We start from the raw sequence: 71,009 nt of genomic DNA on the forward strand, positions 1-71,009 counted from the left end.
ACCAACCACAATAGGGTAACCATAGCCATGTGGTTGATTATGTGAGAATCCATGTGGTTGATCTATGGTCTATGCCAGCATGTTGAGAGATGAAAACTGAAATGGAAGACATATAACAAGACAAAGTGTGTGAGCCGCGCAGTGTATGAGCCGTGCAGGTGCAATAATCCCATGAGGGGGAGAGGAGACGGAGTAGGGAAGTGCAGAGGTGGGCCTCAGGCTTTAAACTGCAGGCACCAATGTATGTTGATCCTGGAATGTTGGATTACATTTGCCTGTGGTTTTATTGTTTGGACAAGTTGAGGTTGCCTGACTTTGCATATCTCCACTGCTGCCTCTTGTTTCGGATTCTAAAAAATTTTGTCGTGGGATAATGAATAACCAACAGTGGGACAATGAGCAGATGAAGTAGAGATGTAACAGGTGCCAGCATGCATCACTACATGGGATGACTGATGCAACTATGCCTATTGCCTAACTAATCTTATTCAAGCGCCTGACACCAAACAGCTAGGCAAACAGAGCCACCAGACCAGACCTAGCACATCCTAGCCACCAAACGAGAGCATAGCACGGTTCCCCGGAGCGAGAGCACGAATGAATCTGAGATTAAAGGGAGCAGGGCAGGCGGACAAACCTTCCTAGCTCGGCTCCATGCATGCGGAGGCCCTCTCGGACGAGAAACGTACGAGCCCCACGGCCGGGAGCGAGGGTGAACCTAAACCGGACGGGAAGAGCGGTGAGATTCAGCAGCAGTTTGCGGTGGGGAGAGTACGGCGAAGGAGAGGCCCGGCCGTAGGGCTGCAGTGGGTTGGAGTGTAGAGAGGCAGAGAGAGAGGAGGAGGTGGAGCACCGTGGTGGAGAGAGATGGGGCTCGGGCATTAAAGAGAAGAACGGTGTGACATGGAAGCGAAAAGTGGAAGACACACGTGTTACAACTCCTAGCGAGAATCATATATATCTTTCAGATTTTTTTTTTCTTATATATATCATATACTGCACGTCGCGTGTTTTTATTAGCCGAGAAAATCGAAGTGAGATGGGTTATTGTGCGTTGCATGAAGCAGCCATTGGAGTGGTGGAACCCGCTGGTCCACGGGTAAGGGCTACGAGTCAAGAATGTCAATGTGACGGCCACGTGAAATTGTTGGTCTCTGATAACACAAATAATATTATCGATGATTCAACCATACAGGGACGTACATGTTTATATGGCCGGAGGCCCGTGATACTCTATGCCGTATCAATCGGTTTATAGAAACAGAACCGAGATTAGGCAGGAGATAATCACGTGAATCATATCTGTGCTAAAGATAGACTCCTAAGGACTTACGTTATCTAACACCCCCCCCTCAGTCAGAACGTGACTAGCCACAGGAGACAACGTTCAGACTGGACCTGAACTCGGTGAAGATAGAAGTCGGGAGTCCCTTAGTGAAGATATCTGCATACTGTGACGAAGTGGGCACATGCAATACTCGGACGGCACCGGCGGACACATGCTCACGGACAAAGTGAAGATCAATCTCAATGTGCTTGGTACGTTGGTGTTGTACCGGATTGCTCGAGAGATACACTGCACTGATGTTGTCACAATAAACCAGAGTAGCGCGCTTGATAGGAACATGCAACTCGAGCAGTAACTGTCGAAGCCAGGTAGTCTCAGCAACAGCATTGGCAACGGCGCGGTACTCTGCCTCAGCACTAGAGCGGGACACAGTCGGCTGCCGCTTGGAAGACCAGGAAACCAGATTATCACCAAGAAAAACACCATAGCCTGATGTGGAGCGTCGAGTGTCAGGACAACCAGCCCAATCAGCATCTGAATAAGCAACCAGGCTGGAAATATCAGTGCGCCGAAGAATAATGCCGAAATCCAGGGTGCCACGCAAGTAGCGAAGGATCCGCTTCACCAAGGCATAGTGAGGTTCTCGCGGATCATGCATATGCAAGCAAACCTACTGAACTGCGTAGGCAATGTCGGGCCTAGTAAATGTAAGATACTGTAGTGCACCAGCCAGACTGTGGTAGTGAGAGGGATCGGCAACTGGAGACCCGTCAGAAGTGGAAACCTTGGCACAAGTGTCAATCGGCGTAGAGGAGGGCGTACAATCGGTCATCCCAGCACGCTCAAGTACCTCAAGAATGTACTGCCGCTGGGAGAGCAAGAAGGCACCATTCTGACGACTGACAGATAACCCCAAAAAATGATGCAAAGGTCCAAGGTCCTTCATAGAGAATTCTTCCTGAAGAGCCATAATAACTCGACGAAGAAGAGCATCAGAAGAGGCTGTCAGAATAATGTCATCCACATAAAGTAGCAAATAAACTGTCTCATGCCCTCGACGGAAAACAAATAGCGAATTGTCTGATCGAGCACCCACAAATCCCATAGACAAAATGTGTGAAGCAAAGCGACTGTACCAGGCACGAGGTGCTTGCTTCAGACCATAAAGAGACTTGTTGAGTCGGCAAACAAAATCCGGATGGGTGCTATCAACAAAACCAGAGGGCTGAACACAGTAGACAGTCTCATCCAAAGTTCCATGAAGAAAAGCATTTTTCACATCAAGCTGATGGACTGGCCAGTTCTGAGAGAGAGCAATGGTGAGTACCGTGCGAATGGTGGCCGGTTTGACGACCGGGCTGAAAGTCTCGCCGAAATCAACGCCGGGCCGTTGGGTGAAGCCACGAAGGACCCAACGAGCCTTGTACCGCTCCAGAGAACCGTCAGGACGGAACTTATGGCGATACACCCATTTGCCAGTAACCACATTTGCGCCGGAGGGGCGAGGCACCAACTGCCACGTGTTGTTGGCAATAAGTGCAGAATACTCCTCGTTCATGGCCTCACGCCAGTTAGGATCAGCCAGCGCACCGCGATAGGACTTAGGCACCGGGGAGAGGACAGCAGCGCTCAGGTTGAACCGAGACGTCGGCTGCCGAAGACCGCGCTTCCCGCGCGTGATCATGCTGTGGTCGTTGATGGTGGGAGCAACAGACACGGCATTCTTCGGCGGGCGTGAAGACCGGAGCGCAGAGCTGGGTGCCACCTGGTCGCCAGGCGAGGGCGGCGCAGGCGCGTCCTGTACGTCAGAGGACGCAGGCACGCGCTGGGGCACGTTCTGGGCGCCGGACGAGGACGCAACAGCGTCCTGGGCGCTGTTCGGCGGGGCTCGGTGGGGCGCAGCTGTCGGGGCTGCGTCGGAGGCTGACCCGACCGAGGTAGTAGACGGGTAGGGCGCGGCGGACCGAGGCGTTGCCGCCAGGGGCACAGTTGTGCTCGCCCTGGCGCGCTGTGGGAGGACCCCGCTGGCAACAGCCGACTGTGGGAAGACAGCCGGGGCAGCAGGAACCGAAGTAGTCGGGGCCGTGGTACCTGAAACATTAGAACGAGTACCAATAGGGATAACAGGTGCTACATCCAACTCCGAGAAGAAATCAAAGTCAGATGACGGTGGTGAAGAGACGTCGGCAAAAGGAAAGGAGGACTCATCGAAGGTGACATGCCGCGAAATAATTAACTTATTTGAGGCAAGGTCGAGACAGCGATAGCCCTTGTGTTCCGAAGGATAGCCGAGAAAGACACAGGCAGTGGAGCGAGGAGCGAGCTTATGAGCAGCTGTCGCGGAGAGGTTAGGATAGCAGCGGCATCCAAACACGCGAAGGTGGTCATAGGTCGGATGTACTCCATAAAGAGCAAAGAACGGCGTGGAGGAGGCTAGGGTCTTGGTGGGGTGACGGTTGAGGAGATATGTGGCGGTGTGAAGAGCCTCAACCCAGTAAGACGGAGGAATACTAGCCTGAAAAAGCAGAGAACGTATAATGTTATTAGTGGTACGAAGTGCACGCTCGGCTTTGCCGTTTTGAGCTGAGGTATGAGGGCAGGACATGCGGAGGGCAACGCCATGAGAGAGAAAGAACGTGCGGGCAGCAGAGTTGTCAAACTCGCGGCCATTATCGCACTGGATGCTCTGGATGGTGGTGCCAAACTACGTAGAGACAAAGGCAAAGAAATTAGCAAGAGTAGCAAAAGTGTCAGACTTGAGACGCAGTGGAAAAGTCCATACGTAATGGGAGCAGTCGTCAAGAATAATCAAGTAGTACTTGTAACCAGACACACTAAGAACAGGAGACGTCCAGAGATCACAATGTATTAACTCAAAATTTTTGACGGAACGCGAATTAGACGGACTAAAAGGGAGACGCACGTGGCGCCCAAGCTGACATGCATGACATAAATGCTCAGACTCGTGCTTATTACAGGAAATAGCAGAGGAAGCAACTAAGCGGGAGAGCGCCTCATGTCCAAGGTGACCAAGACGACGATGCCAGAGAGTAGCTGAAGTGGTACTGGTAGCGAGTGCAAGCGGCCGAAACACTGATGACAGAAGGGGGTAGAGCGGTCCGGAGCTATTGCACCTGATGATCACGTTCTTGGTTTTGTAATCCTTCACAGAGAAACCATAAGGGTCAAATTCAACGGAAAAATAATTGTCAATGGTGAACTGACGCACAGAAATAAGGTTCTTAATGAGCTGTGGAGAAACAAGAACATTATTTAAGTGAAGAGGACCTCTAGTGGAAGGAAACAAAACAGAACCGGAACGTTCAACAGGCAGAAGCGAACCATCGCCGACAATAATATGAGAAGGAGTAGAGTATGTAGGCGGATGGGAGGAGGATAGAGTACCGGAGTTGGATGTCATATGGGTTTCAGCACCAGTATCGAAGTACCATTCAGTTGATTGAGGGGGCGGCTGCAGCGTCATGGTGTTGAATGCTGAGGTGAGAGCGTCGTTGTTCCAGGAAAGGCCGCCGGGATGATGCATCCAAGTCGCGGGCTGCGCAGGCGGCGCAGGAGGCAGCCCAACGGCCGTCGGTGGAAGAGGTAGCGGGGCCAAGGGCGGTGCAGGCCCTGGTAGTGATGGCCCAGAATACTGAGGCCCAGCGAAGAAGGCTTGGGGACGTGGTGGAGCCGCTAGGAATCGAGGGAAGCCGGGCGGCCCAGTCACATAGGCCTGGAACGTGTCGAAGGCCGGCTGGTAGCCAAAGCAAGGCGGCCCATGAAAGGGCCGTGGGGGCGTGCCGGGTCCAGCAGGGGAGCCGACCTGCGAGCCGACCTGGGAACCGGTCCCTCTTGAATTACGGCCACCACGACGGTTCTGGCGTCCGCGATTTCCGTTGCCGGTGTTGCCTCCAACGCCGGCGCCCGTGTTGTTGGAGTTGAACGGGTGCTGAGGCATCGGAGCAGCCGACGTGGAGGAGCGTGGAGTGGTCGCGGCGAAGGCCTGTGCAGGAGCGGCAGCCTTGTCTTTCATGTTCATCTCGGCAAGGCGCAGATCGCTCCGAACGTCGCGGTAGGTCGGGAACGGATGGGTGCGCTGGATCAAGGCAGCCATGTAACCGAAACGCTCGTTGAGGCCGCGAAGAATGTTGAGGACGAGGGTGCTGTCGCGAACGGGCTCGCCGAGGTCGCCGAGTCGATCAGCCATGGCCTTCATGCGGTGGCAATATTCATCAACACCCAGATCACCTTGCATGAAGGTACGGAATTCAGCGTCAAGGATCAGGGCACGCGACTCCTTGTTGCCAAGAAATTGCTGCTCGACGCCGAGCCAGACAAGGCGAGCCGTCGGCGGGCCATCTTCCCGGTTCATCACGATCTCGAGGAGATCAGGAGCAATGACACCGTAGAGCCAAGAGAGGACTGTACAGTCCATGCGGAGCCACGCAGCATCGTCGGAGTGGTTGTCGTCGGAGAGGACGTGGTCGTCGAGCTCGAACCGCTTGAGGGTGTTCATGAAGAGCCCTCGCCACCGGTTGAAGCTGGGGGAGGCAAGCTCGAGGATGAGGGGTACCAATGACTTGATGTTGAGGATCGTCATGGCTTGGGCGTGCAGGGCAGCGGTGGCCGCTGCGGCTTGATCGGCGAGAACAACGGCGCGGGCCTCATTGGCACGGCGTTCTTCTTCGAGGCGCTCTGCAGCCAGGCGCTCGGCCTCAAGGCGAGCTGTCTCCAGACGTTCGGCCTCTTGGCGGGCGGCCTCGCGGCGCTCTTCAGGGGTAAAGGCCGCAACGCGGGCGACGAGAGCACAGTAGGCGGCGTCGGCCGTATTGTCGGACATGATGACGAACTGTCGGCGGCGGCGGCGCTCAAAGAGGGCGCGGCGGCGGCGGCACAGATGTACGGCGGTGGAGAGATTAGCGGAAGCGGTTTTGGGAACGAAGTCTGTCTGATACCATGATAACACAAATAATATTATCGATGATTCAACCATACAGGGACGTACATGTTTATATGGCCGGAGGCCCGTGATACTCTATGCCGTATCAATCGGTTTATAGAAACAGAACCGAGATTAGGCAGGAGATAATCACGTGAATCATATCTGTGCTAAAGATAGACTCCTAAGGACTTACGTTATCTAACAGTCTCGCTTGTCCACATGCAATGGTTGTGGGTCCAACATGTCTACGATGTAATTCTAGGTCCCACCAGTCCACGTGTTAGGGTTTTGGATCCAACGTCTTCATGGTGGTCACGTGTAACAGTGGACCCTTTGGATAATAAGCGAGCAAAAATATTGCTATCGCTCGAGTTCAAACCTGGGACCAAACGAAGCAACATAACAGCTCTACCATTGCACTACTAACCTTTTGTGTCTACCTCTTGTTTTACCTCAATTTATTGAGGATTCATTTTGGCGTTGTGGGCCCGCATGACATTTGGTAGTCCGGTGTATCTGCCATGTGCAATTATGGGTCCCATTGTTCCACGTGTAAGGGTTGTGGATCTAGTATGTCTACATGGCAGCCATATGTAATTGTGGGTTCTGGAGGTATTTAGCGACCAAAAACAAGCCGCTACTGAGTTTCGATCTCACGACGTGCAGGGGGAAGGTAGAACCTCCACTACCAATGCGCTATGAGATATTTTGTGTTTGCATGCACTTTTTTTAATTTACACTGAAATGCGGACACAGCAGCAATGGTGCATGTTCCTAACATGTGGACTCATAGGATATGAACGCGTGGACGAATTGAATCTAATACAAACATGTGGACTTACCATGTCTCGACACGTGGACTTAGGGTAGATCATCCTGATGGTAGGGTATTGCGCTAGCCAGACATTGTTTTTGCCACGAGTACCCCCAGTTCATGTGCTATGTGTGACTGCCCCATCACATGTTCTGCTATAGTAAACACAAGATAGGAAACATTCCTTTTTCTAGGCAAGCCAACATGATTTTTCTACCATAGTAAACAAGCTAGAAAGCTCTTTTTCATGGTGTACCGTGCTTTTTTCTTTTGGCCATATTTAATTTGGGTCATCTCGCATGCGAGAATCCATGAGGTTGGACTCCGCTGCCAGCATGTTGAGAAATTCAAAGTGAAATAAAAGACAGATAATAAGGGAAAGTGCGTGAGCCGCATGCTAGCAATAATCCCACGAGGGAGAGAGGAAGCATAGCAGGAGGAAGGCTTAGTCTTTAATTAAAGACAAGAAAAGAGAAGAAGAGAGGATGTGTGACACGGAGGAAGAGAGCATGATGCAGAAAATAGGCCAGGCCAGTGTTGTTGGGTTGATAGTCGACAAGAAACCGAAACGGAAAGCGGAAGGTAAATGTGGTACAGCTCAGTTAGGCGCTAGGGCTCCCAGTCATGTGCTAGGGGAGCATGGCCACGCGGTAGTCGCAGACGAAAATACTTCGGCCACCCATGCAGAGGAAATCCACACCGGCGTGTCCGCCACCTCCGCCTTTCTCCTGTATTGTGCGCGGTGCGCTCATTTTTTTGTGGGCCATCATTGCTTTCTTTTTCTTGGCTTGCCCATCACATGTTCTAACACAGTTAAAAAAAGTTAGGAATCATTCCTTTTTCTAGGCCAGCCCACCACAATTTTTCTACCATAGTAAACAAGCTAGAAAGATCGTTTTTCATGGTGTAGCGTGGTTTTTTTTTGGCTATATTTAATATGGATCTCACATGTGAGAATCCATGTGGTTGGTCTCTGGTCTATGCCAGGATGTTGAGAGATGGAAACTGAAATGGAAAACACATAACAAGATAAAGTGTGTGAGCCGCGCAGTTGCAATAATCCCATGAGGAGGAGAGGAGGCGGAGTAGGGAGTTGGAGAGGGGGCCTCAAGCTTTAAAGACGAGACAAGAGAAGAAGAGAGAACGGTGTGACACAGGAGGAAGAAAGGGAGATGCAGAAATTGGTGCTGTGCTGACAGACGGAGAACAAGCCAGGCCAGTGTCTTTGATCTGGTAGTTGATAAGAAACCGAAACGGGAAAGTGTAAGCTCACATGGTACGGCAAGAACCCTACGTATCTTCTGGAAGAATTTTTTTTTCTTACACATTGCACAGTGCACGTGCGTCTTTTTATTGCCGATGAGAATGATACTGAATGAGTTTTCATGCATGCTGAAACGGTATTTTCTTTTGTCCATATTTAATATGGGTCTTGCACGTGAGAATCCATGTGGTTGGGTTCTGGTCTATGCTAACATATTGAGCAATGAAAAACACATAACAAAGTAAAGTGTGTGAGCCGCGTGCCTGCAATAATCCCAAGAGGGTGAGAGGAGGCAGAGTAGGGAGATGGATAGAGGGGGGCCTTAGGCTTTAAAGATGAGATAGGAGGAGAAAGAAAGAATGGTGTGATAATGTATCATGAGCTTCCTTTGGGATTTCAGATTTCGGGCATGGTATTAGTTCCTGCCGTCGCCATCCTTGAAAAATGCGTTCCCTAACAATGTATTTTCTAATTTTTGCCCTTCTACAGTCCAACCATCTTTTATACGCGTCCCTTTTGTAGAACTTCCCATAGTAGTATGAAAGCACATCACCAACGGTCTTTGTGCCCAGAAACCAGCTCAGCAGGTTGAAATTTTTCCCAAAAATGTAGAACCCAAGGAGAAACAGCGCTGCCTCAAGATCAGTCCAAAGGGCAATGTGTGAATAAGGCAGAGGATTTAATTGTTCGGTTCCTATCTGCTGCATCGTTGGATAATTGGGGACGTTCAAGCCTTCGCAAGGAGCCATTTATCATCATGTGATTGATTAGTGTCACATTCACTCTGAACTGCTGGCACCACTGTATGTTGATCCTTGAATGTTGGATCACATTTGCCTGCGTTTTTATTGATTGGACAAGTTAAGATAACCTGATTTTGCATATCTCCGCTGCTGCCTCCTGTTTCGGATTCTGAAAAAAATTGCATTTGTAATTCCTCTTCCTTCTTAGTGACTTCGCTTGATGATGCCGACATGATCGGTAGTGCTAAACCAACCACAATAGGGTAACCATAGCCATGTGGTTGATTATGTGAGAATCCATGTGGTTGATCTATGGTCTATGCCAGCATGTTGAGAGATGAAAACTGATATGGAAGACATATAACAAGACAAAGTGTGTGAGCCGCGCAGTGTATGAGCCGCGCAGGTGCAATAATCCCATGAGGGGGAGAGGAGACGGAGTAGGGAAGTGCAGAGGTGGGCCTCAGGCTTTAAAAACAAGACAGAAGAAGAAGAGAGAATGATGTGACATAGGGGGAAGAAAGAGAGATGCAGAAATTGGTGTTGTTGTGACTGACAGAAAACGAGTCGGGCCTATGTCTTTGATCTAACGGTTGACAAGAAACCGAAATGGAAAGTGTAAGCTCACATGGTTTGGTCCTGGTGGGGATCCTATGTATCTTTTGGAAGATTTTTTTCTTACACATTGCACACTGCACGTGCGTCTTTTTACTGCCGAGGAGAATGATGTGGAACGGGTTTTTGTCCATACATAAAACGGTATTTTCTTTTCGCCATATTTAATATGGGTCTTGCATGTGAGAATTCATGTAGTTGGGCTTTGATCTATGCTAGCATGTTGAGCAATGAAAGACGCATAACAAGGTAAAGTGTGTGAGCCGTGCTTGCAGTAATCCTATGAGAGGGAGAGGAGGGGGAGTAGGGAGATGGACAGAGGGGGCCTTAGGCTTTAACGATGAGATAGGAGGACAAAAATTGGTGTGACCAGTACCAATGCAACATACCTCAAACAATGAATCATGAGCTTCCTTTGGGATTTTAGATTTCGGGCCTGGTATTAGTTCCTGCCGTCCCCATCCTTGAAAAATGCGTTCCCTAACAATGTATTTTCTTATTTTTGCCCTTCTGCAGTCCAACCATCATTTATACGCATTCCTTTTGTAGAACTTCCACATCACCAACGGTCTTCGTGCCTAGAAACCAGCTCAGCAGGTTGAAATTTTCCCCAAAAATGTAGAGCCCAAGGAGAAACAGCGCTGCCTCAAGATCAGTCCAAAGGGCAATGTGTGAATACGGTCTTTCGAGAGGGACAGGTTAATGTTTTGAGGCAAGGAATTGACTTTCCTGGCCAAAACAAAGTAGTCGCAAGTCTTGCTTTAATGACAAATAAATACCACGGTAACTAGCATCATCGAAATGATCAGGTTCCAACAGAAAAAATGGCATCACACACAAATACAGGAAACACTAGCTTGCACAGTGGCACTTGCAGGCAGGAAATGAAGTCGATGCCTATCATGCATAAGCTTCATCAGAGAGGAGCCATCGACGAAATGCCTCTCAAAACAACAAAAATCTCGTCTTTGATGGATTGAATCCACAATGAGTGCAAAATTGTTTATCGGCATCAAGCCGTCATAAACAGAACATATCAACCAACACGTACGCTGCCCAACTCTCGATTCGTTGGCCATGTCGCCACAAACCTAGCTACATGCAAACAGAACCACCAGAGCAGACCCAGCAAATCTGAGCCACCAAACCAGAGCAGTCTCGCATGTGAGAACTCACGTGGTTGGGCCCTAGTCTATGGTAGCATGTTGAGAAATGAAAACTAAAATGGACAACACATAACAAGATCAAGTGTATGAGCCGCGCACAAGCAATAATCCAATGAGGGAGGGAGGAGGCGGAGTAGGGAGATGGAGAGGGAGAGAGAGGACTCAGGCTTTAAAGATAAGAGAAGAGAAGAAGTGAGAATGACGTGATACTAGAGGAAGAGAGCAAGATGTAGATATTGGTGCTACGGTGACAGGCGGAAAACGGACCAGGTCATGGTGGTTGGACCGATAGTTGACAAGACACCGAAATGGAAAATGGAAGGCTAATGTGGTACGGCTTCCGGTCACGCGCTATGCATGGCTCCCTATCACACACTAAGGGGCATGGTCATGCAGTAGCTGCAGATGAAAATGCTCCGGTTCGCCCATGCAAACGAAATCGACGTGCTGACACCCCCTCCGATCTTCTCTTGCTGTGTGCGTGGTGTGCTATTTTTTTGGGTCATCGTTGCTTTCTTTTTCTTGGCTGGCCTATCACATGTTCTGCTACAGTAAACACAAGTTAGGAAGCATTCCGTTCTCTAGGATAGCCCGCCATGATTTTTCTACCATTGTAAACAAGCTAGAAAGATCGTTTTTCATGGTGTAGCGTGATTTTTTCTTTTAGCCATATTTAATATGGGTCTTGCTTGTGAGAATCCAAGTGGTTCGACTCCGGTCTATGCCAACATATTGAGAAATTCAAACTAAAATGGAAGACACATAATAAGGCAACAAGTGCATGAGCCGCGCTAGCAATAATTCCACGAGGATGAGGAGGTGGAGCAGGGAGGTCGAGAGAGAGGGCTCAAGCTTTAGAGACAAGAGAAGAGAAGAAGAGAGAGCAGTATTTTACACGGGAGGAAGAGAGCAAGACGCAGAAATTGGTGCTACGATGACCAGCGGCAAACAGATCAGGCCAGTATTGTTGGGCCCATAGTAGACAAGAAACCAAAACGGAAAGTGGCAGGCTAATGTGATACGGCTCCATGTCCAGCGCTATGGGGCGTAGTCACGTGATAGTCGCAGATGGAAATGCTCCAATCTTCCCATGCGAGGAAACCGACGTGCTGACCACCACCTCCATCCTTCTCCTGTTCTTTGCGTGGAGCGCTGATTTTTTTTGACCATCATTGCTTTCTTTTTCTTGGCTGGCTCGCCACATATTCTGCCATAGTAAACACAAGATTCCTTTGTCCGAGCCAGCCCACCATGATTTTTCTACCATAGAAAACATGCTAGAAAGATCATTTTATGGTATAGTGTGGTTTTTTTCTTTTGGCCCTATGTAATATTGGTCTCACATGTGAGAACAGATGTGGGTCTATGCTAGTATGTTGAGAAATGAAAACTAAAATGGATGACACATAACAAAGGTAAGTGCGTGAGCCGCACTCTAGCAATAATCCTATGAGGGAGTGAGGAGGTGGAGTAGGGAGGGAGGAAGGGAGAGAGGGGGCCTTTGGATTTAAAGATGAGACAAGAGAAAGTGAGAACGGTGCGACACGGTAGGAAGAGAGCAAAATGGAGATATTGGTGCTATATATGATAACCGGCGTAAAACGGATGGAGCCCTGGTTGTTAGATCAATAATTGACATGAAACTGAAATGGAAAGTGGACGGGAAAGTGGAAGGCTAATGTGGTACGACTTCCGGTCACGCTAGGGGGGCCACAACACGAGGGTGGCCAGCTGCTCCTCGTGTACCTGAACTTCCCGATGGGCATGCATGGGCTGCTTCGTCACAGTTTATTGCTGGGTACCTTTACGTATTACAGGATGAAGACGAACACAGAGGTCGATCGTTTCTGTGAAGCGGGTGTCGACGAGCGGATCAACTCCAGCCGAGGAGAGAGCAAGAGTTGGCTGCTGGCGGATGCATGCGAACTCGACACGACCAGCAAGCTCTCGCACCGCAACCTAGCTGGCTAGCTCGCGAAGCTCATCGATCGGCTGGTAACCACGACACGACACGAGGGTGGCCAGAGCCACCGCGGAGCCTGCAGACGAGCTTACCTGCGTGGAGCGGTGAGTGACTACATGGCGCAGGAGAGCTTCTTCGAAGGCCGCCCGAGCCTCGGCAGCACGAGTCAGTCCATGCACGTACGCTACGCTGCAGGTGCGGCGCAGCTCTCAGCATCAAACCACTTCCGAAGCGCAACCCCCTCCTCGCACGGGCCGTCGGCCCCGTTCACACCCACCCATATTGTTATGTTCTCGGAGTTAGAAACCAGCCCAATTCGACCTTCCGCGGCCCACTTGCCCACCAACCCTCTCTCAAGTCTCCTCATCCTGTCCTGTCCTGTCCTGCTTCTTATGCGGCTATGCCAAACCCTGTCGCAAGTCTACGTGAGCTCGGGCACACAAGGGGAGGCTTCTTCGGGTACATAATGCTTTTGGCATCGAGTGGATCGACTACGAATTTGGACGCCATCTGGTGATCACTCTTGACTTGTTGAGACAACACTGTCCATTTATGGGAATCATAGCAGTAGTATATCTGAACAATCCAGGAACCAAGGACGCAATTCAGCTAATTATGTGTAGTTTGAGTATTGGAATGCCCTTTTAGCACCTCAGAACAGACTTGTGACCCTAATGGGAGTTGACAGTTCCCGTTTGTACAAATCGGCACTAGACTTGACTAGTTGGGTTTTGCACCTAATTATATGAACAAGGATAGTTCCTTGCTGAAATAGGGAGTAAGATCGAAAAAGTGAACAATTTGTATCCTAAATTGTCGATATCGTGGACTTCTTGTATTTTTTATCAAAGCTACCCAACTAAAAAGGTCCTGGCTCCATGAAGAATTTCCATCGGTGATAGGGTATCACAAGGTGGCAGTTTCTTAGTGCATCATTGGTGACTAATGCTTTGCATGAGCAGTTTTCATCTCCGTCTTAATGCAGTGATGCGCGGCTCTCTTGCGTGTCAGAGAAAAAAGAATTTTCATACGGGGAAGATGGAAAAAAAAAGGTACCTAGAGGGAAAAAAAGAATTTCCCCGGAAAAAAGGTATGAAAAAGGCTCGAGGCAGAACCTCATATATGTCTACTGGAGCTCAGATCGAATAAAAGTATGACGGGTCGTGGTCATGTGCTGCGCTACACCGGCCTGTCCGGTCAAATTCAAGCGCGCGCGCAATATAATAAGCTTCATTGGCATGGGCTGCTTCTCGTCACAGTTTATTGGGTAATGGGTACCTTTACGTACAGGATGAAGACGAACACAGAGGTTCGTTTCAAAAAAAAAACGAACACAGAGGTCGTTTCTGTGAAGCGGGTACGGTGTCGACGAGCGGAAACTCCAGCCGAGGAGAGCAAGAGTTCTCAAGTCTCCGACAGCAAATCAACCAACCTTTCTTTGTGGCTGGAGTATATGGATGGCTAGGAATGATTTCATCTTCAAAGCAATTGTGCCGGATGTCAATTGCCTGCTGGTGGCGATTCAAGAAAGAATTTGCTCTTGTTATTCACAGAGCAAAGGCATCACGCAAAAGCTCAATGCATTTATCGCTAGACTCTCAATTGTAATTCTACTTATCTTTTTTTTTCCTTTTATGTTTCTTGAGTTCTGTTTGTAAGTTCCAACTTCTCTTCTAATATTTATATATATAATTAGTAGGGGCTCGCCTCTCCTGTTATCATAAAAAAAAAGAGTTCGCTGCTGGTGGATACATGTAATTTAGCATACAAAATTGCAAGCTCGTGGTAGTTGGTGGTTGCTCTGATGGCGAGGGAGCAGCCACAAGTTGGCCAAGCCATGCGGCCAAGGACGACGTGCCATGAGGAGGGGTGGTAATGGATCATAGTCCTCATGACTCCTTCACAATCCAACTCAATCCTATTTATTTTTAGGTCAAAATCATATATTATTATGACCCAACCTTATTAAATCCGATCCTTAAATTTATTAGGCTAAACTAGAGGATCCTTTCCCACTCCTAACCATAAGTGACTAGCGTCCAGTAACCCAGCACGCCTGCCTCTGTGTGACGAGCTCGTCCACAAGGCCACAACAACTACCTCCTTGCATAGTTGCATTTCCATGTGTCCTCTCATGTGTCAACCACGTGAGCATTTGCCCTACCTCCTTGCCTTTCCACGAGCATCTCCCATGCTTTTGGAACACAACATTGCTCATGTTCCCAAAAATGTTTTCGCAATACAATGGACTTGAACTCGCAACCCACCCATAGAATGGAGCACAATTCAGCGCTGATCTACGCTTCTTTCAATGATTTTGTTATGGATCTCAACATATTTCAACCGAGTTGAACTGCCAACAGCAAAACAAAAGGACATTGATCAGTTGTCACACCCAATTTTAAAATAAAACCAAGTGCTACCTATATGTACATACATATAGTGACATTATTAGTGAATAACAACAACAGTATCACGTAAAGGAATATAAATAAAGACTTACAATTAATCCTGAAAACGGAGGCTTCAAACTTCACAGGCAATCAACTGGAGACTGCGTACACCTAGAACTCAGCATCATCTTTAGGAAACTTCACACACCCTCCTCTTCTAAGCAGCAGTAAGTAAGGGTGAGTACATTTACAGTTGGTACTCAGCAAGGCTACAAGGAATAACCAGAATAACGATTTAAGTCCATCTTCAAGTTTATTAATCATGTAAGGGTCCAGGCTGCTCTTAACCATGAGCACGGCTGTTATAACAGTTTTACACTCTGTAGAGGTTGTACACTTTCACCACAAGACGCATAAAAGTTCAGAAGAACTTTGGATCCAACCATGCTGTGCAAATTTAGGAACTTATCATACTACCGAGGTGTGACTGCATAAGAACGTTATGAGGCCTCCAGTTGAAAATTCTAGATAAATCATTTAACTCACAAAAAATAAGTTAAAAATCCCAAAAATTTCAGGAAAATTCTTAGAGATAGATTGGGACACAATCAATCCAAATAAAATACTTGGAGCTTGTGAAAAGGATTCTAGAGCCTTCCAAAAATTGGATTTAGCTCTTAGAAAATTAGAATAAATTTTAGGAAATTCTGAAAGATTCTCGGAAGAACCTAATCATTATCTAAGCGCGTTTTTAAAATATTTGCACTCATGAAACACCAAAATGCATTGGCATGAATGCAACACACAGAACAACCTTATTTAATTTTAAAAAATAAATAATTATTTTTCCTATACTAAATTTCCTGTAAGGAAAAATAAATGTTGGGAAAAATTTTAAATTATGAGAAAATTATTATTTATTTATTCTTTTTAATCACATCCTGAAATTTAAAAATTTCAGGGTGTGACAACATTTGGATGTCAGGTCCAATCTTAGTGATAGCTATGACTATGTCTAGGGAAAAAAAGCTGTTGACGTCCCCATGGCATACGTGTCAGCCCAATCTCTGCGTTTGTTCAATTGTTATCAATCTTGCGTTGCCTTGAGGCCTTGAGGATGAGGGGAGGTGAAGGGACTGTGGATGTGGCCAGTGGGTTTTTTGGACGTGGCTACGACGAGAAGGTTCTCCCGATAAGCATCGGTCGAGAACCCTCCGCCTCCTTCACGCCTTATCTATTGCCCAACGAACCAATGGAAAAAAAGAGGAACGACACGCTTTTTTCCCAAACCCCGAACCAACCGAGAGCCTTTGTCTTCCTTCTGCCACCGCCCGCACAGATCCACCCTGCGACCGACCTCCACTTCGCCGGCGTCGGAGCTGACACCGAGGACCGCCTGACCTCCACCTACCTCTCCCCTCCCCTCCTCCACCTTCCCTCCACCCAAATCTCCAGAGACTGACTTCTCCGGCGAGCATCCTTCTTGTTTTCTTCATCTCCAGCGCGCGCCCCGCCACTGTCGGCCTCCACCACCGCCCACGGTGACCTTGCCGCCATGCCGTTCCGCCTACCTACCGCCGCCGCCCCTTCCCCCGCCCTTCCTAACCACTCCTCTTGCTAGCCCCCGCTGCAAGCCCCGGCCATGGGATATCCTCCACCCCCGGCTGGCGGCATCACCGCCGCCTCCCCGGTCATTCCTCTAGGGCTTGCAAGCAGAAATCATCCCCTTCCCAACCTCGAAACCCTAACCCCAACCCAAAACCCTAACCTGAATTGGAGCCCGCCGGAGTTGGAGTCATCGCCGGAGAGGAGGTGGTCACGCGGTGGAGTTGTTAAGAGCAACTCCAAGAGTTTCCCAAAAAGTTCTTCCCCAAAACTATGTATTGGGGGCTCTTCGAAAAAAATTTCCCCCAAAAACAAATCAACCCATAGCAGATCGCTAATAATTAGCCCCTAATATTTCAAAACAGGCCACATTATCATAATTAGGCCCATTAGTTGGGATGCTCACCTAACCAAGAACAGCACGGAACTTAGCCCCTCACACTCCAGCAGAAGACAGTCTCCGTTGTGCTCAACGGTGGCTCATCGTGACATTGAGCCCCCAACGCCAATGTCGCAAGAACACGATAGGCACTTCCTGCCTCTTCATGCACGCCAGTGTGTCCTTCATCTTTGGCCAGAACCACGCCAATGAGACCCTGTACACCTAGCACCGCCCCATCGCGTCGTTGGGGGTGATGTCGGTGGTCCGTATCCATGGGTCGTCATCGTTGTCGGGCGGGTCGATGGGCACCGGTTGGTGGACGTCGTCGGCCGCCGCGCGGTAGTACAACAGGGGCGCGGCAGAGAGCCGGAGGAGCAGCGAGTCGTCGGCTTGGAACGCTATGACCTCGACGGTCTCAAGGAAGGAGAACTCGAGCTTGATGTCGCAGCGCAGCACCGTCAGGGCCCCGCAGGCGTCGGGGAGCGCAAACACGGCATCGCAGGACAACACCAGCCGGCAGGCGCCATCGAACGGGTCGACCTGGAAGTCGCCCCCCCCCCTGCTGGTGCAGCAGTGTCGGCATCCTCCGGTTCCGGGGTGCGCCAGGCGACGACGAAGGCATCGGGCGCCCAGGGCTCAGTGGTGTCCCAGTAGCGGGGATTGGGGAAGGACCGGACCCCGCATATATGCGGGGCAACGGAGGTGTATTTAGAATCCACATATTTTTACAGTAAGAATGGGGGAGTTGTTAAAGGTAAGTTTTTTTTGTTTTTCCCCTAAATAAGGTTTTGGGGCAATTTTAAGCGAGCTTTTAGAGTTGCTCTTAGAGCAACTCCAAGAGGCTGCTAATCTTACCCCTAATACTTTTTTTGGGAAAAAAAGAGAAAAAACGAACTCCAGCAGTCCACTCAAACCTTCCCTAATTTTTTAGCAACGCTAAAAAATAGCCTACCACCGCGTATATTTTAGCGTTGGCATTCCTCCCCCAATCCTGATTCCCGCACGCTCGTGCGTCCCTTCCGATGGGCCCAATATGATGATGTGGCCTGTTTTAAAATATTGGGGGCTATTTATTAGCGATTTGCTATGGATTGATATGTTTTTGGGGGAAATATTTTTTGGAAGAACCCCTAATACATAGTTTTGGGGAAGAATTTTTTAAATACTCTTGGAGTTGCTCTTACTCCCTTGATTCGATTTGTTACTTTTTTTTCATTTCATTTTCTTTTTTGTCTGGCCCGACATCTCCTATTTCCAAATGTAGGGGCTCTCTCGATAGCACTAAATCGAGAGGCCTCTCCCCCTAGGATTTACGTTTGTTTCCTGTTTTCATCCGTTGAATGAAAAGTAAAATTGAAAAATGGGATGATATTATGCTACAACCCAATGCATTGAAAAATGCATGCACGCAGCACACGAGTACAATTTTTTAAAAAACAAACAAGCAAAAAAAAAACGGAGACAGAATTGAGAGTTGAATGGAAACGACAAGAAGTACCAATAATATAGACTACCTTCCCATCACCAACAATGATAACGATAAGATATTATCCAAACTTAATCACACCATTAGGCACGTGAAGAACACTCGCGCGCCACCGACAGGTGGGCCACAGCCAGCTCTAACCTTCAGGACCCCATTCACAACCTCGTGCCCGCTTGGATAAAGAATCTTCCCAGTCGCCGGGATCAGATATCCGGCCCCACCTGTCATTCTCCAAACCAACCCCCTAATAATATCTCTACCAACAACAGGAACACGCCACTACTCCTCTGCTCACCCGCCCACCTCACCCCTGATTTGTCAACTCCTCCGCGCGCGCGCGTGGCGCCGGCCGGCGTCGGCCGTTGACGCGATGACCGGCTCCCCCGCGGATCCCCCGGCGCGGCCGCGGCTGACGGTGCTCCCCCTCATCGCGCTCATCTTCTACGACGTCTCCGGGGGGCCCTTCGGCATCGAGGACTCGGTCCGCGCGGGCGGCGGCGCGCTGCTCCCGCTCCTCGGCTTCCTCGTCCTCCCCGCCCTCTGGTCGCTCCCGGAGGCGCTCGTCACCGCCGAGCTCGCCTCCGCGTTCCCCACCAACGCCGGCTACGTCGCCTGGGTCTCCGCCGCCTTCGGCCCCGCCGCCGCCTTCCTCGTCGGGTTCTCCAAGTGGGCGTCCGGCACGCTCGACAACGCGCTCTACCCGGTGCTCTTCCTCGACTACCTCAGGTCCGGCGGCGGCCTCGTCCTCCCGCCGGTGCTACGCTCGCTGGCGATCCTCGCGCTCACGGCCGCGCTCACCTACCTCAACTACCGCGGGCTCCACCTCGTGGGCCTCTCGGCGCTGGCCCTCACCGCCTTCTCGCTCTCCCCGTTCGTCGCGCTCGCCGTGCTCGCCGCCCCCAAGATCCGCCCGTCCCGCTGGCTCTCCTTCAACGCCGGCGCCGTCAACCTGCGCGGCTACTTCAATTCCATGTTCTGGAACCTTAACTACTGGGACAAGGCCAGCACGCTCGCCGGCGAGGTCGAGGAGCCCAGGAAGACGTTCCCCAAGGCGGTGTTCGGCGCAGTGGGGCTCGTCGTCGGCGCCTACCTCATCCCGCTGCTGGCCGGCACCGGCGCGCTGCCGTCGGAGACGGCGGCCGAGTGGACCGACGGCTTCTTCTCCGAGGTCGGGCGGAGGATCGGCGGGCCCTGGCTCCGCGTGTGGATCCAGGCCGCCGCCGCCATGTCCAACATGGGGCTCTTCGAGGCCGAGATGAGCAGCGACTCCTTCCAGCTCCTCGGCATGGCCGAGATGGGCATGATCCCCGCCATCTTCGCCCGCAGGTGAAATCAAATGCTTCTCTTTTGTTGCGAAATGTGAAGCATTCCTCCATGGACAAAAATCGAATCTTCTTGTCGATTGCGAATTCGCGATTGCAGGTCCAAGCACGGGACGCCGACGTTCAGCATCCTGTGCTCGGCGACGGGGGTAGTGATCCTCTCCTTCATGAGCTTCCAGGAGATCATCGAGTTCCTCAACTTCCTCTACGGGCTCGGGATGCTCGTCGTGTTCGCGGCCTTCGTCAAGCTGCGCGCCAAGAACCCGGACCTCCCCAGGCCGTACCGGATCCCCGTCGGCACCGCGGGGGCCGCCGCCATGTGCGTCCCGCCCGTCGCGCTCATCACCACCGTCATGTGCCTCGCGTCGGCCAGGACCGTCATCGTCAACGCCGTCGTGGTAGCCGCCGGCGTCGCGCTGTACTACGGCGTCGAGCACGCCAAGAGGCACGCGTGGGTCGAGTTCCTGGCGCCCGTGCCGCCGCCGCCTGACAGCTCCCACGGATCAACCACGGCGCTTGAAGACGCCGACGTCGAGGACGTCCGCGCCGGGCTGCTCGCCGACGAGACCGCTGACGAAGGTGGCAGCAAGGTCGAGTAGCTTGCCGTTCGGTATACAGCAGTTCAGTAAGGCCTTGTTTAGTTCGGCGGCGCCGCCAAAATCACTGCACGGCACCGTAGCACACTGTAGCGTTTTGTTTGTATTTATGAATTATTATCAAATATTGACTAATTAGGCTCAAAAGATTCGTGTCGCAAAGTACAATCAAACTGTATAATTAATTTTTAATTTCGTCAACATTTAGTATGGTGTTCATCAGAAAATTCAGAACTGCAAACCAATCTCTTCGTAACGAAGCCTGAGCCAAGCTCAAGCATCTAATTGGGCCACGTCGCCTGTTTTCTCCCACCATCGGATGTTGATCGGCATCAGAAGCAAGTGTGTAGCATTTCTCGAGCCTTCCCGAATCCCGAGCTCTGCCTGCTATCGCTGCTACTTTCCCGCCTGGCCGCTTCGCAGCTGCAGCCCATGGGCTTGCCGGCGACGCTCGTCCAGGCAGGGAGTCCCCAACGCTCGCCGGCGACGCGTAGTCCCCCAGGCCAACAGCATCGTTCCTCCACCATACGCTCCGAGGATGAGGGTCGCGGAAAGGCGAGGTGTGCTGCGACGCGATGTGGTCATCAATCGGCTGGCGGCGGCAGTGGCAAGAGGCGTGCACGACCGAGGCATAAGCGGCCGCGCGGCCGAGAGGGCCCCGTCCCCGTGGGCAGGAGAGCGTGCACGTGGTCAGAGGAAGTGCACGCTTACCCTCCGTCGCCTGCTTCTGCGCCTACCTCCGGACTCTAGTCGTTCCTGACACGCGCTGCCTGCCGCTCGCGAAGGAGCAGCGGTGTCCGCGCCGGCGCCAAGAAAGGCACACGCGACGAAGCAGGCAAGCAGTGCTGGTCCTTTGTAGCTCTCTTGTACCCCTGTGCGCCCTCCCGCTCAGCAGAGAACACCCTAGCAGGCGGGTCAGTCGTTGACATGGAGGACGCCCATTAGCTGCTCGATGAAATTCCTCCAAGGCAAGCCGCTACTCATCGGGAAGAACCATGCCATTGTCGCCGTGTGTGCTTGTGGAGCTATAGATGCAACAGCTTGCGAATCACTGCAGCCACTCATTTTGCAAGCTCTAGCTCCATCAAAGCCAATATGTTTATAGAGTCTGCAAGCTTGCCTGTAGACTCGATCGAGTCGATTCCTCGCGATTCCGCTCAGCCAAAAACCTTATCCCCAGTTCCCCACCACCTCGCAAGCATTGAGAAGGCCAAGCCACGGGCGTGCTTCCATCGCTGCCGCCTTCTCGCCCTGCTGCAGCCTGATCCTCGCTGCTGCTTCCTGTCCCCTCCCCTTTCCTCCCTGATGCTTGATGGTATGCTCTTCTTGCTCACTATGTACTTGTCAAAATGATTCACCGGAGGTTTGATGATATCTCACGGTGATGTATACTTGCAACAGGCTACTCATTTAATTTGTTGATTTTATTTGCAGAAAAACAGCAATTCTCCACTCATAGTACATGCAATTCCTTGCTCTTTTATTCTCAAACTATCTTTTCATGAGTGAGTCACTGGCTCAATGCTGTTATATATATGTGGATCATTAAATTCATATGCCTGATTTGACACGGCATGCTAAGAAGTCACTTATTTAGCTAAAAAAGCAATAGATCATCTGAATGTTAAATTAGATTCTGTATGTGTGGAAGCACCAGAATCGTAGAAGAAAATAATGCAGTTTCAGGCGTTATAATGGCTTTTCTCATCCTTTATACTTCCTTCAATAGATAACAGTAAATTCTGAACTTTTGATTTATGCTACAAACTTGAAAGTAGCAAGATTTACCATTTGAGTGAACTCTGCAAATCTTAATTTTGATCATCTGCCAGTTTGCATCCCTTAACTATACTGGAGCCACATAAAAAGCACACTTGAAGTAAGTTGCTGTATAAAATTTACAGGCAAATAGGCAATGCATTTCACATTTAACGTTATTCTCCACTGAAAGTAAAATATTACATAGCCAGTACAATTTGTGGAAAGGAAAATCCTACCTTTGCTTTTGCTTGGAAGATAGAAATCTGAAGCATTTACCATGTTGTCTGTTTCCTACTAAAGCAAGTGACACCAATCTTGTTACTTCGTAATTTTATCCAGTTTAACGTGTGGGATAAGGAATCCTAAAAAAAACATGTGGGATAAGGTGAACCATTTATTTTTCTTTGCTTGACGACACTGACATTTTGGCTCTCAATTCACCACCATTGCTGATGTATCGATCTTTCACCCATACAGGTTGCAAATAGCTTGCCGGCAAAGGCAATAGCTTTTCAAAAGGTACAACGTGCTCCGCTTCAGGAAGGAAATACAATCTTATATTGCTGAAAATATTGCTAATTTTTTTTAAAAGGCCACTCTATAAACATATTGGCCTTCCCATGGGCACTCACCCGCTCGCTGATTGTTGATTCAGGTCTTCCAGAAGAAGGTACCACAATTCCTCCATCTATCATTTGTGTGCTCTGAATAGATTTGTAACTCGTGATTCCTAAGCGAAATATCACAGAAGATCACTGGATTTCCAATTCCAAATGTTGCCAAAAGGATATTGTCAAATATACCATGAAGAAGAAGCCACTTACATGGATAAAGAGCAACATCTACTTAGGTGCTGAGATACCCTGCTGCATAGTAGTTTGAAATATATTAACTAAGAGCTTCATACTACTGATCCTTGAGATTCAGTTTCTGCCAGCAAGTTCTCATAGTTAACTATATTTTTTATTTATTTATACATTGTCATGTGCTGCATGGAGATGTTGTTATATTTTATTCTAATAATGTATCCTGCATCACTTTATTATAGTCAATGAAAGCTTAAGATTGCACGCATTTTGCCATAATTTATTTTGTCATTGTAGTGGTTCAACTTCTTCCATTATCTTTGCAAATAGTTGATAAGATAAAAAAAACCGACCATTTGTCAAATAGCAAGTCTATTAAAGGGCGCAATCCAGTACAAGAAATAGAGCACGGACAACTAAATGCTAAAAAGAACATCAGATCGGGAAAAAAAAGTTGATGACCATTTCACAAGCCAGAGACCGAAGGGCTCTGGTTCACTCCGATGGGTGCGCGGCAAAGCCGCGCCTGTTTTCTAGTGGTTACTGAAGTCTGAACCCTGACCCTGAACATATCTCAACCTGTCAAAGTTACTTTTGTTTTGACACTTGACTTTGGGAAGAAGCTGTGTTTGTTCAGCAAAGTGTGAAATAGTTTGTACTGCAGTCAACTTCATACCTCAGTAAAGTGACACCACACAGAAAACTTGTATGCAACCATTCAGAAACATGTTCCTTTCATTATTTAGATTATGCCTGAAGAAAATTCCATTCGACTTCGCCTGGCTGTTTCTGCAACTACTTTCCGAGGTGTTCTTTTCAAGTTTGAGCTCGAGCAATGGAACCTGAAAAGGATCAGAGGATGGTGATTTAGGCAAGGTTTTCAGCCTACTCCACCGATGATCTACATCAGACAACAGATGGCACGACTTGTTGGTACCTCATGAGAACGAGGTAAAGGTGTATATCACTACGCCATAAAAAATTTGCGCGGGTGGGTAAAACACATTTGCATTGGCAGGTTGCCTAACTGCCAGCAATCTCGAGCTAGCGGAAATGGACATCTATGCTAGCGAGTAAGCACCCGCCAGCAAAAATAGATTTGTGCTGGCAGGCTCCCGCCAGCAGAGATGCTTAAGACGCCCGCCAGCACTGATCGTTTTCCCCCTTTTAATTTTTAATTTTCCCCACCGTTTTTTCTAATTTTATTTCCCACAAATTCTAAAATTATTATTTCCTGCCAATTTAAAATACGTATCTCCAACCACAAAGCAAATTAAAACATGAACAATATATAAATTTTTATACCATTAAACATTCCACGTGCATAAATATGAAATATTCATATTCACTACTACATAAAAAACAAAAGAAAAATATATAAAATATCAAAAGAAAAAGAAAAGAAATAAAAGTTTGCGCGTCCCCCCCCTCCCGCCCGCGCCCCAGTGCTTGGGGCTGGCCGCTGCCGCTGTTCGCCGCACTATGGGCGCTGCCGCCATGCGCCTGCCGCCCGCCACCCGCATCTAGGGCCGGCCACCCGTGCCCCCCGTGCGCGCCTGCTGCTCGGCTGCTCGCGTTGCCGATTGATCGCGCCAGCCAGGCTGTCCTGTTATGCCTGTGAGCCAGCCAGGGCCAGGGAGAGAGTGAGAGATGAGCATGAGAGGGACTGAGATAGATGAGTTTGAGAGAGATAAGGCCTAAATGTGTGGGTGGGAGAGAGAGACAGGTGCTGAGCCGGGCCAACCTTGTTCAGCTAATGGGAGATCATCATTTTCAGAGGTGTGGATCGTTGATGTGGCGACCACTATAAATTTAGAAAGTATTTGTGCTGGCAGGCAATAACACCGCCCGCTAGCAGAGATCGATCTCTACTGGTGGGCGGCATTATAGCCCGACATCACAGATAATTTTTAAAAAAATAAAAAGTTTTTAAAATTAGTAAATGAATTCAAACATGTTTTAAACTTGTACATATGAACATATATGTCACATAGTGAATCTAAAAATTACAACCGGATAGAAATCATAATTTTTATGAATTAGTTAGTTCTTATAGTACTAAGTTAGTTCACAAGTTTAAACCCTCACTTGAGTTATATGAAATGTTGTAGGTGAAGTATAAATTTAAGAACAATATATATTCCAATTTTCTTATAACATATTGAAACTTTTATGTCAACATTGTGAACTCATAAAATGATTCCATACCAATTTATATAGTTTTTTACCACGTTTAGATATTATTAGAATTTATTTTCACTAAAAGTTTTAATAGAAGTGATAAATGTATCTAAAAATTTTGTGAATCTTTCATAAACTTTCATGGTTTGAGTTAAAATGAAACATGTATCTTTAGCGTCATTTTTCTGAATTTTTTATCTTGTTTGTGAAAATTTAGTTCAAATACATATTAATTCCAATAAACATCCTTATAATCATTTAAACATTACAAAATAGTAAATCACTTATAAATTTTTTGCAACACCTACACAACAACATATATGTAGTCTAATATATGTTAAATATATATCATGATGTGTAAAATAAAGTTTTTAACTAGTTTACATTTTTTTTCCTTCCCATCCATATAAATTGAAAAGCATTTGTGCTGGCAGGTAACATAAGGACATGACCCGCCAGCACAAATGGAGGTCATTTGTGCTGGCGGATTTTGACGGAGTGGGCCCACACCTTTTTGTGCTGGTGAGTGCAAACATCGCCCGCCACTACTAAAAATCCCATGAGCCAGCACAAATCTTTTCTGGCGTAGTGTATGCAACTGCATATGTCAATTCGATTCCATCAACTCGTCACAGTCGCCTGATCGAGAAAAGTGACAGAACACGTGTGTTGCGTGATTGGACTGAGAAAAGTAACAGAACACGTGGGTTGTGTGATTGGACCGACAATTTCCTTCCGAAGGACAAACATCCCAATAATACGGAATGTGGCCAACTGGATGCACACTTGAATAACTCAAGTATGCACACTTGAATAACTCAAGTTATTGTGTTGCAAAAGAATGTGCTACGAAGTGGTGGCGGTTCTAGCGCAACGAGCTAGAGAGGTTCATTTTCCTCACTCCTCATCTCCTTTTTTTTTTCCTTCCTTCTTTTCTTCTTCCTTCATTTTCTTTTCTTCTTCCTCTCTTCATCCATGGCTACGAGCAGCCTCAGGAGAGGCTCCATTGCATCCAAGCTCAATGGAAATCACTGTTCTGCACTGTTCTGACTAGGAGCTGAACCCAGCTAGAAACGGCGCTGACCCCGCGCCCTTCCGAGCTAGATTCGCTCCTGTCCGCCCCTGGCTACGATACTTGTGCGCCAACAGTCTTACAAATAGATGAATGATTTTTACGTTTTATCTTCATATTTTGAATATCTACAGTTTTTAAAATGCAGTATTTTTTCACTTAAAAGGTTAAAGAAAGATACAAGATTGGTACCGCAACTTTTTGGTTTGCCCACAACGGAAGTGCTTTAAGAATACCACACCTATGATCAAAGATATAAAAAATAATAAGGGTCACCCAGACAAAGGTGAAGTAAAAATCACGGCTATTTGTGATTTCAGTAAACTGTGTTAAGTGATTATTCTTCTCCTTCTGAAACTTTAGACTACTGTTCTTCTAAAAATATTGTTGAAATGATCTGGTTTATTGCATCAGTCTAGCCTACAGCACAAGCATTCTCGTTTAAGCCAAAAAAAACGTGCTGCAAGTCATGCACGTCATATTATGAGTTAATGAATTATGACATCGATTTCTTTCAAAAAAAAAGAATTATGACATCGAGTGCCAGTACTGTGCTGTCTCCCGGCACGAGCGCACGTGCCACGCTGACGCCAGCACGACAGCCCAATGATGGTCTCACGTGACTCGTGAGACGCCTCTCGCACTGGCAGCCCGCAACCAGCAACGCGCTGACCACACCCTGACTCCCCGGCCCCACCTGCCATTGAGACATTAGCCCGACACCAGGGACGCGTAATTGCGCACGCGCCCCCAAATAGCGCCACCACTGTTCGTCCCCCCCAAACCAAACCAATAATTTGGGGGAAAATCTCCCCAGTTGCGGCGGCCGGAAAGAAAAAATAAAATAAAAAGAGGAAATATTTTTTCCTCGATTTTTCCACCCCCACCCCAATTCCGACTCGCCGGCGGCGGCCCGATCTCGCCGGAACCCTAGTCGAGGTGAGTCTCCCCCCCCCCCCCCCCCCCCCCCCGAATCCGCTCCATTTCCTCCCCGATTTCTTGCCCCCCGCCCGAATCCCCGCTGTTTCCCCGCACCGATTCGGCCGGAGCTCGCCGGGATTCACCGCGAATCCCGGCCCGGGGCTTGCTCGGAGCTCGGTTCCGAGGTGGGTCCCGTGAGCCGGTGCCGCTGAATTCGGCCGCGGAGCGATCTCCCGAGCTCGTGTGGGAGTTTGTCCCGAGGCGATTCTCTCTCCGTGTGCTGAATTGCTGCTTCTCGATCTGGTTCCGCAGGTGGGGGGGATAGCTTGGGGCCGAGCTCGAGCGATCGCTTCTCGCGGTGAGCTCGGCGGCCGCGGATCGCTTGAGCCCGAGGCCAGCGGCGGGGGCGTCGTCGTTTAGGGTTTGGTTTGCTCTCCCCGGAGCTGCTGCTCGGCCGGATCGCTTGCGGGGCTGCATTTGGCGTCCGTCGGCGGGCGAGATGCAGCCGCCGCCCAAGAAACTCGCCCGCGTCGACACGCTCGAGCTCAAGGCGCAGATCGTGAAGCGGCTCGGCCACCAGCGCGCCGAGCTCTACTTCCGCGGCCTCAGGAGGTTCCTGGGCTGTCAGCTCGGCAAGGCCGAGTTCGAGAGGATCTGCGTCGCTGCGCTTGGGAAGGAGAACATCAGGCTCCACAATGTCCTCATCCGGTCCATCCTTGGCAACGCGTGCGTGTCGGATGGGCCGGCGCCGAGCAAGCAGGCACCCACCGGGAACTCACAGACGAGCACCGTGTCGAATGGGACGCTGAACAATGGCTTGCTGCCAGCGAGGAGGGTGAGGCCTCTGACTAGGAGGTTTGGTGACAAGCTGAGCCCGATCGGCAAGTCCCCTCTTGGTCATCCGGGGGCTGGGGAGTTTGTGTCAACTGGTAGCAAGGCTCTGCAAGAGGTTATCTCTGTGGAGGATGGCGAGGAGGTCGACCAGGACCGGGGTAGTCCGGTCTGCGTGCAGAGCCAAAGCCCGATCAGGGCGCCGCTGGGAATTCCAAAGGCTCAGAATTCTCAGCCTTCGACATCTTGCTCTTCAGATGTGTGCTACAATAATGGCGAGTTGCCAGATTCTCAGTGGCTGTCCAAGCTACTTGAGGATAAGCTGAAGGCTCAAGGTCTCAGCATGCGCAAAGAGTGTGCTGATGCGTTGAACTCTGGGCTGAACATGTACATGCGTCAGATGTTGAAGGCTTGTTTAGGTGTTGCGAAAGCAAGGGGAAACAACGCGAGGATGCGCCAACCAAATGGGCGTACTACTGCTGCTGCTGTAAGTAGTGGGCGGAATAACGGCTTTCCCACTGAATCAGGCGGTTCTTACCAAGCTTCGTTGCTTGATCTTTGGACAGCAGTGCAATTCAATGATCGGTTACTGGGATATGATCATGCTCTGCAACGTGAGAAGATCGCTTCTCATCTCCACAACAGATGATTGAGGGCAGCTAGTTTTCCGCTGATTTGTAACAGACCTTATGTCAGACAAGTGTAGGAAGTATATTGCAGCACCATTAATCTTGCTGTAGAAACTACAGGTAGTTAGGTTGAGGTAAAAGTGGAGTTTGAGTGTAGGGCTGGGTAGTGTACCCTTGGTTGGTGAGGATGACACTTCTTAGGATGAAGTACATGATAGTGACCAGTGAGCTTCATTTACCTGTGATTATTCACAAAAATAATAGTAATAATAAAATATTCTAGAATCTGTCTTGGCTTCTTTTCGCACCTTATACGCCAATATTACCATATTCTGCCTGTACAGAGAATCAGGTTCCGTGTCTAGAATGTGTTGCTGCTGGCTTACTTGGATTTGTTCCTCTGCTTTGGTAAGTATTGTTTTTCTTGTCTGTGCCCAAATTCTTTGTTTACTTATTTTCTTGGCACGAATCAGTGTTTATAAGAATCATGAGCGGAGGCATTTGCATATCTGTACTTGGTTATTGATGTTGATCATTTAGATAATGTTGTTTCAGAGATCTGTCTGGTACTCAGACCCAGCTAGATTGGGAACCAACATACACCTACAAAATTGTACAGATCATTAAGCGCCTTCTGTTCTGTGCCTATTCTGCTACGCTGAATATATTTATATGCACTCTGATGCAGGCGTTGAGTTTTATCTGTATTTGTCTGATTTGCTACAGGAGATTTCAGTTTGATCCGGTCTATCTTCTGTTGTTCTTGTAGAGAAAATGTGAGTTTCTTGTGAACTTTGGACAGTTTTTTTTTTCAAGACGAGGCTTTACCCCATTTCCATTAAAGCGAACGGAAATTCCGAAGTTTTGTTTACAGAAGAGGTAAAGGGTCCAGAAAAGAGTACAACTTTGCACAGAGTTGGTTCAGATATTCCCAGAAAAAAAAGTTTTGGCCTAAACTCAAAATGATTACGGAGAAGCCAAAATAAACTGATCCTTTGCGGCGCTTGGGCAGGTTCACCAGATGCTAAGGCTTTATTTTCTATGGTGGCAGTAAATGGGATGTCATGGCATGAAACTAACTGTAAAAAATGCTGCACCCCTCATAGCTGCAATTCTCAACCCAACAAGGCAACAAGCCCAACTAAACAAAGCTTTTAGGCCTTTTCGTCATTGGCAACCAAAAACGGATCTTGTGCTTTTAGAAATTAAGCGCAGATCTTGTGCTTTTAGTTTTCCAACAATGAAAAGGGGAAGGAAACTAACGGATTGCTTCTTTAGAACGGTGAAGCTCAATGATTTTAATTTTACATACTCCAGTGATAAAACATGACTTCAAACTTCAAAGTCATTGTTTCAGAACAGCAAGCATAATATTTGCCTTGTCTTTTTTTCTTTTATTAACGAAACAATTTGGAGTGCTGGTGGTGTTTACAACAAGAATGAGTAACGGCAATTTTTTTATTGAGTAAAAGTGATCCTGTCGATTTCATGAAAAAACAAACACAGAGACGACGGGGCTAAAAGCCTTTGTCATGCATGCACACACGTTTCTCATGGCATAGGAAAAGAATTGCCCATGCCTTCTCTCCCAAAAGAAGAACTTACAAATAGATGACCATCAAAAGGAGTTTGTGCACAATAATTGATCCATCAATTGTTGAAGACCATGCCAACCCTAATGAAGACCTATAATTCTCTAAAATTTCTGAAAATCCAGGATGTAATATATTTCATCATATTTTCTTTTAAAAACATCAATATGTGACTATGTGTGTAATCATTCTCAAAATTATATTTGAAGTGTTTTTTTTGCAATTGCAATTTTTTGGGGTCAAATCAAACTAAGGAAGAATATGTAAAGTTTTGCAATTCCAATGTATGTTTGATTTGTTAACCTATTCACCTAGGTTCAAGCCTTTTGACTCAGCATGGTGCTCGCATTTTTCTATATTTATTCTAACAATTGATTGTGGTACTATGAAAGTGTATGTAGGAAACATGCCCATAGACTGTGAGATGCATAAGGTGATTTTGTTGATCTAAATATTAGTTACAACAGTCCCTCGGAGGTCCTTTTATGGTAGGGTGTGTATGCATCCGTAGCATATAGCGGTCAGCATCTGCTTCTGCATTGGGTTTCATAAAAAAAAAGATTTATTTAATTTATTTGTCATTATTTTGATTATAGACACGACTATTCTTGTACTTTTTTTCTTAGTATTCCTTTAGTAACTGAAGTACTCCCATCCGTTCCAATTATAGGTCATTTTAGCTTTTTTAGATTCGTAAACTTTTGTTATGCACTTAGATATACCCTATGTCTAAATGCATAATAATATCTATGCATCTAGAAAGCCAAAACGACCTATAATTTGGGACGGATGGAGTAGCATCTAAGATATTATTGATATTGTGGTTTGTGTCTTCATTTATTTTGTCTTACCCATTATTCGGTTGATATAGTTGCAGTTTTCAGGCAATTTCCCCATGGGGGGTGTTTGATTAAGCAAATCGACTGATTTTTGGCTTCTGCCCACTCAGATTTCCTAGCTGGCCATTCCCACGTGGCATCTAACTGACTAATGCAAAGAAAATTTTTACTCAATTGTTGGGGAGTCATTCCCATAGAAAAAATGGTAGCGGAAAAGCCAAAAGAAAAAATGAATCGCACTGAATTTATTTCATAATTCTACTATTTCACATTAGCATCACTATACCTGACCAAAATGAACTTAGCCTGATCTCACCGGGCTAAGCCCGACATGGCGACCCATGGCTATACCAGGGTTGGGTCTCGAAGTAGGTAGCCGTAAAAAGAAAAAAAAAAGGGAGGGTTTTGGAATTCGTTATCGTTACTAAAACCAATTCAGAATAGATGGAATAGCTCGGTTCGGAAGTCATTGACCTTTCTCATTTGCTAAATCAGTCGTGCATCTCGATTGGAAGATACGTTCAAAACTGGGGAAGCGGTTGATACAGATATCAACAAAATGCACTATTTGTCAGAATATTCAGGGACTTCTTAAGTACCAACCCTCATTTGGGTACATTGGATAGAGGTAATGGGTCTGAAAAAAATCTGGCCTAGCACGATCCCATTCTAAATAAACTGTTTTTATAGTTTTGATCTAAACATGGGTGATCCTAGATCTGAGCATTTTGCGGGGCGGGTCGGGAAAAAAGCCCAATTCATTTGGGGCAGAAATTTGTGCCCACGACCATCCCATGGACGTTGCCGGCCGAGTCTTCGAATCAGGCTCGGGCCGTCCATTCTTTTTTAGTAGATAAATAAATAAAATTAATTGTTTGGATGGGCTTTTGGGCCAGCCCGATTTTTTCGGGCTTGGCTAACCATATCCGGGCTGGCAGCGAGCATGGGCGGGTCAAAACCCATCAGGCTCGACCTGGGCCCATGACCGAGTTGGGCTTAAATGCTCAGGTCTGGGTGATCCAAGCCCAACTCAGGCCCGGTCCGGAAAGGTCTAGAACAAACCGGTTTTTTTGTCCAGCCCACTAAATACTTATGTCTAATTCATATGCCACAAGAAAACTAGGAGAAAAAAGACAGCGAGTTATGTCCTCAAGAAAATCCAAGGGGAGAGGGAGGGAGGGAGAGAGAAACGAGGGGAACAAGAGGCCTAGAGAATGTGCTCACTTTAGGACTACAAATGTTAGTGTAAGGTCATGAGGAAACTCGTCTTTTCAGGCCCCTCCTGCCATCTCTTTTCTGCGCTTGCCTCCTCCCTTTCTCGCCACTCATGTTCCTTCTTTCGGTGCGCTGCGGCTCAGGTGGCGAGCGTGCGTGCCGGACAAACCTGTCGGCTCCTAGCCTGAGCTTGCTCCAACAGCACCTCCCCTACTGCCTCCACAGGGATCGATTTCCTGTTGGTTGATTAATCCTGTTTATACCAATTGCATTTTGTACTCTAATCCAATTTGACCTGCATCTTTTTTCCAGATGCATGGTTTCAACATGGCTTTGGAAGTACTCCTGACATGTCTTTTGGGTGGGGTTTCACAAAAGAGTATTGTTCAATTGAAATTTAAATTTTACAAATTAAGGCTACTCATCAGCTGAGTACACTAATCTGATTTTGAGCATACACCATTTGCGCTTCCTGAAGGCGTCACATGGACTTTGGAGCAACAACGGCTTGCAATCACACCACTCTAGCTCACCCTTACGCAATGATGATGACAGTTTCAAATTAGCACCATTTCCCACACCCTAATGCCCTAATCCCTCCACCACTTTGCCCTAATCCAGCTGTTACTCACTCCACGGCACAGGCGTCCAGGAGACCGGAATGATGAGGAGGGCCGGGGCTTCGAGGAGGCCGTGTGCAGAGATGGGGGACAGAATGGAGGCTGCAGCCTGAATTCTTCGCGGACATCGATGTGCTTTCCTCTCTGAAAAGTTCAGCACTGAATTTTAGCCAAACGCCCTCAGCTAGCTCGTGCGAGCGAGCAAGCCATGCTTGCTCCCCTCACTCCCTGATTACTTTATCATTGGCTGTTAGTAGTTTAATTTTTGTTTATTTTAGTTTATCCTCAGTGGTTAGTTTTTTGTTTCTTTCACTGCATTGGCTTTGCAGCCTCTGCAAGTCTGCTACTCTGCATGCATGGTGATGTTTTGGATCATTCAGACCAAAATGGTCTCAACTTCAGAATAACAAAGGGACCGACAGACAACAGGTTTTGTCAGGTGTGACGTTAGTCTGCAACAAGTTTCAGTTAGCACTTAGCAGGAGCAATTAGGCTACCGTTGCGAAATTCAAGTAATAACCAAGTTTCAGAAACAGCAATCTCAGTCAACAGTAACATCATTTACCGATCAAGTTTATGAGTGAATGTAACAAATTAGAAGAGTACAACCCCTGGCCCTCTGTGTCTTTTCAGTACAGAAATTGCTGTTCTAGTTGGGCGGCCTATGCTTTTGAGAAGCTCCACTGCACTCTGGCCAATTGCTTTTTGCGAAGGAAACAATCGATGAGCTAGCCGGCCTCCTTTTTCCCGTCCTGAAAAACATGAGTAATAAACCCCTGACGAAAGTGGCTTTTTAGCTTTAGAAGTATGCAAAGGGAGAGGAGTGGACTTTCTCCCCTACCTACAAAGCTTCTACTGTTTCACACCTTTTCGGCCCCAATTTGGCCATGACGATGAATGCAAATTAAGTGTTGATTGGTTAGGCTGCATTGAGCTACTCTTGTAGCAATTGTTAATTGTAAAAAGTAGTAACAGCCACAATGATGGAGGAAATAGCTAGTCAGAATTTCTAGTACTGATCTATTTTTGTTAGTGACTAAGTGGGGATTACCTAGGCTATTTCCCTAGCAATGCGTGAGATCAAAATGCTTTTAGCGAGAGACATGGATGAAGAAATTCAAGGGAACAGGTAGGCCGGCACTGCTGTCAAACGGGCAGTGCTTTATCTTATCCATCCATAAAAGGCTTTGCACTAGGAAGAAGACCCAAAAGAAAGCCGAGAAAGCAGGAATCTCTCTCTCTCTCTCTCTCTCTCTCTCTCTCTCTCTCTCTCTCTCTCTCTCTCTCTCTCTCTCATGTGGGCCCACCACTGAGTACGGCTGCGCCTCCCTCCGCCGGCAAAGCGTGCACCGTTGTCTTGTCGTCCCTTGGACCATCCCTCCCTCTCTATCCATCCATTCCCTTGCTTAGGCTTTCTAATTACTTTACCATCACTGAGCATATCCCCGAACAATCACCGTTGCAAGCATTCACCTCCGCAAAATCTTCCTGCATCCTCACATTCTTGACAACTATAATTCTGCAACAACACACAATCAACTGACATCGGGAACCATGAGTATTTGGTCGATGAAGCAATTAATTGCAATATAGGAAATCAACCTCAGCATTGTTGCAAACATATGCATGTGTGAACCTTCCTGGCAAAGGGATCTCTGCAACTCTCTGCGTCCATCCACCTGCCTTTGCTGCATTCTGAACCTACTTGGTTCTCCTGCAACCCACAGCCTTCAGATTTTCTTGCTTTCATTTTCAGAAGGCAGAGCCACCCAGCAGCAGCGAGACAGGAACTGCCACTGGACCCCTCTTATCCCTTCCCCAAGACATGGGCCTCGTTGGATTCATCCATTTGGATAGATGCACCCAATTATCCACGCAGCATTGCAAATGTGCAGACGTTGCATCCAGCACCAGCAGTGCCTTCCTGTGGTGGCAATCCAATAATTCAGGTAGCAGCTACCGCACACGCACACACTTGCACTGAATGAGAGGAGCCTCATTGCTCACCCCATCATCAGGTCATGTGACTCACGTCCCTTTGCTTGTTTTCAGTGACAAGCTGACAGCTCCATCTTACTAGGAATTTGTTAGTTACTTGCACACTTAAGAACCAACACTAAACAACTGCTCAAAGCAATGGAAACTCAAGCTTTAACTTGTACAAATACATGCTCTGCAATGATCATTCCACACATGCATGCTGTAGTACATTGTATCACACACACAAAACACAAAAGTGCGTGCACTGTTTGAAATGCACTCCTCTCGGCTCCTCCTGGTTTGCAGTACCAGCTGCAGTTGCAGTCACACAGTTGCTTTGGTTCCATGCATGAACGTGGGCCCCACGCGTGCATGGGGCGACGGAGGAGAAGAGGATTAAACTAGGCTCCTGCAGGGCCTGTCTGCTCTGGGAGGGGCACTCCATGCATGCTTGGCAAGTGAGTCAGTGACAGTGCAAACCATTGGCCAGGGTGCAGTGCATATGCATCAGCTGGGCCTCTTGCTGTTGCTTGGCATGCCGAAAGGGAGGGGAGGCATGGAAAATTTTAAGGCCCCTCCCCTAGTGTGTCTAGCTAGTGTGGGAAGAAAGGCGCCCTATGGGCGTTGGAGGCAGTGTTTATAAATCCCCTCCCCCTGCCACCCCACAGTTTCAGAACCAACACCACAACGGCAACTGCGAGCTCTTCAGTTCCATCGATTTCGTGTTTCAGGCTTTCAGCCAGGCACTGGATTTGGTGACCAGGGGACTAGCCATTTAGTCGAGCTCGAGCAAGAACAGTGTGAGGAGGATGATGATGGACAGGCAGGTTGTGAGGCAATGCGACATGGAGGTCATGAAGATGGCCATGCTCAAGCACGAAGAGACCTTCAGGCAGCAGGTAAACGAGACGCGCATTCTCAGCTCATTCTTTCTGTTCTTCTCCATGGCGCGCGAATTCTTTCATCCTGCAAATGGAAGTGTATGAACTGGTACTCATCACCTGTTTGTTTTTGCAATCTGATCGATCATCAGGTCAACGAGCTGCACCGCCTGTACCGCATCCAGAGGCAGCTGATGAGCGACCTGACCAGGGACGTGCCGGTGCTGACCAACCGCCGGCGCAGCAAGCAGCCGCGGCGCGCGCTGGACCTGCAGCTGCCCGCTGACGAGTACATCGTCAGCGCCGACGAGGACGACGAGGCCGCCGGCGCGGAGCTGGAGCTGACGCTCGCCGTCGGCGGGCGCTCATCGGCCGGCCGCCGCAAGAACAGCAGCAGCAGGAGGAGGAGGCAGGAGCAGCACGGCAGCCCTGGCGGCGGCGGCGGCGGCTCCTCCCCGTTCGGGTCCGACGACTGCTCCGGCGCGAGCCTCCTGTCGTCGTCGCCGTCCTCGGCCGGGTACTACTCCGACGACGGGCCGGCGGCGGTGTTCCACGCGCCGCCGCCGCCGTGCCAGAGGGCCATGGCGTTCGACCTCGGCGACGGGATGATGAGGCAGCAGGCGCCGTGGCTGATGCAGTCCCAGCAGTATCTCAGCCTCCGGATGACATGAACATCTGAATTCTGAACATGCAGAAGCAAGCTCACCATCCGCATCCATCACATTGTACCGGTTTGCGTTGTGTTGTAGAAGAAGCAGTAGCCACTAGATTTTCTTTTTCTTTGTTTTTTGTGCTTGCAATGTCTTAGGTGGCCGATGGAGTCAGGGAAGAAGGGTACTACGGCTGTGCCCTATCCCCGATCCAAAAATGTTAATTAAATCATAACTAATGGAGTGCATCATGATTGGTTAATGTTCAGACTAGTGTTAATCCAGGACTCAGGAGTAGTAAAATATACCAGCCGTTCCAGATTCTTGTTATTCCTTATCTACAGTCATGGTTGCAAAGGTGGTGAGGAAAAAAAGGGTTTTGCGGTAAAAGGCAGTGAAACTGAAAGAGGCAGAGGAACTGCAGAGAGTAGAAAGCATCTAGTACATGGAAAAGGTGAGTGCTCCAAGTAATAGCTAGTGTAAAGGGGGAATAATTTTTACAGAGAAAAGTTACCGTCGATGGCCAATAGATGGGGTGCTCAAATTAGTTTGGATTTCGGACAGTTTGAGTAGATCACATATTTAGGAGGGAAAGGAGGGCATCTCTGATGATTGATGTCCTGATTGAACTTTAGCAGAAACAGAGGAATTGCATTCGTGCGTGTCAAAAGTAAAAAGGGGAGGATTACATTGTTCGAAAGAGAATTTTACACCAGGCCATTTGGATGTTCTTCTAGTGCCAAAGCCCAAGGTGTCAAGATCAACAAGAACATTGGCAAAAGTGCGTGGAATGGAATATTTGACTCATCATTGTGTTGTACCATATGAAAAAAGAAGCAAAATGATAAGGAAGAAGAGAAAAAAAATGTTTAGTACAAAAGGAAAAAAATAATGACAGTGCAGGGATGCAATGAGAACTTTCTCCATGAGTTCGCGTTGGTTATCCATCATGGGAAAAGAAAAATATTTTCTTCTTATAGAAGAATGTCTAGATGCAGTAGCATGGCTCTTTTTCTTTCTTTTACTCCTTGTTAATTATAACTAACGTTAACAGATTGTAAAAGGATTTTAAGGCATAAAGTATCAAGGGAAACAAAAATCTCATTTAAAATATTGGAAAAGAGAATAACATGGGTGTGTGGTGCCCATTTGATTCATCTACAGTTATTCCAAAGACAAAACATAACTAAATTAAACCAAGAAAGACTTTAAAAATCTATATTGTTGAGGAGAGCGAATTTAAGCCTTAACCCCAAAACCACATCCTTGGTGATCAAAACAAATTCATGAAAATAACAATCAATCATGGACAGATGCAGATCATCGACAGCATCGCCCAAATAACAAAACAGATGGAATTATTAGGACACATTTAGGATAGCAACCATGTAGGTCTGCGAAATGAGCAGTTAAACATCCCATGGTGCTTCAAACAAAACTCGGATCCGGCACGATTTCACGTCGCATCCTGACATGAAAACCATTACAGCAGCAGGTATAGATGCATAGCACGAGTGTGGCCATGATCCGGTGTCTTGGAAAATGACGGCCAATGCAAATGGAATAACAGTGCCACAGGTGGTAGCTAGTGCGCGTCATTCCTGCTTTATATCAGGATAATTGTCCTTCAAACTGAAGTGATTGTTGCCCGCTTCGACAATGCAAACAGGTTTCAAGATTTGCGGCTTTGGATCGGATCGGAGGATCATCAAATCTTGGCAATGACAATGCCATCTTGGTCGATCGGATTGATCTGCCTCTGCTCGCATGATCGACTGAAGCACAAGTAGGGTGTATTGTAGGGGACAGCCGCTATCTGACGCTGGTGCTGTATATATACGTTGGACAAGCAGTTATCTGACGTGATGACTGATGACATCTACTCACCTTTCCGTCCTTGCCACTCACAATAGGTTACAGTTGCAAACAACGCATAGGTTGTGACGTACTATAACATTTAATTCAGAATGTCATGAGTAAACATTGTTACAGCGACAATCTGGATGTCACCGGCACATTTACCGTGTGTTTGGTTCGAGGTTTGGAGTGGTTTGGGATGGGTCGGGCCAGTTGGGAAGGTGTTTGGTTGAAAAAGGTAGTGGGTTAGGTTCATCCCAAAGAAGGAATATTCCTTCAATATCCGGGTTCACGTTTTGACTCCACTTAAACAGCGTCTTCTTCCGTCGTCTTCTTCGCGCGCGCGAGGCTCCTCCAGAGGAGGAGCTAGGCGGGACAGGACGGGGCAGCGCTGCACGAGCCAGTGGGGATGTCGCGGTGCGACGAAGTCGGTGGGGCTGGACGGCAGAGCTGTGTGGGCATGGGCACGGCGGAGAGGTGTCGTTGGGGCCGTGTTAGTTGTGCCGTGGAGGACGGCGCGAAGGCTGAGCAAGGCCGCGTGGGTGTGCGCGTGGAGGACGGCGCGGAGGAGCGGAGGCGGAGTAGGACCGTGCGAGCGCAGATGGCAGATGAGGGTGGGGCCGTGCCGCCACAACGTGGAGACGCCAGCCGGTGGAGACGGGGCCGCGCGAGCGTGGCTGGGAGGGGAGGGTGAGGCCGGTGGAGTAGGGCTGCGCGGGCGGTGGCGGTGTAGTAGGGGAGCATGCGACGTTCTGTTGGGGGACCTCAGGATGGTGGCCAGAGGAAGAAGATAAGGTTAGGAAGGAAAAAGGGAATGACAAGTGGGCCCCAAAGATGACAGGTGGGATCCATTGCTAACTGTGTTAAAATAGCATCCATCCCGTCCCTTTCAACCCCTCCAATCAAATAAAAAACTGGAACACACGAGATGGGTTGAACCCAACCCAGAAAAGTGGGAGGGATCTAACCATCTCACGTGGTCCCCAAACTAAATACATGCTTAGTTCAATTACAAGCAAACATCATTACGTTAGTCACACAAAAATAAAATTTCATTCAGTTTTTTCACTACGTTGTTGTTATTTTTTTTAAGGACACTACGTTGTTGTTACTGAATCGCCTGCTAGATGGATGTTACCGAATGAAACAGCTCCTCACTCCTCAGCTCCTGCTCTAGATGCATGTTGGGGACTTGGGGGTATTTTCGGGATCATTTCAGCCCAGCTAGTGGGCCGCGGGATCTGCAGTGAAGACGAAATAAGGCCCAGCTCTGTGTGACCTCTACATGGCAGAAGACCCACTCAACAGCAGAAACTCACCAAACGGAGAAAGAAAGATCAGCACCTGAAATGACGAGAGAGTGCAGAGTTAAAAACATGCCGGCAAACAGTTGGGGTAGGATCTGGCGCTACGGCTGGATCGTGTCCATGGGGCATGGAGCGGCCGGCAGCGCGGGTTGCAAGCAGTCTCCAGTCGCCGCCGCGAGGCGCGCATTGGAACGCCAGCACGGGCGCCGACGACCGCGAGGTGTTGTTCACATGGTCGAGTTCCAGCTGCACGGCGAGCATGCCGACCCACACACCTGCCGACGCCGTAGAAGGTCGGGACGATCCTCGCGGCGTCGCCGGGCCGCGCGATGCCTCTGAGCATGCCGCACCCGCCCGTCTGCGGGCAGTTGCCCAGCTCCGCCGCGCTGAGGATGGGCAGAGCTGCCGCTTTCAGGTCACAATACTAAAAAACTGACATTCCATCCAAGTACTTTTATCCCGAATGATTTTGGACCTAGGACTAAAGTACCTTTAGTACCGGATCAAAAAGAGGCACTGAAGGCCACCCACGGAAGGAACTTTAGTCTCGGTTGTAAAGACCAACCGGGATTAAAGGGAGCCTTTAGTCCCAGTTGTAATCGATTAAAAAATTTGGTACGACGCCCCCCTTTTGTCCTGGTTGGAAATTCCAACCGGGACTAGACCAACCGGGACAAAAGGGAGGCCTTTAGTCCTAGTTGGTGGCTCCAACCGGTACAAAACACCCTTCCCATGCAGGCCCCCCTCTCTCTCCACATTAATATCTTCTCCTCTCACACCGGTGCCTCCTCCTCCTTATCCTTGCGCATCCCTCCACCAGCGCCCCCCCTCCCCTCCTTCTCTTCCTCTCCCGCCCCTCCCCCTCTGCTACCCCTCCCCTTCCCCCTCTGCTCGCCCCTCACTGACGGTGAGGAGCGGCAGCCGGGAAAGGGCGGGCGGCGGCACGCGGGGGAGCAGCGCGTGGGCGGGTGGGCGGGCCCGCGGTGCGGAGCGGAGTGGCGTGGGAGGAGCGGGGTGGAGCGGAGCGGCGGCGACGGTGCAGGGCGGAGTGACGACGGTGGGCATTTTTAAATTTTTTTTAACTGTTTAGTCCCGATTAGTTTTACTAACCGGGACTAAAAGGGTCTTTAGTCCCGGATGAATGATCTGGGACTAAAGAACTTTCTTTTGTCTTGAAAATTTATCTTTGAGCCCAACCAATCGGAACTAATACTCAATTCTCTGGTAGTGCCACGCCTCCCCGTATCCACCCGATCCGAGCTGCACGAAGACGATCGGACAAATACCATCCAGCCCTGGGATCGTGACAGCCGCCGCCTCCGATTCCGGCCGTGGTGCGCCGGAGCCCGGAGCTCCTCCGCGCTCAGACCGTGCCTAGATACCTTCCCATCCCTGTCATCCTGGCGGCCTTTGCGGAGCTGACGAACACGCGTTTGAGACGATGACGAAGAACAAGCGCATGCTGGCATGTCATGCCACATGCCTCGCCGGAGCGTCGCTCATTCTGGCCGGCTCCGTTCCTTCTGTAGCATCGTCGGTTAAGCTGGCGGGTGCAAACGGTAGAGCGGTCTTGACGTCCTTGTGAGCAACGACTGCCGTGACGCAGAGGGAGGTGGCGGCGGTGGCCGCTGCGACAAGGAAAAGGCGGGTAGCCATGTCCGTTGGCCGGCCGGCGATGCCGTTGCTTACTCTTCTTCCATTTGCGCGTTACCCCCTATTTCCTCCACCTTTGAGAGGATCTGCTCTCTTCAAACCGTACAGTTGGCTGATGAAGAATCTAGTGCCTGGTGGTTTTCTTGCTGTCCAATTCTTGGATGAAAAAAAGGAGGACATGGCATCTCTGAATGCAGAAATCAGAGTTGTTTTAAGAGATGGATGGCTAAAGAATTAGAACACATTTATTAGTTCATGACTGTACGTCACCAAACCACCATAGGGATTCTACCTTGATCTATTAATCCTAGCTTCGGAATTCCGACGTGACCCTTCCTAGCAGGTTTACCACGTCGGTTAGGACTTAGCCTAAGCTAATCCTCTGGACAATTACACGGACCTCGGTTCTGCAAGAAGGGTGTCCCTCACGCTCCTCTACTTCTTTGTTGCATGTTGATGAATAGATACCTTGTGTAGATGGAGAATGATCCATTATCATTATTCATGCTGTTCCTGTCACCGTCCTTTTAGTCATATCCTCAGCTAGATGCCACATACTTGGGATGCCATGAGGCAGATGCAGGATGCATCAGAGCCTGCCCTGATCAATCAACACTGGAGCTCAGAATTCGGGCACGAAGAGACGAACATTCAAACTCTATTGTCGTCATTTTGGTACACGAATTGTAAGAAAGGAACGCTTCCCAGTAATCTTGCCACGTCTCTACGCAGTAGTAGTTGGGACCTGTTCAGTGTACGGTGAAGTTTCAGATTACCGTTTTCAGTGCATAGTGAAGTGTACGGAATCTGTTGATCAGCCAATTTTTTTTTTGAAACGAATGCCGATTATATTAAAAAAAATAGATGAAGTCCAGATTGACGAAAACAACAAAAGAAAAAACAATACAAAGACCGGCAGTTGGATTGGGTCATCAACACATGCCGCACCATACCATCTCACTTAACTCAACTTAACAACACACGGCTGGTTGGATTGGGACATCAACACGCGCCGAACTCAACACATCTCAAGTGGCAGCAGAGCCGAAGCTATTCCGTGGCACCCACCAACATTCATGTTCATGAATTTGCTGAAACCTCCAGGCGTGGGCCCACATCGATAGGGAACCGATAGAAGCAGATTGCATCGCACCAAGAAGACCACTGCCATGCGGGACCCTCCGCTGTAGTGCCGCTGCAACACCACACCCCACGTGACAGAGTGATACCACCGAATCCGGACCTCTCACATGCTGCCTCGCAGTCGCCACCATGATAACACACCGCGCGGGGGCCTCGCCACATTTGCCATTGGACTTCACTTCACTCTCGTCGCCTCGAACAAACACCGCATAAGGGGGCCTTGCTACGCCCGCCACATTACTCCATGTCACGGATTCATTTTTTATCGCTGTTAGTGGTGAGCAATGTTGATCCTGCTCCACAAGATCTCCATCGATCAGCCAAGCCGCTGCCGCAGGTCGACTTCACCTCGTTGCTTCACCCGTGCAAAAACCTCCGCCGCCATGTTAGCAAGCTAGAGAAGTCGCTTGCGCCATCTTCCAACGATGTATCGCACCGGGTAGCCTAGCCAAGCTGAGCAACCCACCGTGGTCTGCTGCAAGCCTAGTTGTCCCACGATGTCGTTGCCGCAAGCGCGTCCTCCAACGCAGTCCCACGCCGCACTGACCGTTGCCAAGCAACGTCAGCCGCCACGGTCCGCTACAAGCAGCCAATACCGACAACCATGCGCCAACCCCTGGCCACCACCATAACTGCGATCGCCTCCACGTGGCCTCGGCAACACCTGTCCAGCTTACCACGCGGCGGAATTACCGCCACTAGCTGTGGCCGCCCATGACCAATGGACCAACAATGCCACAAACCGAGATAGGTCTCTAGAGACTATGCCTCCAAGAAGAGCACGACACCAATGGCACCGCCGTCATCTCCACCAGCAAGAACACCGGCGAGGGCTTTCGCCTGAAGCATCCAAACCCTCGCTGCACGCTCACAGCTCGGCACTCCCGGACCATTGTCATGGCAGCCTATCTGGGGCGGCGTCACCGCCGCGCCTCCACGTACCACGCTGTCGTACCTCCATCTCCGCTTGCTCACCACCGTGTCTCCACGCACCATGCCGCCATACCTCCACTCCTCGCACGCGGCCACCACCGCACCGCCTCACCATCACGCATCGTTGGGCATCTCCTCGGGGCATCGCCACCTTGCACATGTGCCTCGCCGCAAGCAACCTCCTCCACACAAGCCCCCACCCGCACCCAGCCTCTTCCCTCTCCCATCACCGCCTCCGCAACTCCTCAACCAAGGAGAGGTGGCCCGACGACGCCCAGAGCACCACCTCGGTGCCGCCAGCGCGCTCCTGCGCCAGGCGTCCTTGTCGTGCGTCCTTGGCGTCACTGGCATGCCTTGCACAGGCCACCCTAGCCGCAACACCACGTCACCGCCATTAGAGACACACGAGCAGCCATGCAGAAGCGCCTCGCTACCCGCCATGGAGCACCGGCCTAGGTCTGGCCGGTCGCTGCCGTCCAGCCACACGCAGCCGACACGTCTCGCTTCCGGCCACCACAGCCCAACAGCTCGCACCCGCGGTTTGACCAGCTCCCCAAATCCCTCCTCCACCACTTCTTGATGAGGTCCGACCACCATGCGGGCCTGCGGGAATTAAGGATCCCACGGTTGCCTTTGGCTACGAGCTCGTGGAGCATCACCATCTAGGCCACCCCCAACACCGAGAACCACTCAAACGGAACCCTGGCAAGCTCCGGGTGCCCATGCGCCCGCATCCTCCATCTCTCCGCCGCCGCTGCTGCTGGAAAACGCCGCATTGCGCGTGGGCTTACCACTCCCAGCTTCACCGTGCTGTCTCTGCTTGCTGCTCGCCGGCCACGCCCTGGGCCTCTTCTCTCCTGATGGCGCCACTCCTCCCCTGGGCCCCTCCTCCCTTTCTAGCAGTGGCCCTCACCACATCGGGTGGGTGATGCCGGCTAGCGTGGGAGAGGCCACCACCGCCGCGCCAGACGGCGGATCCAGCGCCGTTAGTATCGGATCCGATCGTGGAGGCCCCGAATCCGGTCCCACCGCGTGCCGTCTCAGGACGGCTCCCTCTAGCAGCCTTGGTGGCCGCGCCCACCAAGGCATGAAGGAGGAGACGAAGGGTGCCCCACCACCGCCATCCTTGCAAGCCGCGTGGGCTTCCGGCGGCTGGCTCGAGCGGCAGCGCAGCCGTGGGGAGGTGGAGGAAGGGGCGGCGGTTGCGTCCGCCCGTGTCGCTCACGCGGGAGCGCTGCGGGGAACAGTAGTAATATTGATCAGCCAAAATTACTCTACCGTTACGAGAAGCCTTGATCTGTGAAGTATTGCTCAATTACTTGGTGAAGAAACTACTAGTCAATATTACTCTACCATTGTTTGTATTGTAGCAAATCCAGAGCGCACAAGGCTAGTGCGTAACACGCGCACGGTTGCAAACCACCACGAAGTGGTGGTGACTGTCGCTGTCCGGCTTGCTAGCCGGTGGCGTGGAGGCCTCCTGACGGCGAGGCATGCCGGTTCACAAGACGTGAGGCTCCGGTGTGGCGGCCGGGAGAGATTTTGTGATGGTGGTTGAACAAATGGCTCGCCGCGTGGGGACTGGTAGTGGTGTGCCATGTCGGTGGTGCAAGCACCCTGCTGCGTCGTTGGCGAGTGTTCCGACGGTAGCTTTGGTAGGAGCCGATGGTCCTGCTCCACCGCCGTCCGTTTCCTTCGACCTTCAGGTCGGCACTACGATCCTGACGTGCTGGCGGCACCGACGCCGTCGTGGGAACAACTGGGGCTGTGACATGGAGTGTGCGGGGTGCCGACGCGTGTGTGGATCTGTGAGTAGATGGAGGGTCGCGTGGGAAGCCCAGCCGCGGGGAGAGGAGGCCGCCGGTGGTGGCGCGGCCTCGCCTAACTTGACCAAGACATCCCGGAGTTTTGCAAAATGGTCCTTAATTTGGATTGCAACTAATAATCGCGATCTGAATATTTGCATTGTGCCCTCTAATTTGGATCGTGATTAATAATCACAATCCGATTATTTACATGTAGACTCCTATTATTTTCAGACTACCCGATCGCGATTAATAATCCCGATCCGACTTTTGTTTGCAGAAAGGCCCCTGGAGTTGATTGGCTCCATTGCCGTCGTCGCTCCTCCCGCCGTCCGCCGCCGCTGCCGCCCTTCCAACCCTCCGCCATAGATTGAAGAATGACACGAGGACGGCGCGGCGGGCGCGGCGGAGGCGGCGGGATCGAGTGATTTAGTCGGCGGCCGTGCCGGATTGGTCAGCGGCTCGAGGCGTTCCCACATCGCCGGCGCTTCTTTTTCCCTCGCCGAACACGGACGGTGCTCGCTTCTCTCGCCGCCGCGGCCGTGCGATCCCGCGGTCTGGGAACAGCTGGGAGAGCGAGTGGCGTGGGCGATGGCCTGGGCGCCGCTAGCTGCTCCTCCTACCGGGGGCATCAGACGATGCTGAAAAGAACAAATACGAAAAGGAGATGCAAGTACAAATTCTTCAGACTCGAACATGTATAGAAGCTTTCTAACAAAGGAGTAATATAATGCTCCTCGGAGACGCAGATAGCACCAGCTGATCAGCACGAGATCAGATGTAGAGGATATGCTTGTACCTCTGATTATATGAGGTTTTTAGGAAGGTAGGAATAGGATTGTCTGATTTCAAGTCAGGGTACAGTTCGTTCCTGAAACAAATTGGAGAGCTTTGGCTGCTGCGGCTGGCACCAAGGCATGTTTATGCTCATGTAGATGTAGTCATGTTACATATTTTGCCTCTCCTTTCTGTTCTGGGTGTGCATTGTACACTGCTGAAGTAGAGTTATAATTGTTTGTTTACTGAATCTTTTGTTCTTGCTTGCTTGTTTGACAGAATTTCAAACCTTCCTGAAGATGTGAAGAAACAACTTGAAGACCCAGCAAGCAGGTGGCGCCCTTAGTCAAGAATTTTATTTTAAATTTCCCATCTGAAAGCTCCTAGCTACTAGTAGGGATGTTTGTGCGCAGCAATCACTAGCTCATATGCATTTGCCATCTACAGGTATAGTAACTTTGGGTGGAGGCATGGGAGGGAGAAACTTGAGTCTGGGAAACTTGGTAAACACTTGATCATTCTGTGATTTCCGTCAAATCATGCATCCTGTCGTATGGGGTGCTAAACATCCTTGAATGATTGTTGCAAAATAAAAATATAAAAACAGTAGATTTGGGACTTACTAAATTCATCCCCATGCTGCATGGTACAGCTCTTGAGGATGCCTTTTGAGCTATGCTCTGGTCTCTTAGTTTTACAGTCATGCGTTCTGACATGATAATTTTGTCCTAAGATGAATTTTGATTACTTCATGGCAGAGACAAGTTCCTTTAATGAGAGCCCCGTTGTTTTGGAGTAGTTGGTAACTAGATTAAATGTTCCTAACATGGAATGCTTCTCTTGATTTACTGTCAGGGTCCAGTACGGTGCTCCAACATTTTAAACCTCTGATGATTTTAACCTGCAGATGTCCATATTGCCAACTGACAATATAATCTTCCTGAACTTGAAACAGCTATATGAATGCATTCGATAAACCCTCAATGTAACTTCTATTAGTTCTTAATTTTTTTGATAATGTATCAGTTTCTTAATTTGAAATGTTTTCCCTTGACTCAAGTGGTGCAAACTCGTATTACGGGTAATAACAACCAAACTACAGCAAAAATATGTCCAGAAATAGTGAGCAAATTGGAGAAGATAAACTGATACAAAAGGCTGACCACATCCATACAAAGACCAAGCAGCATTTAACAAAGTTTAGACATACATTTTTCTCAAGAGTCAGGATGATCACTAGCTAAATAAAAGTCTCCACAAGCTTACGTTACTGGGCAACCAAAAGTCTCCCTTACATCCATCATTGTTACTATCCAAATAGTTATGGGGCGAACAACACTTGCTAAGTTGCTAGTGATGACACATCTTTTATATGAACTAGTCCAAAGCCATTGCATCTCCATCTTCTGCCACCGATGCACCATCAAGCTGCTCTTGTGCTTTATCCTTCATCTTGCTTGCGGATCCCTGCAACACCATCCCTGACTGGTTCAGAGTCACCTTTGCACCTGCATCCAGCAGAACAGCCCAATGTTTGAGTCACGTCAAAAATTCAGCTGTCCTATCTAAAAAGTGACCATTAGTTAGCCACCTCCTGTGCAAGCCATGCAACCAAACAATCCATATGTAGCCTGCCATTGGTATTAGTCTACAGTTAAGAGCAATTTTCAGCATCGGGGTACCATGGCAAGTTGGAGGTTTTGAATACAAACCAAGCAGCACATTGTGACGTCAATTTGTTAGCATATCACACACAAGCCATATCACACACATGACCACCAAGAGGAACCCTTATCATATTTGCTTCAATGTAACTATGTCAATCCAATATCCAAATATAGGTAAAATAAAGCATGTGAATGCAATTAAAAGTCCGCATATCGTATATCTGAAATCCCATATGCCATACCACTGTGCATGTGGCATAATTTACCATATTATATTCACATTATAACTTCATCACATCCAACATTCAAACCATCCTGAAATGAATATCAATGCACATGAACTTCTCCCTTCATACCCATCAAGATATGAAGCTGCATCATTATACTAATTAGACGATGCTATATGCATATGCATATGCATATGAACTCCTGCCTTCATACCCAACAAGGTATGAAGCTGCATCGTTATACCCAATAAACGATGCTTTACCGGTATGATCGTAACCATAGGTTCGTGACACAACTTCAAATGCCATGCCATGCAATGAAATGCAATGCCACAAGATAATGACAAGAGAACAAGCCATGATAATACAAAGAGATGCACAAAGAGCTTATTCATTATAAATAGTATCAACCATGATTGGATGACAGAATCTCATGTATGCCAAGTATCAACAAAACCACTCTCCATATCATGTTATCTATGGGTCACCTTCATTTCAACAGGCATAGGATAGAATGTAAGTACTATCATTTTAAATATGGAGTAAAGCACCAAATTCGTAATCTAAGCCCAAACTATGTATATCATATTAAAAAGGAACTTCTAAAATAGAGCTAGTCAACTCGAAACTTAATTCTTAAGTTGAACATATATACCCAAAGACTTCTGGAAACTACTTCTGACCTTACTCATAACCCAAACTTCATTTGATCCGCACATGTTAGCACTAGGAGACATAAGGTAGCATAAATACCTCACCAAGATCACATTCCTCTAAAACAGATCCGTCAGCTACGAAACCACTAAGGATTCCATAGATTCCATAGACTTTAGTACAGTAGAAAAAAATATATCATAGAATAAATCACCAAGTATATATGCTATATGTAAAATATACTTTCAGCCCCATATTTTCAAAATTCCTGATCCATTGAACAATCCATTCATATACTCACCCATGTTAAAGTAAAAAGCTGTTTACCAACTATATAGCTATATTAGAATGACATATTTATACTCTTCTCAAACTTATAAACATCACGTATAATATTTCAGATTATCACACAAATGTACATTTCAGATTATCACGTATAAATATGTGCACTTCATTTTATAAGTGGAGGTAGTAAAAATAACATGTTAAAGTTGTAGCAATGTAACAGCTACGTTCACTTGCCTTTACCGACCATGTAGACGTACAAGCCTCATAGCAATACCACCTGCTAAACCACCTATGTATATCAGCACAATAAACCCAAATGGCATTCTCATATAGAAATATAGAGTGCTCATATGTCCAAGACCCTAATATGAATAAGACTAGACAAACTACATTTCTTGTCACCATCATTGATGAAGAGCAGCAATGCTTATCTTTTATGTATCTATTTTTATACAACCGATTAGGTATCAAATAAATATGTATCTGGAAACTTCAGAGAATGAACTAAAACTTTGGTAGCAAAACTATATTTTATCAGGCTTCTAAGGTCACCTAAAACACAACTCAAAACAGCACTTCTGAATTTGCATAACAGCCCAGACAACAACATATAAAAATTCATATCTCCTAAACTATGCAACCAAAAATTATGAAATTTTGCTGATAGGAAGAACTTTTATTCCTCTACAAAAGTCTTCGTAGTTGGAAGAGCTAATTCGGCAATTTACAAGGTGAAAAATACCAATGAACAGACCTGACTCGATCTGCCAGGCAAACACGAACAGTCACATTGAACCGGCCATAACTGGAGTTCTACTCCACCAAAAATTGCAATCAAATACAAATTGGAAATCTTACTAAATCCTCCACAAGTTCCTAATCTATCTCAAGAATCAATTCCGCACCTAACGTATCCAAAACTCGTACCCTAGAGAAACTGTTGAATCTGCTAAGAAACTACAACTAGAAAATGACGTTAAACCCCAATCCAACCTCTAATCCTTTAATCCCCCATAGCCAAAACCTTCAAAACCACTTAATTATAGAGGAAGGATATAGATTCCACTCTTACCCAAGGCTTCCCTATGGAAATCCGTAAGGGGAGGTTGGGGAAAAATACCGATCTAGCATATCTCCTCGATCCTCTCTTCCTCTTCAATCCATCTTTCTCCTTCTCTTCTCGATCCTTGCTGCAATGGAGGAGATCTAGAGGTGGAAGGGAGCAGTGGAGAGTGGAGGAGGTGTGCTGGGAAGGGGTCGTGAGGAGGGGGAGAGGGGGGCGGCACTGGGGGTTCGGCCAGAAGGGGGTGGAGGTAAGTGTTACATGCCCTCCTCTATTTTTCTTGATTCATCTCATCCATTCATTCTTCAATTTCACAAAACTTCGTGATCATAAATCCAAATGCTACGTATGAGTACTCAAATGGATTGCTTTCGAAAAGATCTATGCATCCACGGTCACCGATTTTCTATACGAGCTATGGATAAAAAAAGTTAACTTTTGCCCCTCCTTAAAACACCTGGTCAGCATGTACACTTTATCGCAATAAATTTTCGATAAATCCGATAGCTCCGTTTGTCGGCAAGGTCCAGTAAAACTATTTTTACCACCGAAATTTTAATGTTCACCCGAATTCACACACAATTGACTGGTCGACCTACGTAAACTGTTTGAAAATAATTGTGTAATTATTTGAAGAAATTGGGACAAAATTTTGTTTAAATTTTAACCGAAAATCAATTTGCTAAACCGATAGATTTACGATAAAGCTGATAAACCCGTTTATCAGTGACCTCCGATAATTTCCTCTTACCGGTAACGTTAACCCTGCAACCTACTGCCACCGCTGGTCTGATGCCCTCCCGCAAGAATCCCTTTAGATCCCGCGGCCACATATGCCTACCTCAACCAGATGGATAGCTAACCCCAAGCCTAAACTCGAATTGGATCTCACCGGAGTTGATAAGTCGCAGGAGAAAATGGGGTGCTTGGGGCGAACGCGAAGGCCGCCTGTGAAGGCATCGGGTAAGTCGCGAGGAAAAAGGAGGTGAAAGGATAAACTAACAAAAAGAAAAAATCTCAACGGTCGATGTTAAATTGTAACATCTATGGCCAAAAAATCCGACATATTTCTTCGATCTGTCACCAGATGGATAGAGGGTCCCAATTTTTAATGATGTTTTTGCAAAGTTCTACACAGGAACTGAATCGGATCGTGATTCGTGAGTTCGTGACGAAGTCCGTCCTTTATTCCCAACCAAAATATCATTGCAGGCGGATCTAAAAATTATCATGTACACATCCAGGAGGCCAGGACCTAAGGGCAAACCAATTTCCCATCCCGTCGCCATGGCAAAGCTGAATGTCCCAAGCCAGAGGACGACCATCCACGACATCTCCGACGACCTCTTGGAGGTCGTCCTCCTCCATATCCCTTCCACCGCCGGCGTCATCCGCGCCGCGGCCACGTGCAAGCTGTGGCGCCGCGTGATCGGCGATGCCGGCTTCCGCCGCCGCTTCCGCCGCCTCAACGGGCCGCACATACTCGGGCACTATTATTACTACGAACGCAGCGGGACAGAGTTCTTACCCTTCCCAGCTACGCCGCCGGCGTGGCAGATCGCCGTCGACGACATCGGTGCCCGCGTCTCCCTCTACTTCCTCACCACCTCCTACGCCAACCTGAATTACGCTGAGCTTCACGACAGCCGTTGCGGCCTCCTCGCCCTTTACCACTTCGGTTTCGGCATCATCGTATGCAACCCCTGGACAAGGCAGGATAGGCAAATATACCTCCCGATGCCAATGGTGAACACCTCCATGCACTACCTCGGCATCTTCTTGCTCGACGCTGACCCTGACGATGAGACGGGCACGGACATGAACATGTCAAACTTTAGGGTTCTATGTGTGCGTCTGATCCACTATCACCACGACGGCAGCAAAATTGTTGAAGCAAGCGTCTTCTCTGCAAGAAACGACCGTCGTTGGCTCCTGTTGAGCAACATGGCCATTTGCGACGTTATTCCGGGGCGTGGTGTCTTCGGGTCACGCCTCGTGCTCGTGGGGCGTGCTGGTGGCTCGATCTGCTGGTCCACCAAGAGCTCCAACGTCGTGCTCCACCTCGACGAGGGCACCGGCGAGTTCTCCTTATTCACACTGCCCGTGAACGCCGGCGTCGACATAAACCTGTTAAGTTACAACAGGATGGAACTCCGGGTCATCGGCGGGGACTTCGGCACCGTGCACCTTGTCCGCATTGTCGGCGGCGACATCGAGGTGCTCCGGTATGCCCGCCGCGGGGCATGCGTGGTGGAGAGGAGGGTCCGTGTGCCACAGGCGGCCAGCACTGAAGACGATCGCAGGGAGCTCCGGCGGGTATGGTGTTTCTTCGACAGGGCTGAGGCAGCGTCTCCTGGGAGCATTGCTCTTTGTGATGTCCTATGTGATGCTGAGTTCGTCAGGAAGTTCTCGGCCGACGTGCAGAACTTGAAGCTGGAGCGCGTGAAGTGGCGGAAGGATGGCGGTCGGACGTTCCCGTATGAGCTCCCGTGGACCATCAGCGCGTGCTTGTAGATAACGCCATGGAGGAGGCTAACGTCGGCGGCGGCAGTGTTCTACTGTTCTGGGCTGGGGCATCCTTGATGATGTCCCAACTCCCAGCACGGCCAGCACATTTTACAGCATCCATGACAGCAACGAATTGGTACAGTCAGTATCTTTTGATGTGAAGAAGATGTGCTGCCTGTCAGTTTAAACTTGATTAGTAATTACAATCTCAATTTGTGGTTCCATGCATATTTGATTTTTGTAGTTCAAAGCAGGTGAGTATACTAGCTAAAAGTTTTCAACCTGTTTTGAGAAACTCATTTGAGATACTTAGGTTACTCTGTTTTGGGAAACTAATGCTGCAAGAGTTCAAAATCCTAATCCAATTAATTTGGAAAGATAACCGGTAACTCTCATAAGCACATTTTCTTATAAATGATAAATCTTGTTTATTTGATTTTTTTGAAAACACGTGCCCTAGCTACTAGTATCACAGAAAAAGTATATCATGTTAAATACTACATTGATTTAATTTTAAGCGGACCCTCACAACTCTGAATACATGAGAGATGTAAATTTTTCTGAAAATTTTTTTATGAGTAGGCAATATGTCTAGTAGTTCTTAGTTTTTCTCTCAAGTGGCCGATAATTTTGTAATATATATTTTTTCTTTAATAATAGTTTTGTCAAATTCCCAACAATTCCATTCCCGACAAACATATTATCATTATTAGTTATATGCGATCGATAACTAGAATACGCCTAGAAAGTGGTAGTCGTTTCAATATAGAATTTGTTAGGTAAGATTATCAATCTAGTAGTGCTTAGACTCTCCAATCCATGTGGACTAATTAATCTTGTAACAGCAATACATGTGCCATAAGAGGCAACGATACTATTAATAAGCATAACATTATTGAAAGAATCTTTAGCCTAGTCTAGAGTTAAAAAAAAAATCCCCTCGTTGGAATGAGCCAGGTTCAGAGCACGCTCCTACACAAATACAACATAAATGTTATTAAACTAATTTTAACGTAAATCAATAAAATTGGGATGTAGCTCAATTTGTAGAGCGCTATGTATTGCATGCTAGAGGAACAGGTTTCAATTCCTTGCATCTCCAATTTATTTTTTTAAACTCTTGACACAAATAGAGCACAAATGTTAATAAACTAATTTTAACATGAATCAATAAAAGTGGGGATGTAGCTCAATTAGTAGAGTGCTATGTATTGCATGCTAGAGGATCGGGGTTCAATTCATAGTATTTCTAGTATTTTTTTTAGTTTTAAAGTATTGACACAAATAGAGTACAAACGTTATTGAATTAATTAATGCAAATCTATATATATCTTTATCTCTAGCAACGTCTCTACCCGAGGGTTTCGTACGTCGGCCTTATTTTGCAAAAAAACCCTGACATTTCGTGAAATCAATCCGCAGTCCAACTTCTGAAGAGAGGGGGCTCGAGTGGAAAAAAGAGGGAAGGGAGGGGGTTAAAGGGGAATAACTTCTCCTTTCTTCGGTCGGCGGCGGCCGGAGCGGGGCGCCCCGTCGCTGCCCCTACGCGCGGCCTCAGCGGCGAGGTCGGCTGGGCACTTGGCGGTTTCGAGAGCGAGGCCGGCGAAGACGAAGTAGACGGAGTTGGTTTTGAAGGGCAGGCGGGTGTGGTGACTAGCGACGACGAGCGGTGGAGAGCGCTTCTTGTGGACGGTGACGGCAGCGGTGACCCCGAGCTCCCGCATGGCAAGCGCCTCCTGCGGCCGTCCTCGTCGCCCCGGCTGCCCGCGCCGCCCGCCCGCCCGCCACGGCCGCGTCGCCCCGCCCGGCCTCGGCCCCGGCAGACTACGTCGCCTCCTCCTCCTTGCGGCGACATGGTGCGCCGCGTACTATCATCCCCAGCTGGTGGAGGCGAAGGCCCCGACTCGGAGGGCTAGCAGAGGAGATCCCGCGGCCCGCTTCGAAATGGGGGCCATGGAGATGGATGGCGCCGCACCAGTACGGCCTCACCACCGCCAAGCTCGGAGTAGATAGGGTCTGATGCCAGCGATGTTTAGCAGATGCGTCGGCCTTTGGGAGATACACGAGCTTAGCAAAGCTCCTTGCGCCAGCTGACAAGCTCTTCCAGATCCGGCCAGCGCAACTAGCGCGCTGGAGCTGAACCAGCTTGGCGGACGAATGGCCATGGGTGCCGTTGGTGACCGAAGAGAAGCCAGCTCCACAGGTGAAGCGCTCCCACCCCTAGCAGCTTCGCGAACAGGATGCGCATGGTACAGGTCATTGCCGGCTGACCTGCGTATATGTCAGCAATCGCCGGGGACTCCTTGGAGAAGATCAACAAGGTACTTAGCATGCGTCCTCTCCACTCTCCCCATTCATGCTTCTGCATGGTGTTTCGATGCATCCTTCACTGCCTGCAAGGTGTTTGACAAAATGTCCATTGCCTGCAATATTTTACTCTCTGTTGCATCTACTTCTTAACTGCTTGACTGAAATTGTCAGTACAATGTACTCTTTCAGCTTATCATGATTATAATACATATGCATTTAGATCGATGCATAAAAATATTGTTATGATCAACTCTTTCAGCTTGTCATAATGTCATATGATAAACTCTGAACTATTGCTTTACTGGCTATGGCTTGTTGCTTTTGCTTATGAGTAACTCTGAGGACCATTGTTTTGCTGTCCACATCAACTCTGAATTTTCCATTGTTGCCAAATGACTATGTTAATGCATTGTTGCTGATTAGTCATCTATTTTGTATTTTCCAGCTGTCCTTGCAGACTTGCATGGATTGAAAGTCAAACCACAGCTGGCTGATGATGCTGCACTTCCATTTCTACTACAGGTAACTGAATCTTCCGTCGCCCATTCTTTCCAGTCATGCTATTTTTCGGAGGAAATAAGCAGGAGTATATGTCGTTGCATATAAGTACCATGGCTCAGTTTACATGTCTCGAAGTCAAATTTAAGGATTTTTTTACCCATCTGTTATGAGATATGGGATCATGTTTGTACCTGATGCATAGTTGTGCACATAGCTTATCTGTATCTGTGCTTTCCTTTTGTTTGTATTTTCAGTTGTCTCTGTTCACATAGCTTGCCTGACTATAACAAGATTACCTGGTGAACATTTGTGCTACTTAATGCTATTTGGAATCCTATTATTAATTGAATCTATTGTAATGCTGCAGAATGAGCAACCAGATGGGGCTACGAGCTGCAGTGGTGGCCACTCAAGTTTCTGAATAAGGTGGTATTGGTGGACCATATTATTTGTGGCATGGGAAGTAAAGGCACTTGTCGATCTGGTAGATGTTTGGCTATATTGTACTGTCGGATCATTTATTAGTTTGAAAAAGAACAAAGTATGCATGAAAAAGTCCAATACTACTAAAATAAAAAAAGTTACACAGCACAATAAAAAAATATGGTGCGCTACACGACATGATAAAAAACATCGTATGCTAAGCAATGTCGTTTCGCTGTAGCAAATCCGGCCTCGGCCATGGAGCAATGTGTGAGCGTGTCCATATCCAACCGCGCGGAGACCGTACATGCAACAAACTGGCGAAGCAACGCGATAAAAATGTTACACAACACGATAAAAAATATGGTGCGCTACACGACACGATAAAAAACATTGTGCACTAAGTAACGTCGTTTCGCCGTAGCAACGCGCGGGCATCTTGCTAGTATAATATTAAAGTGCGGTTGTTTCTTCCAACCGTTATGGTTATTTTGCAAAAAAAGGCCCTCAACTTTGTTTAATCAACCCGCAGTCCTGTGAGTTAATCATTGATGATTTGCAAAAAAGTCCCTCATCTTTTTTGTAATGACCGCTGAGCGCGAGGGTGGGGATGGAGCAGCAGTCGAGCGCTTGGCAGAGCAGCGCGGCTGGCACGGGCCGACGCGGGCATAGCCGGTGCCGAGCCGACACGGGCATAGCCGGTGCCGAGCCCAAGGGGTGGCCTTGGCGCAGCTACGCCACCGCACATAGGGGATGGGGGTGCCGCGGCTTTCGACGAGGGCGGACTGGTGGCTTTCCTGGCGGTGGCGTTGGGACTCTCCGCAGTGGCGGCGTGTTGCATCGCCGTCACCCTTTGCTGGAACCTGAAGCTAATCCTGGCGGGGAAGGCGTCACATGCATAGCATAGTGGTGGAGGAGCTCCCCATGACGTCCAGCAGATCTCGCATGGCCATAGTGATGTATGCTACCACCCACCAGTGTGGATTTGCTCGCATGCCCAACAATAGTCCTCAACCAGAGGCAGCGCTAGCTGATGTCGTCTTCGTCAGCAACACTCACCGCCACCTGCTAGAAGGGCTGCCGCTTCGACCTAAGCAAGAAGCTCCACAACCCACTACTGCATTACCAGGAGGGAAATCCACAACTGGGAACCATATGCGTAGGATGAAGAGGAAAAATCCACTGGAGCACGTCGCTGCTGATCTGCATGGGTACATTTTAAGTCACAAGAATTAATGATAAGAGAGGTAAATTAAGGATAAGAGGGATCTTCTTGCTCCACTTATTTTGTAATATGATTGAGGAGCTTATCGTGGGTCACTCGGATACTGTGGTACTTCTTGGGGGCACACTTCATGGTCACTCAGATGCAGTGCCTTCTCTTCTACAATTTGTGTTTGTCTTAATATAACACCCTCTCTCAGATGCCTAACAATAATCATGATTTTTTTTGTTGTGAAGGATTTTAGCCCAACTAATGGACAATCAAATCTTAAATATGATTTGTCCTTATATTTTAAAATTTTTAGCCGCAAGATAGTAGGTCGACTGCTATGCCTTTACTATCTAAATCTGAAAATTAATTTGTAGGTAGAACATTTGGTCATTATTGACTATATTATGAGGAGTAAATTGTAGAAGGATACTTATATTGGTTGATTGCTCATGTTTCTTGGAGCAACTAGGTCATGATGTCAAGCTGTCAAGGTGTATACACTTAGGCATGAATTGTTGAGCGTATTATAATCAAGGACCGAGCATTTATTTTAGCCTTGCAGTTTTTTTCTTTTTATAGGCTGATAGTTTTATGGACAATCTCTTATATTCATAATAACTTGCATATTCATAAAAGCTAGGAATGAGTTGCATTAGTACTGAATCTTACCAGAAGTTTTAATGCATGTTTGAACCAGATACGGGGCACATTACATATGTATAAAAATTGAGATTCCATCGTTCAAATAGGTTATGTAGAATTCAAAGGAGTTGTCTGCTTATTATTATCAGAAATGTATACAAATATTATGAAACATCCTAAACCAGATTAGGAAGTGAAGCAAGTGAAATAGGACCTAGCGGATGACAACTTGGGAGCAGGTAAGAAACCGTAGCAACGCACGGGTATTTATGCTAGTAAGATAAAATTAGGGATGTAGCTAAATTGTAGAGGACTAAGTACTGCATTCTAGAGGTATTGGGCTTGATTCCTTGCATCCCCAATAAATTTTTTAATCTTAAACTGATGACATAAATAGAGCATAAACGTTATTAATCTAATTTTTACACAAATTAATAAAAATTAGGATGTAGCTCAATTGATAGAGCGCTATGTATTGCATGCTAGGGGCACGGGGTTCAATTGGCATCTCCAATATTATTTTTGAAAATTTTAGCTATGGACACAAATAGAACGTAAACATTATTAAATTAATCACATTGCAAATTAGATAAAATTGGAGGCGGGGTCCATGGGTTTTCACGATCCATAGTTGAGGTTGTCTTCTACCTTCACACAAATGCTCTTAGGGAGGTCTCCCGGACTGGTCACGTCATTATTTTTATAATCAGGGTATTAAAAAGAAACGAGGAGCATTCATGTGCTCGATATAGTGGTGTAGAACAAAGTATGTACTTTTACATTCGTAGATACTTCGTGTTCCATGTTCAGAGCGCACTTCTACTGAAGCAGATAGCAAAATCTGAATCTTGATTTCCGATGGTAAATTTTCATGGCAACAGGATCGGAAGAACCACGAGGTATTGTCAGCATGATATCGACAGGGCACAGGAATTCACATGACAGACGCCAAGAACTACGCTATATCGTCAGCACTCACGGCCCATTAAATTCTTTCACGACACTGCATGAAGTGAACCATGAGGTATGATTTGGCGTTAGTAAAATAAATACTGCACATCACGTGCACGGCTGTCTTGCCGTCAAGCGAGACGCGAAGTGTGATAATCTCCATCAGTGCTGAGTACCAAAAGTCTGTTATATAGAATGTAGATTAACTCAGCACAGTGTTTGGCACGGATGGATATCAGGTGATTTGCACTCCATCCGTCCTAAATTGTAGGTCGTTTTGATGTTTCTAAGTATATATCTAAATATACATTATGTCTAGATATATAGTAAAAGTATGAATCCAAAAATAACAAAATAATCTACAATTTGGGATGGAAGAAATGTGTGATAAGAGACATCGAAATGGAAGAAAGATGATGATAACTCGGCAGTAGAGGAAATGGAAAAAAGACGCTAGTGATAACTTGGAAATGAACGGCCAAAACACGAGAGTACAGTTTGACATGCAGGCACGGGAAAAAGTAGGAAAGGCAATAATTTCTTTGTAGCCAGCGACTGTGCTTGGAAATGTACAGTCCATGCATATGGGCACGTATTCGCGTGTCAGATGTAGCTAGGGTAAATAAAAGTCAAAACGAAATTTGAGAACTGATGGAACAAAAGCACAAGTGCAGGAGCAGAGAGAACTAACAATATTCATAATGTATTATCTTAGTAATTGGCCAACAATAAACCATATACGCTAATTGTTGAGTTGTACTCCCTCTGTCCCAAATTGTGGGTCGATTTGACCTTGTATCAGAAACGGTCAAAACAACGTACAATTTGAAACAAAATAAGTAGAAATTAACATGTTAACACAGATATGAAACCAAAATAATGCCCTTATACATGTTGAATATGCAGCAGAAAAATGAAAATACCCTTGTAGACCAATAATTTTTTATTAGGAGTGTGAGTAGAACAACTACTGTAGCGATGATGAATGTTGATGAAGCAAATTGATCATCAGCTGGACGCGAGTGAAACAAGCAGTGAGATTTGAGAAAGGGACCGCATGCTGCTAAGTTTGAATAGCACGTACGTCTAGTCCAAGTTGATGGCAATATTTAAAATTATTCCTGGCTGCTCCTAGAAATTAAAAGTCGAGCTGAGCCCTGCAGCCTGATGTTGTATATATATTAACCCTAGGTCCCTTGCTAACCAGCTACCTCTTTGTTCATTTCATGCATGCACATCATGGCTCCTACTAGTTGCTTGCGCACCGGCTTCTTCTTCCTCCAGCTCCTCCTCCTGGGCCATGGATCCATGGCCATCGAGCTGCAGGCGGAACGTATCAGCGGTCTGAGCTTTGCACAAGTTGCTCCTGCTGCTGCTTCTGCTTCTGCTTCCAGCTCCAGCAGCTGCGAATTCGCGTTCGATAGGCTGCGACCGCTCGACCCGCTTCCCGAAGTAATAAGAGCGGAAGCGGGGACCCTTCAGTATTTCGACGACCCGAACCAGCAGCTCACATGCGCTGGTGTCTTCTTCGTTCGTATCGTCGTTGACGACCGGGGCCTCGTTCTACCTCGCTTCAACAACGGCGGTACCCTAATCTTCACCGTGCAAGGTTAATATAATCATATCTATGTTTAGGCCAGCTTGTTTTCCTCTTAGATTATGTAAGCTGGACTATGATTCAAGGGTGGAGGGTAAAAGATCGTCATGGGACCACTAGGGGACGGGGACCACAAATAATTTGAAATAAGCTACTCAAGGCTAGCTTATTTCAGATTATATGTGATCCCAAAATGATATTTTACCATAGTACACATGATCCATAATCCAACGATATAATCTAGGTGGATATATTATAATCTCAAACAAACAGGGTCTTAATTTATGCATTCTAGCTAATTCTGTACATGGGTTTATCAATTCGTTGTACTCTGAGTTTAGTAATTAATACACGGTTAAGAAGTGTATGGGGTTTTCATTGTGTTTCAGGGAGAGGTGTGGTAGGGGTTACCATCCCTGAATGCGGCGGAGAGAAGCGGTACCGTTTTGCTCAACATGATGTCATTGCAGTACCGCCCGGTGTTCCGGCTTGGATTTACAACGACGGCGGCAATGGACCGCTTGAGATTGTTGTGCTCTTCACCATAAGCGGCAAGGCTAACCAGCTTGAGCCACAGCACCGGGTAATTGAGGAGAATGAACAACAAACTGCTCCCTCCATCCTAAATGATAGTTCGTTTTGGATATTCTACATTCATAGATTTTGCTATGCATATGGATATACGCTATGTCTAAGATGCAATTTATGAATTTAGAAAAGCTAAAACGACCTATAATTTAGGATGGAGGGAGTACTTGCACTAATGAACTATTGCGGCACATAACAGATTAATTGGCGCATGCAGGATTTCAGTTTGGCTGGTTCCAACGGGAACAGAAGCAAGAACATTTTCAATGGATTCGCCGTTGAGTCGCTTAGCAGATCGCTTCGTATCAGCCAGTACCTGGCCACGATACTTCAGGGTCAAATGGACCAAAGGGGCACCATAGTTCGTGTGCCGGCTGGCCTTCTTCAGTTGCAGCCAAAGAACAATCTGAACGCTACCATGGCGGTGCAGTTCCAAGGCAGTGAAGAGCAAGAAGAAGATGTGCAGGATGAAGCAGGTGACATGTGCAGGATGAAGGTGACGAAGAAGTTGGAAGAGAAGGTTCTGACCGGCTACGAGTTTCCCATCCTCAACTCCGTGGGATTGAGCATTGAGAGAGGGACTTATAAACCGGTACGTTCCTCTTGATCATACACTAGTCATTATCATTCGTTCTCATGTAATTAACTTGATTCAGTACAAATTGAAACGTGCATGCAGAACACTATTTCTTCGCCATTCTACACCATCAAAGCTCAAATCGTGGCGTACCTAACCCGGGGAAGCGCCCGGGTGCAGGTGGTTGACAACCGCGGGGTCGCGGTGTTCGACGGCGTGCTTCGTCGGGGGCAGCCACTGGTCGTGCCACAGTATTACGTCGTCATAGTAGAAGCAGGGAAAGACGGGTTCGAATTCATCGCATTCAAGACCAACGCGAACCCTGTGATCAGCTACATTGCAGGACGAGTATCCGTCCTGCATGATTTATCGGTTGATGTTATTGCCGCGGCATATAATATTTCGAAATATGAGGCGGAGAGAATAAAGGATGGTCGTCGATGGGCTGCACTGTAGACCATGTAAGGAGCGATGATGTGTTGTCACGAATACTGGGTTGCACTGTAGACCATGCAGGAGCAATGATGTGTTATCATGAATACTGGCTACTAAGTAAATAAATCATGGCAAACTGTGTGTAGCAACCAACCTATATATACATGTTAATAAAGTCAATCTCATACTCCTCAGTCCCAAATTGTTAGTTGCTTTAGTTTTTGTAGGTTTATACATTTTACTATGCATCTAGACATAATATATACCTAAAGTGTATAGCAAAATTTATAAATTAAAAAATATAAAACGAATAATAATTCAGAACGGAGGGAGTATTAGTTATTAGCTGCGTTTGTTTCTTGGGATGTTGTGTACTACTCCCTCCATCTTTGTTTATAAGGTATAGTATGACTTGGCACGATCTTCTAAATAACACTTTGATCATTTATTTACCTTATACTCCCTCCATTCCAAATTGTAGGTCGTTTTGGCTTTTCTAGGTGTATAGATATTATTATGCATCTAGATATATGTATGTCTAGATGTATAATAATATCTATCAACCTAGAAAAGCTGAAATGATCTACAATTTGGAACGGAGGAAGTATTATATTGTTTATGGTTATAAACTTATAACAGTATATTTAATTACGAATCCAACCGTATAAAGTTTACATTATATAAATAAAAAAATAATAGTCAAATTATTGGTTAAAAATTGCAAAGTTTAATCTTGACATGTGAAACGGAGGGAGTAATATTAGTAAATGCGCAGGCTCGCGCTCCTCCTTGCGGCTCTCATCGGGGGCGCCGTCGGGGTCGATGGGTACGGGCGCGCGAGGAGGCTGCACATGAAGAACAAGGTCCTGGAGATGTGAGTATTCAGCTGCCGTGTGCTTCCTCCCTTCCGTCTTCTCTGTTTACAATCTTTCACCTTTCGGATTTTCTGGAGAGGCTTCTCCTTTAAGCACGAGGTGGAGAGTCCTCGGTTGTGGGATATCAAGTATAGCACGCGTCACGATACATCTTCGATTGAGGTCGGAACTATTTTCTTAATTAAGAAAAAAGCAAATCAAATTTAAAAACGCTGTAATTTCACAACCGAGCATCCAAACCACGCATATTCTTGAACCGCATCGAATCGTGCAGGATCGAACTACAATTCCTGCCTTTCCCAAACTTCCCTAGTTACACAAGGAAAAACAAACACAAATTCACACGTACACACCTCCCGGCCGGCCCAAATAATTACGAGCTGAGGGCCGGGCAACCAATACCTTCATCCCCAATTCCCCATGCATGGAGACGGAGAGCCGTCGTCGCCGGCGCCTGAGCACGGGCGAGACCAGCAGGGACGGCACCCGTGCCGGACATTATTCTTTGCGCACGTCCCCGCCGACCGGCATCCACGACCTCGCCGACGACCTCCTGGAGCTCGTCCTCGCGCGCATCCGCTCGCCCGCCTGCCTTCTCAACGCCACAGCTACCTGCAAGCTGTGGCGCCGCGTGATCGGCGGCGCCAGCTTCGTCCGCCGCTTCCGCTCGCTCCACGCGCCGTGCGTATAGTACTCGGCCACTACAACGCTGGCGGCCAGGACCATCTTCGTTCCGTCCCTTGCGCCGCCGGGGGCACCGGCGGCCGTGACCACGAGGTTGGACATCTGCGACGGCGTTCTCCGCGACTTCCTCCTCGGGAAACTCGCCCGCAGATAGGGATTGTAGCTTTGATTTGGCACAAATGATGGAGATTATCACACTTGCCGGCAGGACAGCCGTGCACGTAGACGTAGTGTAGGCCTATCTACTTACAGTGGAGTAGCTTTGAATTATAGTGCACTGGCCTGGTAAGTGACGAGTGGACGTCTATGCATATGTATTGTCTTTCTTTCCTGATAGGTCCCTTTCACTGCACTCTTGCATTTCTCACGAGCTATCACTGGCCCACTGCGTACGGTATATATCGATATAATCTTCAAGATATGTTGATTTTACTAACGCTATATCTTACCTCATGGTTTACTTCATGCATTGTCGTGAAAGAATTTAATGGGCCGTGATGTTGACAATAATAGAGACTAGAGAGTAGTTCTTGGCGTCCGTCATGTGAATTCCTGTTGCCTGTCCATCTATCATGCACACAATACCTCATGGTTTACTTCTTGTTGCCTTGCGAATTTACCATAGGAAGTCAAGATTCAGATTTTGCTATTCAAACTACTAGGAAAAATGACTTTCCATCCCCACATAGATACCGGCCAAATTCATTATTACCGGATCCAATTTGATAGCCCTCGGAGGCCTTTTAGGATAGAGTGGTAACAACAACCACTACTAAAAATCATCTTTACTGCTGGTTGGTGTTACCAACCGGTACTAAAGGGTCCTTCACGGGTTACTTCAAAAGGAAAGCATCCCGTACCCAGTTACATGTGATGTATAGGTGAGATAGTAAAAGCATCTTTAGTAGAGTTGGTATACGAGAGTGAAGATTTTGGAAAAATAATTGTGTTTCTCCAGCAGTATACCTAAAACTGGTGACCTATATTCATTCAAGGACTAAACTGCGAATAGAATCATTTTTCAAGGACCAATATGCAAATCAACACATTCTCTCCCCTCCCCTCCCCTCCCCTCCCCTCTTCTTCCCCCTCGTCCGTGCGCTGCCGCTCTCCTCATTAGTGCCCCCTCTACTCCAACCCCCCTCCCCTGTTGTCCTCCACTCCCACCCCTTGTCGGACCGGACGAGGACCACACGGCCCGCCCCCGTCCTGCCCCGTCCTTCGCCCTAAATTGACAGCAGCGTCATCTCCTCCATGTGTATCAACGAGCTGTGCCCCATGAGATCCTCTCTCATGGTGCTGGATGGTGAACTCCATTGCTATACTCACCCCTGGACCCTCTCCTCTACTCCTCCTACCATCCTCTGCTTCACTTCCCCGCCACCTTGTCCTCCACTCCTTTGGGTTGGCAAAGCTTGCACGCGTCGGGGCTAGACCAGCGAAGCATCGCTCACACGACGGAGCACTTCTGCGCCGGGGTTGAGCTGGTGGCGCTCACCTGTAGAAATCAAATTGAGCATAGAGACAGCAAAATCGAGCACAGGGTGGATTTCCATGGTGGCGCTAGCAGTCGGAGGTGAGGACAGAGGATGCTGGTGGTGCGGGGGTGGAGGGGACGTAAGTGACGTGAAAAGCTCCGACCAAGAGCAGTTGGCCTTCCCGCGAGAGAGGAGAGAATATAGCAATCCATGAGTTGGATTGGTATATTTACATATTGGAGAGAGAAATTTAGGTCATAGCTTAAAACTTTTAGGTATATATACAGCAAATCATATAGGTCATCTGTTGGAGCTATTTTTTTTTTGTGATTCTTAGGTATTCTTGTAGTTTTTAGGTATAACAATCCATTATACCAAATTTACTAGAGATTCTCTAAGGAAGATATCGATGATGGCCTGTATACACGACCTTCTTACAATGTTTCAAATACATGCTGCAAGTATCATCTAAATAGTGCGTGCAGGCTCGGAATCCCTTGTTTGACTGTCCGAACAGATTACCAAGCACCGGCCAATCATTGATGGTTACGAACAACAATGCTCGTCGATTAAAAGTCTCATTTTTATCCTCATTCCACACACATACACCTTCTTCCTTCCATAACAGTAGAAGTTCATCGACCAACGGTCTTCGGTAAATATCAATGTCGTTGCCAGGTTGTTTTGGATCTTGGATAATTATCGGCATCATAATGAACTTCCGCTTCATGCACATCCATGGCGGAAGGTTGAACATACATAAGGTCACAGGCTAAGTCCTATGATCACTACTGAACTCTCCGAATGGATTGAATCCATCTGTACTTAAACCAAACCGTATGTTCCGCATCCTTTTCAACCTCGGGAAATTCTCTATCAATTGTTCTCCACTGAGGCCCATCAGCGGGGTGTCTGGTCATTTCATCTTGTTTACGTTCTTCTTTGTACCAACGCATCAACTTTGCATGTGCCTTGTTTCTGAACAAACGCTTCAACCGTGGTACTACATGGAAATACCACATTACCTTCGCAGGAACTTTCTTCTTGATGGCCTGCCCCTCAACATCAATGGGGTCATCTTGCCAGATCTTATAACGCAACGCTTTGCGCACAAGACAAGCATCCAATTTCTTAAATTCCTCACCACGATAGAGGATACAGTCATTAGCACATGCATGTATCTTTTATTGTACCTCCAAACCCAGAGGGCAAACAATCTTTTTTGCTTCGTATGTTGAGGATGGCAATTCGTTCCTCTCGGCAAGCATGTTCTTTATGATTTTCATTAAATCATCAAAATCCTTGTCAAAAACTTCATTTTTTGCCTTCCATTGCAGCATTTTCAGTGTGGTACCCAACTTTTTGTGCCCTTGTTTGCAATCTGGGTACAACAATTTCTTATGATCATCTAACATACACTCAAATAGTTTTGACTCCTTCACATTCTCGCAGTCTTCCTTTGCATCTCGCAACAACTAACCTAGATCATCGATAGGACCTTTTGCCTCGCCCATCTCTTCTTCAGCATCGCCCATTGGAGCATATGCAAAGGCACTTCCTTAAATCCAGTTAGGAATGTTGTCATCTTCTTTTTCATCATCTTCATCCATCATAATTCCTCTTTCCTCGTGCTTGGTCCAAATAAAATAGTTAGGCATGAATCCAGAACTGTATATGTGGGCGTGAATAGTCTTTTTGGATAAGTAATCCTTCTTATTTTTGCAATTTCTACATGGACAACAAATGAAACCGGACGGCAGTGTGTTGGATTCTGCCTGATCGAGAAAACCACGCAAGCTATTAATGTACTCCATGGAACGTTTGTCTGCATTGTACATCCATTGCCGATCCATCTACAAAAATATTTCCAAACCAAAGATATTTTGATCATCCATACAATTATAAATGAAACATAAAAAACATGAAACAAATAGCATTAAACTAAAATATTGCTGAAAGTTTAGATAGAAAAAACATGATTTTATATAAATTCTAGCTACTTCAAGAATTTTTTTCTAAGTTAACATGATTTTCTACAATTTCCTATACAAAATGGTGTGAGCTCTAAATAACACATTCATATAAATGAATTAGCTAGAGAATATAGAAAAATTCTTAAATTAGCGAGAAATGAACATTATTTCCTACAATTTGATAATGTAATTGCTAAATTAACATGATGTAATTTTCAGTTATTTTATATATTTCTAAGAATTAACATGATTTTATATAAATTCTAGCTACTTCAAGAATTTTTTTCTAAGTTAACATCATTTCCTACAATTTCCTATACAAAATGGTGCATATATTTTAAAAAATAAATATGAGCTCTAAATAACACATTCATATAAATAAAGAATTTCTCCATTATACCTTATTCTAAAAATCACAAATTACTCTAACTCTAAAGCATAAAACTTAGTATACTATCCATGTATCAAGGGAGGATGAAGTTTCTAACCTTTAGAACACTTGAATGAGTGAAATCCCCAAGAAATGGTCACAAATCTGGTAACACCTCCCCCTATTTCGCCATGGATAGGGTGAAGCTCGAGCTGGAGGAGATGGCTCGGGCTGGAGGAAGAAAGAGGGGTATTTATAGGAGGGACTTTAGTACCGGTTGGGGGCACCAACTGTTACTAAAGGGGGGAGAATTAGTACCGGTGCCACATTTGTACCGGGTTGGGGCAGCAACCGGTACTAATGGGCACCCCCTTTAGCCCCCAACCGGTACTAAGGGGGGTGGCACATTAGTACCGGTTGGGGCCACCAACTGTTACTAATGTGCACCCTTTAGTACCGGTTGGTGCCCCCTAACCGGTACTAAAAGGGCTCACGGGCGCCTCCTGAGGAACTAGCCGTTAGGCCCGGTACTAATGTTAGACATTAGTACCGGACCAAAAAGTGACAGGTACTAAGTCTTGGGACGAGATGTCATTTTTTAGCAGTGACAGTAGAACATTAATGATATTAATTAATTATATAGATATTATAATAAGTTGGGGATGTAGCTCACTATGTATTGCATGCCAGAGGGTTGGGGTTTAAGTCCTCACATCTCCAATATTTTTTAAAAAAATAAGTCTGTAGCCATGCAAATACATAACAAAAACATTACAAAATTAATTATAGCACAAATTAAATCAAATATTAGCACTCATATATCTCTGAGTGCTATGTGCGCATGCATGCTAGAGGCATGGGGTTTTATTTCCCGCATCTCCAATAAGTTTTTTTTTAAAAAAAAAGAATCGAACTATAATCTTCAGCTTAACATAAGAATTACAAAAATGAATTTTCCACACGATCTGTGCACATGTGAATTTTGTTTGCACATAGCAGCAAATAAACCCCAACATCGGCTCGTTCTCACTCAATCTGATTGACTGATTCACACAAGACCTTTGCTTGGTATTGGACATTTGGACCTCACGCAAGCGATCAGCAGCCAGAATCTACCGCGCTAGCTCGTGCTAGCTATTGCTGACGGGTGAATTTTTTTTTTAAACGAACCAGGCAGAAGAGCTACTGATTATATTAAAAGGAAGAAGCACGGATCGGGTGAAATAACAGAACAACAACAACAACCACAACCCAAACTCAAGGGGTGGAGTAACGACAACAACAACATCTAAAACTAAGAGAAACTCACGACCGACAACCGAAAGCCACCTAAAACAAACTCTGCAAAGCGAGGCGCTGCCACCAAAGCCTTCAGATCACTACCCACAAACAACTATGAGTAAAGACAAGCGTAACGAGAAGGCAAAGAAATCCTTCCCACCAGGTCCAAAAAGCACGACCTTTCGTACGCATGAGCGAGTTGAGGACGTCCGGCGGTAGCAATTCCTTCAAGTAGTCTGCATAATCTTGAATTGTATCCTCATCAAACTTCCCGTCGTTTCCAATAATTGTATCCTCATCAAACTTCCCATCGTTTTCAATAATGCCCAACCTCCTTAGTGTAGTGCCTTGGGTGAGGCGGATGCTTCGGCGGAGCGATGTTCTGTCATAAGACTTGCGTTTGCATCTTGATGTCATTGTCACGGGTGGCGTCCTCATTGATAAGGGATCATCTGGGGGTTAGGGCTCATCTATCCTGACCTCAACAAGAGACAAGGTGGGGCCATCTATGATAGTGACCACGGCTAGAGCTTCCTCATCATCGGATGCATCTTCCACTAACACAACATCCTCAGTAGGAGTTACACTTGCAGTTCCTCGATCTTCATTATGGTGACATCCATTGGAAATGCTACCTCCATCAGCGGGTCATCTGGATGTTCCGACTTAACCTCAACTAAAGATTGGGTGGAGTCATCCGCAGCAATGATGAGATCAACTGGGTCTTCAAATGTCATATCTATAATCGAGTTAGCTTCCTCATCCTCCGATGCATCTTCCACCATAACAAACTCCTTATTAGAGGTGCCAACTTGCAACATCATCTGCTCCATTGGTAGGTCCAAAGGGGTCACCATGTGTGGGGAAGTTGTTTCCACATCATTTGTAGTTGATCGAACTGCAAGAGTCTACTGAAGGCTCTATAACTGTCTCATCAGTAGTAGGAGGCACACAGTCCTGAGTAGTTGATTGTTCCACATCACCTGCAATAGTGGCCACATATTGCTCATTGTCCAGCTCGGAGTCCCGGGTTGGAGTGTAATCCGCTGCAAGTGAGGTGAAGGAAAGCGGGGTTGGAGACCGTTGAATCGGAGAACAAGGACCAAAAAGGTCGACCAAGTCACTAGCGGGAGGGTCCTTGCAAGATGGCGCCTCACGTTGCAAATGGTTGGCCACCCGTGCTAACCACAACCTGATGATAGATGCCTCAGCCTTGAGCGGGTGCACTGCTTCCTCAAGTCGAGATATGAAGAACTGTTGGAGGTCCGAACGAAGCGACTCTACAAGAGGCTCGATAACAGATTGAACATCTTGCGTATGCGAGCAATACGCGGCACGACAAGAACAACCACACGCAGGACAAGGGGCGACATCCATGCCACCCCTAAGATCAGTTGAAGCTTGCAACGAAGGATGATGAGGCTCTCTAGATGGAGATGTGGCCACAACATCCGCCCATGTTCGAGCATGCTGCGGATGGCGATATTGCACAGAGGAGGTGCGGGAATGCAGGGCAGCAGTTGAAGACCGGTAGCGGCATTGCCGCTCCCTATGCCCAGTATGACGACAGCGGATGCAGCAAAAAGAGTCCTAGCAGGAGCGAACTTGATGGTCGCTGAAGGTGAGGCTTCGCTCCTCATGCATTGTCGACATTGGTGATGACGGAAGCACGGAGTGGGCGGCATTGACTCAGCAGCACCTGGAACGGATGGAGCGTCGGGACTGGCAGCAACAGGGAACATACGTTGAAGGGCTGCTGCGACTCATGGAGAGGTAGCTACCAGGGGCGTCGAGGGTCGACACCGCCTGCGGCAGCAGGGCGGAGAACACCTCAACTCACCGTGGCCATGACCAAGCCGTGGAGGCCTCTCCGGTAAGGAATTTGGATAAATCGACGGCCCGAGAGTGTGGGAGTGCTGGATCTGTAGGTTGCTTGGATTTTCGGAGTGATTTTGAGGGGTTGCGGTGGATTCGGCGGACGAGCAGCCGGCAGTGAGCTGTCGCGAGAGACTCGACAGAGGTTTGAAATACGAGCAGATTTTGGATTTCAGCATGAAATAAAGCATTGGACGCAGCATGCATGCGTATTCCATTTGGGCACGTACTGCATCTGCGTGGTTGCCAAATCCATACAATAGAGTTTCTGCATGTTACTAGGCATTGATCTGTTGACAGAAATTCAGTGTCAAAATCTGTCAACGTAAGCGTACGTGTGGTATCTTTGATTGCTATAAGCACGCAAGCCATGAACGTGATTGTCGGCGACATCCTCATCATCATCCTCCAGCACATCGACTCGCCGGTCTCCGTCGTCTGCGCGGCCTCCGCCTGCAAGAGATGGCACGGCATCATCGCCGACGCCGGCTTCCTCCGTCGCTTCCGCTCCGTCCACGCGCTAACCCTCGTCGCCGGCGACTACTTCAACGACTCCAAACGACTTCAACCATCGTTTGTCCCCGCCGCGTACTCGTCGATTGATCCTCGCCACTTCTCCCTCGACTTCCTATCCGACACCGACGACCACTGGGCTCCCGTTTGGGTTGTGCTAGACACCGCGGCAGCCTCCTCCTGCTGAACGACGTGGGAAGCGGGAAACTGAGCCATGTCTTCCTGGACATTGTCGTCTGCGAGCCCGAGACGAGGAGATACAAGTGGATCCCTCCGCTGCC

At 47.6% G+C, this 71,009-nt stretch overlaps 4 protein-coding genes and 3 long non-coding RNA genes across 8 annotated transcripts; 6 read left to right on the plus strand and 1 right to left on the minus strand.

Moving 5' to 3' along the window:
• The first annotated feature begins 18,926 nt into the window (after positions 1-18,926).
• LOC101759572 (probable polyamine transporter At3g19553) lies at positions 18,927-20,806 on the plus strand. Its single transcript, XM_004962936.3, has 2 exons — positions 18,927-19,987; positions 20,084-20,806. The coding sequence occupies exons 1-2, from the start codon at positions 19,032-19,034 to the stop codon at positions 20,580-20,582; spliced, it is 1,455 nt and encodes a 484-aa protein (XP_004962993.1). The 5' UTR covers positions 18,927-19,031; the 3' UTR covers positions 20,583-20,806.
• Positions 20,807-20,970: 164 nt separating this feature from the next.
• Positions 20,971-23,387, plus strand: LOC111256677. 2 transcript variants are annotated; one of them, XR_002676853.1, is made up of 4 exons: positions 20,971-21,894; positions 22,014-22,084; positions 22,818-22,859; positions 22,996-23,387. It is a non-coding gene; the product is annotated as an uncharacterized LOC111256677 (long non-coding RNA). The 2 variants fall into 2 exon arrangements; XR_002676852.1 differs by having other exon boundaries at positions 20,971-22,859.
• A 3,799-nt stretch (positions 23,388-27,186) lies between these two features.
• On the plus strand, positions 27,187-29,078 carry LOC101760383. Its single transcript, XM_004962938.2, has 2 exons — positions 27,187-27,338; positions 27,633-29,078. The coding sequence occupies exon 2, from the start codon at positions 27,820-27,822 to the stop codon at positions 28,798-28,800; it is 981 nt and encodes a 326-aa protein (XP_004962995.1). The 5' UTR covers positions 27,187-27,338; positions 27,633-27,819; the 3' UTR covers positions 28,801-29,078.
• Positions 29,079-35,463: 6,385 nt separating this feature from the next.
• On the plus strand, positions 35,464-36,825 carry LOC101759978 (keratin, type II cytoskeletal 2 epidermal). Its single transcript, XM_004962937.3, has 2 exons — positions 35,464-35,925; positions 36,060-36,825. The coding sequence occupies exons 1-2, from the start codon at positions 35,836-35,838 to the stop codon at positions 36,576-36,578; spliced, it is 609 nt and encodes a 202-aa protein (XP_004962994.1). The 5' UTR covers positions 35,464-35,835; the 3' UTR covers positions 36,579-36,825.
• Positions 36,826-47,163: 10,338 nt separating this feature from the next.
• Positions 47,164-50,164, minus strand: LOC101760800. The gene is made up of 2 exons (XR_002677156.1): positions 49,989-50,164; positions 47,164-47,540 (listed from the first exon to the last, which is right to left on the minus strand). It is a non-coding gene; the product is annotated as an uncharacterized LOC101760800 (long non-coding RNA).
• A 3,828-nt stretch (positions 50,165-53,992) lies between these two features.
• Positions 53,993-55,823, plus strand: LOC105914086. Its single transcript, XR_001163618.2, has 3 exons — positions 53,993-54,760; positions 55,195-55,271; positions 55,618-55,823. It is a non-coding gene; the product is annotated as an uncharacterized LOC105914086 (long non-coding RNA).
• Positions 55,824-59,790: 3,967 nt separating this feature from the next.
• Positions 59,791-61,700, plus strand: LOC101777279 (glutelin type-A 3). Its single transcript, XM_004964085.1, has 4 exons — positions 59,791-60,091; positions 60,469-60,662; positions 60,885-61,259; positions 61,347-61,700. Exons 1-4 carry the CDS (start codon positions 59,791-59,793, stop codon positions 61,698-61,700), a joined length of 1,224 nt encoding a protein of 407 aa, XP_004964142.1.
• The last annotated feature ends 9,309 nt before the right edge of the window (positions 61,701-71,009 follow it).

This window comes from Setaria italica, chromosome III (assembly GCF_000263155.2).
Source record: "Setaria italica strain Yugu1 chromosome III, Setaria_italica_v2.0, whole genome shotgun sequence".
Lineage (NCBI taxonomy): Eukaryota > Viridiplantae > Streptophyta > Magnoliopsida > Poales > Poaceae > Setaria > Setaria italica.

Excerpts from the sequence above, each read along its gene's own strand:
- LOC101759572 (XM_004962936.3), top strand. The coding sequence starts at position 19,032 with ATGACCGGCTCCCCCGCGGATCCCCCGGCGCGGCCGCGGCTGACGGTG. Across the intron at positions 19,988-20,083 it reads CCCGCCATCTTCGCCCGCAG|GTCCAAGCACGGGACGCCGA; the intron begins GTGAAATCAAAT and ends TCGCGATTGCAG.
- LOC101760383 (XM_004962938.2), top strand. The coding sequence starts at position 27,820 with ATGCAGCCGCCGCCCAAGAAACTCGCCCGCGTCGACACGCTCGAGCTC.
- LOC101759978 (XM_004962937.3), top strand. The coding sequence starts at position 35,836 with ATGATGATGGACAGGCAGGTTGTGAGGCAATGCGACATGGAGGTCATG. Across the intron at positions 35,926-36,059 it reads AAGAGACCTTCAGGCAGCAG|GTCAACGAGCTGCACCGCCT; the intron begins GTAAACGAGACG and ends ATCGATCATCAG.
- LOC101777279 (XM_004964085.1), top strand. The coding sequence starts at position 59,791 with ATGGCCATCGAGCTGCAGGCGGAACGTATCAGCGGTCTGAGCTTTGCA. Across the intron at positions 60,092-60,468 it reads CCTAATCTTCACCGTGCAAG|GGAGAGGTGTGGTAGGGGTT; the intron begins GTTAATATAATC and ends ATTGTGTTTCAG. Across the intron at positions 61,260-61,346 it reads AGAGAGGGACTTATAAACCG|AACACTATTTCTTCGCCATT; the intron begins GTACGTTCCTCT and ends ACGTGCATGCAG.